This window comes from Zea mays, chromosome 8 (assembly GCF_902167145.1).
Source record: "Zea mays cultivar B73 chromosome 8, Zm-B73-REFERENCE-NAM-5.0, whole genome shotgun sequence".
Taxonomy (NCBI): Eukaryota; Viridiplantae; Streptophyta; class Magnoliopsida; order Poales; family Poaceae; genus Zea; species Zea mays.
The window spans coordinates 145,117,741-145,189,829 of NC_050103.1; the positions used below are offsets into that span (position 1 = coordinate 145,117,741).

The window sequence follows — 72,089 nt, forward strand, 5'->3', positions numbered from 1 at the left end:
CGTACGGCTAAAATTCACCGGACTGTCCGGTGTGCACCGGACTGTCCGGTGAGCCAACGGTCGGCCGGGCCAACGGTCGGCCGCGGAATCTGCGCGCGACACGTGGTCGGGCCAACGGTCGGGAGGGGGCACCGGACTGTCCGATGTGCACCGGACATGTCCGGTGCGCCAACGGCTCCCGCATCTGCAACGGTCGGCTTCGCCATTTAAGGAAGGAAATCGGGCACCAGACAGTGTCCGGTGTGCACCGGACTGTCCGGTGCGCCCGACGATAGAAGGCAAGGATGGCCTTCCAGATTTGTTCTCAACGGCTCCTAGCTGCCTTGGGGCTATAAAAGGGACCCCTAGGCGCATGGAGGAGAACACCAAGCAACCTTAGAGCATTCGTGATCATCCACACTCAGTCTTTGCTCATTCGTTTGTCATTCTCAGTGATTCGAGCTCCGTTCTAGTGAGAACTTTGAGATAGTCTTTTGAGCTCGATTCTTGGCCGTGTGTGTGCGCATTTTGCTGTGGATTTGTGTGTGTTGCTTCCCTTCCTTACTCTGTGATTCTTTGTGAACATCAAAAGTGTAAGGGCGAGAGGCTCCAAGTTGTGGAGATTCCTCGCGAACGGGATAAGAAAAGAAAAGCATAACACTGTGGTATTCAAGTTGATCATTGGATCATTTGAGAGGAGTTGAGTGCAACTCTCGTCCGTTGGGACGCCACAACGTGGAGTAGGCAAGTTTTGTACTTGGCCGAACCACGGGATAAATCACTGTGTCTTCTCTGTGTTGAATTCTTTGTGATTATCATATTGTGCAAGACCTTCTCTCAAGCCACTTGGTGATTATTGTGCTAACACTTAATAAGTTTTTGTGGCTATAAGTTTAAGTTTCACAGGATCACCTATTCACCCCCCCTCTAGGTGCTCTCAATTGGTATCAGAGCCGTTCTCTTCACAAAGGGACTAACCGTCCGAAGAGATGGATCCTAAAGGGAAGGGAATCGTGATCAACGACAAGGAGAAGGAGTCCTTCGTCAACGAGCCAAGGGATGACAAGTCCAACGACTCGGGCTCGGGCCACAGACGCAAAGATGGGAAGAAGAAGAAGACAAGACGCATCAAGGAGATCGTCTACTACGACAGCGATGAGTCTACTTCCTCCCAAAAGGACGACGACCACAACGAATACGAGACAAAGAAACCGGTCAATTCGAACTTTTCTTTTGATTACTCTCGTATTCCTCAAAGTACTAATACTCATTTATTATCTATTCCACTTGGTAAACCTCCTCATTTTGATGGGGAGGACTACGGATTTTGGAGTCACAAAATGCGTAGTCACTTGTTCTCTCTCCATCCTAGCATATGGGAGATTGTAGAAAGTGGAATGCACTTTGATAGTATGGATAGTCCCATGTTTATTAATGAACAGATACATAAAAATGCACAAGCTACTACTGTGTTGCTAGCCTCTTTGTGCAGGGACGAGTACCATAAGGTGAGCGGCTTGGACAATGCCAAGCAAATCTGGGACACCCTCAAGATCTCTCATGAGGGGAATGATGTCACCTTGCTCACCAAGATGGAGTTGGTGGAGGGCGAGCTTGGACGGTTCGCGATGATAAGGGGCGAGGAGCCGACACAAACATACAACAGGCTCAAGACCCTTATCAACAAAATAAGGAGCTACGGGAGCACGCGATGGACGGACCACGACGTCGTCTGCCTAATGCTAAGATCATTTACCATTCTTGATCCTCATTTGGTAAACAATATACGTGAAAATCCCAGGTACACCAAGATGTCGCCCGAAGAAGTTCTTGGGAAATTCGTTAGCGGGCGAATGATGATCAAGGAGGCGAGGTACGTGGACGACGCCTTGAATGGTCCGATCAACGAGCCGCAACCCCTTGCTCTCAAGGCAACACGAAGCAAGGAGGCGCTACCTAGCAAGGTGGCACAAATTGAGGCGGCCAGACTTAATGATGAAGAGATGGCTCTCATCATCAAAAGATTCAAGACGGTGCTTAAAGGTCGCAAGGGACAGCCAAGCAAGACCAAAGCCAAGGGGAAGCGCTCATGCTTCAAATGCGGTAAGCTTGGTCATTTTATTGCTAACTGTCCCGACAATGATAGTGATCAGGATCAAGGGAACAAGAGGGAGAGAAAGAAGAACTATAAAAAGGCAAAGGGCGAGGCTCATCTTGGCAAGGAGTGGGATTCAGACTGCTCTTCGTCCGACTCCGACAATGAAGGACTCGCCGCCACTGCCTTCAACAAGTCATCCCTCTTCCCCAACGAGCGACACACTTGCCTCATGGCAAGGGAGAAGAAAGTAAGCACTCATAATACTAGTACTTATGCTTCTTCAAGTGAGGATGAGTCTAGTGATGATGATGAGATAGATTACTCATGCTTATTCAAGGGATTAGATAGAACCAAGGTAGACAAAATTAATGAATTAATTGATGCCTTGAATGATAGGAATATACTTTTAGAAAAGCAAGAAGATTTGTTGTATGAAGAACATGATAAATTTGTAGAAGCTCAGAAATCTCTTGCTCTAGAAATTAAGAGAAATGAAATGCTCTCTAGTGAACTATCTTCTTGTCATGAAACTATTGCTAAGTTAAAGAGTTTTAATGATGATTTAAATGCTAGACTAGAAGTAGCTAGTAAATCTAATTCTTGTGTAGAAATTGTTGAAACTTGTAATAGGTGTAAAGATTTTGACATTGATGCTTGTAGTGAACACCTAGTTTCAATTTCCAAACTTAATGATGAATTGGCTAGTCTTAATGCTCAACTTAAGACTAGCAAGAGTAATTTTGATAAGCTAAAATTTGCAAGGGATGCCTACACAATTGGTAGACACCCCTCAATTAAGGATGGACTTGGCTACAAGAGGGAAGCCAAGGACTTGACAAGCCATAAGGCTCCTATCTCCGCCAAGGAGAAAGGGAAGGCTCCTATGGCTAGTAGTGCTAAAAAGAACCATGCTTTTATGTACCATGATAGGAGACAAACTAGAAATGCTTATAGGAGTTATAATGCTTATGATGATTTTGATTCTCATGCCATGTTTGCTTCTAGTTCTTCCTATATACATGGTAGAAATATGAGAAGTGCTATTCATCATGTGCCTAGAAAGAATATTATTCATGCTCCTAGGAAAGTAATGAATGAACCTTCTACAATATATCATGCTTTGAATGCTTCCTTTGCAATTTGTAGAAAGGATAGAAAGGTGATTGCTAGGAAATTAGGGGCAAAATGCAAGGGTGATAAAACTTGCATTTGGGTCCCTAAGACAATTGTGACTAACCTTGTAGGACCCAACAAGAGTTGGGTACCTAAGTCCCAAGCCTAAATTTGCCTTGTAGGTTTATGCATCCGGGGGTTCAAGCTGGATTATTGATAGCGGATGCACAAACCATATGACGGGGGAGAAGAAGATGTTCACCTCCTACGTCAAGAATAAGGATTCCCAAGATTCAATTATATTCGGTGATGGGAATCAAGGCAAGGTAAAAGGGTTAGGTAAAATTGCAATTTCTAATGAGCACTCCATCTCTAATGTGTTTTTAGTTGAGTCTCTTGGTTACAATTTGCTATCCGTTAGTCAACTATGCAATATGGGATATAATTGTCTTTTTACAAATGTAGATGTGTCTGTCTTTAGAAGAAGTGATGGTTCACTAGCTTTTAAGGGTGTATTAGACGGCAAACTTTATTTAGTTGATTTTGCAAAAAAGGAGGCCAGTCTAGATGCATGCTTAATAGCTAAGACTAGCATGGGCTGGCTGTGGCATCGCCGCTTAGCACATGTAGGGATGAAGAACCTTCACAAGCTTCTAAAGGGAGAACACGTGGTAGGTTTGTCTAACGTGCAATTCGAAAAAGATAGACCTTGTGCAGCTTGTCAAACAGGTAAACAAGTGGGAGGAGCGCATCACAGCAAGAATGTGATGACCACTTCAAGACCTCTGGAGCTGCTGCACATGGACCTCTTCGGACCCGTCGCCTATCTAAGCATAGGAGGAAGTAAGTATGGTTTAGTTATTGTTGATGACTTTTCCCGCTTCACTTGGGTGTTCTTTTTGCAGGATAAGTCTGAAACCCAAGGGACCCTCAAGCGCTTCCTCAGGAGAGCTCAAAATGAGTTTGAGCTCAAGGTGAAGAAGATAAGGAGCGACAACGGGTCCGAGTTCAAGAACCTTCAAGTGGAGGAGTTCCTTGAGGAGGAAGGGATCAAGCACGAGTTCTCCGCTCCCTACACACCACAGCAAAATGGTGTGGTAGAGAGGAAGAACAGGACGCTAATCGATATGGCGAGGACGATGCTTGGAGAATTCAAGACCCCCGAGCGTTTTTGGTCGGAAGCCGTGAACACGGCTTGCCACGCCATCAACAAGGTCTACCTTCATCGCCTCCTCAAGAAGACATCGTATGAGCTACTAACCGGTAACAAACCCAATGTATCTTACTTTCGTGTATTTGGGAGCAAATACTACATTCTAGTGAAGAAAGGTAGAAATTCTAAATTTGCTCCCAAAGCTGTGGAAGGGTTTTTGTTAGGTTATGACTCAAATACAAAGGCGTATAGAGTCTTCAACAAATCATCGGGTTTGGTTGAAGTCTCTAGCGACGTTGTATTTGATGAGACTAATGGCTCTCCAAGAGAGCAAGTTGTTGATTGTGATGATGTAGATGAAGAAGATGTTCCGACGGCCGCTATACGAACCATGGCGATTGGAGAAGTGCGGCCACAGGAACAAGATGAACGAGATCAACCTTCTTCCTCAACAACGGTGCATCCCCCATCTCAAGACGATGAACAGGTTCATCAAAAGGAGGCGTGTGATCAAGGGGGAGCACAAGATGATCACGTAATGGAGGAAGAAGCGCAACCGGCACCTCCAACCCAAGTTCGAGCGGTGATTCAAAGGGATCATCCCGTCGACCAAATTTTGGGTGACATTAGCAAGGGAGTAACTACTCGATCTCGATTAGTTAATTTTTGTGAGCATTACTCCTTTGTCTCTTCTATTGAGCCTTTCAGGGTAGAGGAGGCCTTGCTAGATCCGGATTGGGTATTGGCCATGCAGGAGGAACTCAACAACTTCAAGCGCAATGAAGTTTGGACACTGGTGCCTCGTCCCAAGCAAAATGTTGTGGGAACCAAGTGGGTATTCCGCAATAAACAGGACGAGCACGGGGTGGTGACGAGGAACAAGGCTCGACTTGTGGCAAAAGGTTATGCCCAAGTCGCAGGTTTGGACTTTGAGGAGACATTTGCTCCTGTGGCTAGGCTAGAATCAATTCGTATCTTGCTAGCATATGCCACTCACCATTCTTTCAGGTTGTTCCAAATGGATGTGAAGAGCGCTTTCCTCAACGGGCCAATCAAGGAGGAGGTGTACGTGGAGCAACCCCCTGGCTTCGAGGATGAACGGTACCCCGACCACATGTGTAAGCTCTCTAAGGCGCTCTATGGACTTAAGCAAGCCCCAAGAGCATGGTATGAATGCCTTAGAGACTTTCTAATTATTAATGCTTTCAAGGTTGGGAAAGCCGATCCAACTCTGTTTACTAAGACATGTGATGGTGATTTGTTTGTGTGCCAAATTTATGTCGATGACATAATATTTGGTTCTACTAACCAAAAGTCTTGTGAAGAGTTTAGCAGGGTGATGACGCAGAAATTCGAGATGTCGATGATGGGCGAGTTGAACTACTTCCTTGGGTTCCAAGTGAAGCAACTCAAGGACGGCACCTTCATCTCCCAAACGAAGTACACACAAGATCTGCTAAAGCGGTTTGGGATGAAGGATGCCAAGCCCGCAAAGACTCCGATGGGAACCGACGGACACACCGACCTCAACAAAGGAGGTAAGTCCGTTGATCAAAAAGCATACCGGTCAATGATAGGGTCTTTACTTTATTTATGTGCTAGTAGACCGGATATTATGCTGAGCGTATGCATGTGTGCTAGATTTCAATCCGATCCTAAGGAGTGTCACTTAGTGGCGGTAAAGCGAATTCTTAGATATTTGGTTGCTACGCCTTGCTTCGGGCTCTGGTATCCAAAGGGGTCTACCTTTGACTTGGTTGGATACTCAGACTCCGACTATGCTGGATGTAAGGTCGATAGGAAGAGTACATCGGGGACGTGCCAATTCTTAGGAAGGTCCCTGGTGTCATGGAACTCTAAGAAACAAACCTCCGTTGCCCTATCCACCGCTGAGGCCGAGTACGTTGCCGCAGGACAGTGTTGCGCGCAACTGCTTTGGATGAGGCAAACCCTCCGGGACTTTGGCTACAATCTGAGCAAAGTCCCACTCCTATGTGATAATGAGAGTGCTATCCGCATGGCGGAAAATCCTGTTGAGCACAGCCGCACAAAGCACATAGACATCCGGCATCACTTTTTGAGAGACCACCAACAAAAGGGAGATATCGAAGTGTTTCATGTTAGCACCGAGAACCAGCTAGCCGATATCTTTACCAAGTCTCTAGATGAGAAGACCTTTTGCAGGTTGCGTAGTGAGCTGAATGTCTTAGATTCGCGGAACTTGGATTGAATTGTAGCATACATGTATTTATGCTTTTGATCATGTTCCTTTTTGCATTTTGTTGCTTATTATGGTGCTCAAGTTGTACAAACACTCCCTGGACCTCACAAGTCCATTGCAAAGTGATGCACAGTTTTAGGGGGAGATGTGTTACAACTTGACCCTTTGAGACTAACCATATGCTTGAGTTTGCTTGATTTAGTCTCGAAGGAGAATTAAAAGGGAAAAGGTGGACTTGGACCATGAAAGACTTCCACTGCACTCTGATGAAAAGAGTAACTTCTCCAAGTTCATCTTTTAACTCTTATTGCCTATTTGCTCTTAATTGAAGATTTTGGTGAGGCAATGGGGTTAAAGGGCCAAGATTAGTCCCGTTTTGGTGCTTGATGCCAAAGGGGGAGAAAATAAAGGCCAAAGCGATAAATGGATCAGCTACCACTTGAGAAATTTTGAAAATATAGAATAGAGTTCTTTGTTTTATTAGAACTCTTTTATTGTCTCTCTTGTCAAAAGTTGGCTTCTTGTGGGGAGAAGTGTTGAGTATGGGAAATAGGGGGAGTTTTTGAAATCTTTGATCAATCTCTTTTGGAATGACTCTCTTTATGCTTCAACATGTGTGTTTGACTTAGAGATAGAGATTTGAGTTTTATTTGCAAAAACAAACCAAGTGGTGGCAAAGGATGATCCATATATGCCAAAATTGAATCAAAATAAATTTGAGTTTTATTTGAAGTGATATTGCACTTGTTCTAGTTGCTTTATGGTGTGTTGGCATAAATCACCAAAAAGGGGGAGATTGAAAGGGAAATGTGCCCTTGGGCCATTTCTAAGTATTTTGGTGATTGAGTGCCAACACAAGTGCTTAAAAGTGAATTTATGCCCATGAATGGACAAAGTGCAAATCAAGAGCAAAGGTATGTTTCTAAGTCTTAGTACATTGGTTTTGTGTACTAATATACTTGTCTAAGTATTAGAAACAGAAAGAAGAAGAAAAGAGAAGAGTTGGCGGTGTACAGCCAAGAGGCTGTTTCGGTCTGGGGCACCGGACTGTCCGGTGGTGCACCGGATAGTGTCCGGTGCGCCAGGCTGACTCGGGCGAACTGGCTGCTCTCGGGAATTTACCGACGACGTACGGCTAAAATTCACCGGACTGTCCGGTGTGCACCGGACTGTCCGGTGAGCCAACGGTCGGCCGGGCCAACGGTCGGCCGCGGAATCTGCGCGCGACACGTGGCCGGGCCAACGGTCGGGAGGGGGCACCGGACTGTCCGGTGTGCACCGGACATGTCCGGTGCGCCAACGGCTCCCGCATCTGCAACGGTCGGCTTCGCCATTTAAGGAAGGAAATCGGGCACCGGACTGTCCGGTGCGCCCGACGACAGAAGGCAAGGATGGCCTTCCAGATTTGTTCTCAACGGCTCCTAGCTGCCTTGGGGCTATAAAAGGGACCCCTAGGCACATGGAGGAGAACACCAAGCAACCTTAGAGCATTCGTGATCATCCACACTTAGTCTTTGCGCATTCGTTTGTCATTCTCAGTGATTCGAGCTCCGTTCTAGTGAGAACTTTGAGATAGTCTTTTGAGCTCGATTCTTGGCCGTGTGTGTGCGCATTTTGCTGTGGATTTGTGTGTGTTGCTTCCCTTCCTTACTCCGTGATTCTTTGTGAACATCAAAAGTGTAAGGGCGAGAGGCTCCAAGTTGTGGAGATTCCTCGCGAACGGGATAAGAAAAGAAAAGCATAACACTGTGGTATTCAAGTTGATCATTGGATCACTTGAGAGGAGTTGAGTGCAACTCTCGTCCGTTGGGACGCCACAACGTGGAGTAGGCAAGTTTTGTACTTGGCCGAACCACGGGATAAATCACTGTGTCTTCTCTGTGTTGAATTCTTTGTGATTATCGTATTGTGCAAGACCTTCTCTCAAGCCACTTGGTGATTATTGTGCTAACACTTAATAAGTTTTTGTGGCTATAAGTTTAAGTTTCACAGGATCACCTATTCACCCCCCTCTAGGTGCTCTCACTACTCCTCCTGGTCCTCTCCTGCGAAAGCAATAACCCTCTCGACCATCTATCCCGATGGCAGGGATGAAGGCCAAGTCACACCAGCAACCAATCATCCTAAGGAGTACCTGCAAAAATTGTGTCACAAGCAAGGCTGAGTATACTAATACTCAGCTAGACTTACCCGGTGTGAGGAGTCTACTCCTCTACCTCTAGACATGCAGCTGTTTGGCTGAGGGGTTTGGTTTGCCAAAAGCACTAGCTGAGTCTAAAATCAAGTTTTAGCTTTTCAAGTTTTAGTATGATCCTTTTAACTAGATGTGAACCTAGCTATTCATACATGGTATCAAACATTTTATCAATCAACATCTTTTGCCAGTCACCTCATTTCCACTTATTACTCAATGTAGCAGCATGGATCAAGCAGTCTCATTAGCTGCGAGAAACAGACAATTCGAATCGAGTTTTTAAACCTTGCAAGGTAAACCTAAACACACGACATGTAGGGGCACTCCGTCCCCACACACATCAACCGTCCCCATCGATTCCCTGGCAACAAAAAGGGGCTCACCGCCTTGGCGTACAATGCCTCACTGACCCCGACTGCCGTCGTGCAGTGACCGCACTTGTACCCACCATAACCGGAATGGGAGACCACGTCTCAGGTCGCGTGAGGAGGGCATCTGCGGGCAGGTTCACTCAGGTACTAGGCTTATCGATTTACCATATTTCTCGGTATGTGTTTAGTACGTTCAAACGCTTGACACACGGTACCACACCTTAATCCTTATTCCAATTTTCATCTCGTGGACAACCAACCCCCATGGATTGTTGTCCACAACCCAGCATCATTATGAGAAGAAAGTGGATACAACCAATTTCCTGACCTCGCGCGAGTGCTAGAAAAATAACTCGACTTCTACCGAGATCCTAATGAATAAAGCAGCTACTCGACTTAGCATACTAGTATCCATCTCAAAAGGAATCCTAAGTTCATGCAACTAAGGTTTCAATCAACTCCTACACTTAAGTGCACAGTACAAGCCTACAAACATTAAGTGCAGTAAAATAGCATATATAACGGTTATGCATAAAACCGGGGCTTGCCTTTAATTTAACACTTAGATAGTGTTTGCTGGGGGAGGGTACTCGCTCGGCGAGCATCCACTGGTTACGTCCACCATTCTTCAGGTCGTCCACCAACTGCATCTTGTGGTTGGCACCACATCAGTTGCTCGATCATCATCTCTCGGTCCTATATGAGATGCAAGATGCATATGTATGAATATAATGGAATAGCACAAGATACTTTAAGTACACGCTAGCGAATTAAACACTAAGTAGCGAGACATCACAAGCAACCAAACACACTAGCGTTAGCTAACTACATATCATCGAGCGCACAATATTAACGCCACTAAAAAGACGACAAACATTTTGGATATTTACGCAACACAATACTACATCACAATTAACTAGAGAAAGAAACGTATAAAAACATGACACATATGTTATCTCAAGCTTAGCCATGGCAATTCTATATGAACTAGATGTATGCCCGTGCGTTGCTACAGAATCAATATTATGTAAAAACACTAATTATTATTCTATATTTTTGTTAGCATCACTAAAAATAGATATTTACATACCTTAAAAGATATATAAGATTGTATATGTGCTTTGTCATTGATTAAAAAAATAAACAATGATAAATATGTAGAGAATATTAATCAACATCACAAATTTTAGTTGGCAAAAATATGAACTACCAAAAATGAGCGGCCTAGGTACATTCGAAAAATGAAGCATGACTTATGGCTACAAGCAAGAAAATCTAAAGAACAAGATGAACGCATAGCACAGATTTTGGCTTTGATTCTTTAGAAAAATAAAGAAAACGATTTACAGGGGTGACTACAATATATGTCAAATCATATTCAAATAGCTGGATGTATTACACAATTAACATACTACTAAAAAATATGTGATATTAGCTTAACTAACACAAGTGCTGCTAAATCCATGTTTAATTTGTTTAGAATTAATTGGAGCAATAATTTTTTCAGAGATGTATTGCAAAATTTTAGGCATAAAACATTTGTATACAAACGGCAATATCAATTTCAAATATATTTGTTTGCATAAATGCACATTCTTCACGAGTAGCATGTCCATGGATCTCCTTTGCATTCATTTACGAGTAGTAGCAAGAGAGAAATGCAGAGGAAGTGAAGGATATAGTAGTAGAGTAGAAATGAGAAGCAGCAGTACAAGAAATTGGCAGGTTGTGCGGTAGAAGCGTGCCTTTGGGTTCCACATGCGAGTGATTGGGCGAATGGTGCGAATAGGGGCTGAGAGGATGTGCATGCCTGCACCTTCTTGTTTTTGAGATGTGATCTCTATTCTCCATATGTACTTGGCTTAGCATACTTTTGTTTCATGAATACAGTTCTTCTACTATCACTGGTAAGTAGTAAGTATGGATGAGAAAATTATTTCCAATCTCATTGATTTTTTACTGCTGATTGTGGAATTGTGAAAACTGCAGACCTCAAACTCACTCCTTAATGATCTCTTGGTTATACAGGATCCTCATGCATGCACTATACATACATGATCTCTTGGTTATATCAACCATATTGTTGACTGCAAACTGTAACCTAACACCATTATGTTTTGTTTCAGGATATTAACTCTAGAGGAGGTAAAGCATCCCAGTCAGTTATCAAAACTACTCTTATGTCTTGTTATAAAATTTAAATCCTTATTAGAAGCATCATTCGTTGCAAATCTTATATATATACTAGGTCAGTGCCCGTGCGTTGCAACGGAATCATATAATACCACGATAACTTATGAATAAATGTGTATTATACCGTGATGAGATGGAGGATGGCGTTCTCAAGCTGTTCGGGATGATGTCGAAGCGAAACTCGGGCCACGGTCGAGCACCGAGCCCGCGATGCGAGGTCGCCCGTCTGCGAGGCACGCGAGGTGGAGGGGGGCAGTCTCGGGGAGGGGGCAATCTCCGGGATATGGTAGTGGAGTGGCGGCGCGCAGTCGAGAAGGTGTACGTGGGAGCCAGTGGAGGGATGACGCAACGGGCGGTAGAGAAACGTCAGGGTAATTTTTCCATCCAATCCAATAGAGCCATGGAATTCCCGAGCCGTTGTGGCTGTACCTGTACTGCAGGAATACGAAAACTCGTTATTCACTCAGTTTATTTTCCATAATAAGATTATATATGTAGGAGAGATGGCCGAGCGGTTCAAGGCGTAGCATTGGAACTGCTATGTAGACTTTTGTTTACCGAGGGTTTGAATCCCTCTCTTTCTGTTTCTCTTAATTCATCAATGTTAGCGATCACAATGTATCAAATTAAATAACAATTTATTCCAACAATAATACCTTTAATTAATAGAAATTCTCTATAGCAAATTACTGTGGTATGTAAAATACACATCGAGGAAATAAAAAAAAGAAAAAAGTATCCTAGGGTTAATCTATTTCTGCTAGGTGAACGGGAAAATACGAATTAAGAGCCTTAGGTCGATTTGTACCCTGACGTTTCTCTACCGTCGGTTCCGTCATCCCTCCACTGGCTCCCACGTACACCTTCTCGATCGCGCGCCGCCACTCCACTACCATATCCCGAAGATTGCCCCCTCCCCGAGACTGCCCCCCTCCACCTCGCGTGCCTCGCAGACGGGCGACCTCGCATCGCGGGCTCGATGCTCGACCGTGGCCCGAGTTTCGCTTCGACATCATCCCGAACAGCTTGAGAACGCCATCCTCCATCTCATCACAGTATAATACACATTTATTCATAAGTTATCATGGTATTATATGATTCCGTTGCAACACACAGGCACTGACCTAGGTGAGTGCCCGTGCGTTGCAACGGAAACATATAGTAGTATAGATAACGTATGTACAAATGTGTGTTATACTGTTAAGATGGAGGACGACGTCCGCGACCCATCTGAGATGATGTTGAAGTGAAACTCGGATCGCGATCGAGCGCATCAGCGCCGCGACATGAGGCTGCCTGCCTGTGAGGCGCTCGAGGAGAAGGGCAGGGTAGTCTCGCGGAGGGAGCAAGGTCTGGGGGACGACGGTGGAGTGGCGACATGCGGTCATGGGGGTGACGGCCTTGGCGACGATGGCGCGCGGTCGAGAAGGTGCGCGTGGGAGCCCAACAGACGGAGCCTGTTAAAGGATTACATCACAGGACGAGAAAGTTTACAGTTGAAAGTGTACTCATGAGAACGAATGTTTAGCTGGTTCGAGTGCTATAGTAAGATCATATATGGGACATGAGTGCCATCTAGGTTGCTCTTTCTGAAGCATCAAGTGCAGCGATCTCAAGTGGCAATACTTTGCAAGTGTTTTTACAGGCTTAACAATGGCATCATCTACAGTGACCAAACCAGTGTATGCATACTCCAAAATTTTCTTCAGAGCATGCTCCAAAATTTACATCGTAGTTGGATGTTGTATAATCTAGATTTTGACCTTAATGTTAGAGCAAAATAATTTATCGTGCCCTAAATCCTATAAAATATATTTATTTTAAAATTATAGGTCGTTTTTATAAGTCACCCGGTTTGACATAGTCATCACGATCCATAGACCATAAGTTGGAAAGTATTCTGCTCTCATCTTCCTCTCACAACAGCAGGAGTCTAGCATTTTTGTTTTTATGCTTTCCAAGATGCAATCACAACCATTGATTTAGCGACCAAATCATGGGTGCAAAAACACTGGGCTGCTGATTTAACCACCAAATCAATGTTGCTTATTCAAATAAAAGTGCATGCTTACTCAAAATGCATCCTCACGATCCTATAAAACTGTATAGTTCGTCCATTGCCGCGAGGACGTCCGTCGTGCTCGGGTATAAAACTCGCTCTCCCAATCCCACGCCAAAAGGACGTGAGTTTGAAGTAAATTTTAAGCGAACAAATATGTGAGAAGAACAAGTACGAAATGACGAGCAAAGCCATACAAACTAAAACCTAGTCATCTAGCCAAACATTGGAATCATACCCCAGACTTCAGCAGCAAAGTCAAATACAAAACTATCACATTTTTTAGCTTTGTTTGGAAAGATTTGTGAAAACACAACAAACTCAGATGGAACCCAAGAAACAATATTGAGTCTTCAGAATTAAGGTACCAAGTGAAAGCACAACACTTGCATCTGGACGGTACGGATACATGAGATAAAACATAGCTAAAGCAGTATCCCTCAAGAGTCCATTCCTGGTGGAACTACGTGCAAGACCTACTGCTTGATCTCAGCCTTCTTCTTCTGCCACAGCCTGTCCAACAAGCTGTCAGCATCACCCTAGGTACAACAAAAAATACGCAATCAGAACCATAACCAAGCAGAAGAATCCATGACACAGCAGAAGCAACATGTAAAAATTCACTTGACTAACAGTAATAAAGACATAAACCATAGCAAGAAAATGTGTTAGTTAACAGTGGATGGTGGTAAACCTAGCGACACATAAAGATCACAACTTTGGACTTCCTGAAAGTCAATTTAGCCACACATAATAAATTCTTTCCAAATCCATTCAGTCATTCACTGTGTCAGGTGCCAACAATGTGAACTCAATAAACACGGAATTGCAGTAGAAAGTTGCATGTAGGCATCACATCCTGGACTATCACCTGAGCACGGCCAAACCCAGAGAGAGCAAACGTGGTGAAGTGACATCGTACAGATTCCCAGTCTAAAATGAGGAGCTTCAGGTTATCCAATGAATAAATGTGTCACAACTCACAAAATATCAGTAAAGCAACACTATGGAACCAGTACTACCCCGTAGCATAGAGATTACATGCTTGAGAAACGCAATGTCAATACAAAGAACTTTTAACTAACCGGCATTTACAGAATTCATAGCCAACTTTCAAATGTGTTAGAAGTTATTAAGGCACTAACATAAAATGTGTTAGAACTCATTGAAGTACCTGCATCTCACTCCTAAGCAATCAATTAACGTGCCCAAAATAAACAAATTAAGCAAGCCATTTAAATGTTCAAATGCCCAACAAAACAATCAATCAATTGCGAAACCTCATCTGACACACATCAAACTGGATCCCATCACCAAATCCACAGAGAAGCACTGAGCTACAGAGCATGCCCAATCAGTCCCCCGGCCATGGTTCAAATAACAAAGTGCAGTAAAATCTGCATAACCCAGGCACATCAGCGAGCACAGGTCCACACGCGTTCTCCGAATCTAACGCCGGGGTACCAAGAGCAAAGTGCTAAAAGCACGGAACACGTGGAATTCAAGCTCGTCAACAAGGGTGTGGGCTGCGGAATGGGACCTGGATGAGGGAGCAGGCCTGCTCGATGGCGAGCATGGTGGCCTGTAGCTGCTGCGGATCGGGGGCGCTGCCGGGGAAGCCCTGCATGGCGGCGGCTGATTGCGCCCGAAGCGTGGTTGGTCTTCGCGATCGCCTAGCGTGGTTGGCCTGTAGCAGCAGACACCCATTGCTGACCTTATTAATCAGCCCATCATCGATGAAGGCGATGTTGATCTTCTTGAACAGCTTGTACAATGCCTCGACCTCGCTCACGCTCACTGCAAGAATAACAAGCAGAGGCAACGCAACCAAACAAGAAAATGATGACCAATACTGAGTACAAAAAGTAAAGGAACACCTCCAGCTATCAAAATTTTAAAGCAATGTGAAGCCCTCAAAGAAACAGGACAACACTTCTCCATGCATCTAAAATGGGGTCAGTTGCTCTAACAAGCTTCGGGGGAGCGAGGTAGGGACGATACTATCATATCCCGGACTCTAGCCGAGGGATCATGCCAGGAACAGGGTGCTCCCGTCCGAGACAAATATTGACTGGCAGAGCGCTCCTTACTCTAGGTTCTCCCTATATAGTTGAATGAAACAAATTACAAGAGTAGCTTAGAATGGAATATCTGGCAAATATTTTAAAAAATTGAGAACACTTATCTAAACAGGAGGTAGATGATTCATACATAATTCTAGAGATGCAATACATAGTGCACAACCACATTTTATTTCCATGTTCAATGTAGCAACACAACTCTGTCCATTGCTCTTAAGAAACACAGGGCCTGACCTTATGCAAGATTATACACATTATTCTGGAACACAGCAGGTAAAATCTATTACAGTCAAAAGTAATATTGACACTGTCAAAAGCAATACCTAGAGCAAAATGCCATGGAAGGTTCCTCGCTAACTTTCGCAAGTTAGTCAGCTCTATTGTTGGTAAGCGTCGAATGCATTCCTTAATGCTATGAATTGTTTAGGTGTGATCTCCCATTGCCAAGCAAACAAAAATGAATTGTTTAGGTGTCTTTTCCATTGCCACGCGTCAGCACCGGTGATAAGGAAGATATCAGTGAAACGCGGAGAAGCTCTCAAATAGCCACGAATTTCAATAGAAAAGATTACAAAAATGGTCTGAAAGTTGCCAGTAGCCACAAGTGCATGCCCCAGAATCCAGTTGACCAAAAGTAACTTAACTGTAAGTAAATTTATCATACAAGTCGCCGATCTTGTGAGGCTAGAGATCCAATCCTGAACCAATAAATATAGTCACCAGATTGTCCTAGCTATACATGCAACTGCAAAGTAAAAGAAATGGCAACAGTTAAGATAACTGACAAAATAATAGCAAATGGGTCAGGTCAAGATATAATAAGATACAAATTTATATCAAGGATTCAATATGGTTGTAAGTGATATGAAAAAGGTAACAAATGCGTGCAAAAAGACAGTAAAAAAGCTATATTGTACGAGTCAGTACTCAGTATATATTGAAAGAATAGTTAGATGTCGGGTGTTGCACGCCTAGCTTCTTTCCTAAGGGAAGATGCCTCTTGTATCTTCACAAGTTCAGCATCCTATAGCCTCTGTGGAGCATGATCTGTGTGCCAAAATGGATATGCTTGATTAAATTATGTGCTAGCTTCAAAGCAGCGCAACAACATTATAAACATTATAGGAAGTAGCTAAAAGAAGATATAAAAAGCGACTTTTCAATACCGGCATTCTTTTTCTAGCTAATTCATCTTCAAAGTGTAATGCTTGAGCTTTTGCTTGTGCTTCTTGTTGCAAACTATTTATGTAATCTTCAGCTTTTTTCTGCAATTGATTTACCAGTCAACCACTGTCTGAAAAGAAAGACAGGCTTTCAAACATAGTTCGAAGTACAAAAATAAATGTTGTTATCGGTTGCTACAAGCTAAGCAACACCCCTATCCTTGAGAAACTGTAGCGGTAGTGTCACTGGCTGTACAACTGGGCAAGGTCCATCTCGTATGCCTTCTTGATGACCACCCTCTTAAGCTCGACGTCCATGGCTGCAGTGTCAGCTTGATTTTAGATGGGATCTCAAACTTCTCCGGTCGTGCTTGCTTACCAGCCTGAAGAACAAGCAATATCAGTAAGATCAAGTAATTATCATACAACCAGTGACATCATGTGGTACCTATTATGGCGGCAACATTTGATTTCTAAACTGTACTGCTATGAGCTATCATATACAGTGCCTTCTGTGAAAAATTGGAATGGAGAACAGAATGGTATTGTTCTATCTACCAGAAAATGCAACCATTACTGATGCATTAAGTTGAAGGAACAAACCTTCACCAAACCAGAAAAAAGTTGAGCAACCTGACATAGATCAAAAGGCATACTATAGAGCACTTGCAATAATAACACACACCCTGTAAATGTAAATGACAGGTCCAAATATAGAGCACTAACACACACATGAAATTGGCTACCAAGATCTACAACAATATATGAACTTAGGAACTAACAAAGTCATCTTCAAGTAATGTTTTGGACCATAACTACAAGGTGTGACAGAAAGCAAAACACAACAACATCCTTGTGCCATATAAAATTTTGGACCATAACTAAAAGATCACATAATCACTGATTAAGTAACATGCTCGTACCAAAAATAGGAATTAAAAAAATGCCTCCAAACGTAGGATATTGACATTCACCTTATTAAGGGCATACGATCTAAATTAACATATGAAAAAAATAAAAGAATGTCACAGCAAAAGTACCTCTACTTGGATGGCCTTGCTCCTCCAGCATATAGATTTCAAAGCCTACGAGATCTTGTCTCCTCCAGCTCTCAAATCAAATACGCGTACTTAAATGGCCTACGCACAGTAAAGAAATATATGAATATGAATTCACAATCATTTGCCATTTAACCGAAACAAAAAAGGTAATAGCAGTTTTCTTAAAACAGATAGAGAGGTGTTTGGGTTTGAAATATGCACAGTTTGCACAACCCCAAAAGTCGAATGTTTTACTGTACGGATCCTCTACAAGTATCCAACCGGTAGCAAATTTAAAAAACAAATAAAAAGTTTTATGTCAGAATAATCAGGCGAAGACAAAAGCAGTCCCAAAGGCCTTCAGCCTACCCCGCAGCAAACTACGAATCATCTTCTACACATCTTGCGCCCTAACATTACTTATATTAGCCAAAACTTTTTCTTTCACGATGATTGATGCTAAAAGAGAAAGCATAAATCCAGTGAACAAAATAGCCTGATAAAAGAGGGTGGCAGGGTGCTGGTTTGATAAAAAAAATATTATTGGTACATTCACAAATAGACATTATTTCTTACCTTTGATACAAAGATGACATTACTGATATTCCTTGGGAAGAATCAACACAAGTACCTCAAGCTAAAAAGAAATGCCACATCGGCTTCAACTTCCTTCAGTCAAGCCCAAAATTTGCTAATGTAAGGTTCTGTCATAAGGTCATACCTGTGGGGAAGGATAAATGGTGAAACCAAGCTTGTACTTCTTGCCATAATCAACTGAAAGGCGCTCCAACAGCAGTGAACCAAGTCCAGAGCCAGTACCACCACCAACAGCATTGAACACCAAGAATCCCTGAAGCCCAGTGCAGTTGTCTGCAAGCTTGCGCACACAGTCCAGGCATAGATCCACAATCACCTTCCCAACTGCATTGCACCATAATTAGAATTGAACATATCCACAGTTGCAGAAGCATAGGACCCACTCCTATTATCTATTCAGACACAAGGCGAATTACCCGTGTAGTGGCCACAGGCAAAGTTGTTAGTTGCGTCCTCCTTCCCCGAGATGAGCTGCTCTGGGTGGCAGATGCTGTAAGAGTGACAACTTCCCAGTCCGCCCCTCGGGGGGTGGTTCCCTCCCCCACCAATTTCTCATTATCAGACATATCCACGATTCTGATCTGTCATTTTCCATGAAACAATTTCAGCAACCAAGGTAACAGCAAGATGATGCTACCACATACACATCAGACAAACAACACTTGATTACATAGCAAGGTCCAACACAAAAGAATTGCCAGTATGAGACAGAAACGAGGATTCATACACTGATTCATCAAGGGGTAAACACTGAAGACGGATCAATATTCACACTTACGAACCAAACTGATATGATTAAATTACCATTTACCAGTACACCACAGCTATCAGGTAAGCATACATCAATGACATATCGACTCACTGTCAACAATCTAATTCTAGCCAGAGAAGTTCTTAGAAGCAATGGCAATCTAATCTAAGCAACAAAATTGACGAGACAATCTTGATAGAGGGCGGAGCCAGTAAAGGACATGGATGTACATGTACACATGTACACCCAATTTAAAAAAAACGAAAAAAAGTTTGTGTGCATAATACATGTATATCCCATACTATTACTACACTTGTAACTGGATGAACAGAATGGAAACAATGGGTATTCAGAAACAACATACCTGGAATCCACGAGATCATCTTTACAGGATAGAACTTTTATAGCATGCTCAAAAACAGATAAGACATCTTCTCCCATGTGTATGGCATGCACAGAGAAACTGCATCAAATGAAAATGAGCTGGAACATCAGGAATCCATTCGCATGGAAGCATGTCAAGGCTTAACTACAGAAATTAGATTGAATATACAGACCCTAAGTTGGATCATAAATGTACATATTGCTTACTTGTGGTTCACATGGCCGACTAAAGGAAGATCATAATGCTGAAGTTTCTTAACAGTAGTCTTATAGAACGGGGTAAGAACTTCACCAACTGGAGGGATTCTTATGTGCTCAAATACGTGATCTATTTTTGTAAACCAGCGCTCCAGTTCTTCAGGCCCCAACTTAAGCTCTAACAAAACCAAGGAACAATTAATGCTTAGTATAAACAAACTGACTACAAACTTTGTGATTTGATATAGATGATTTACCATGTCGTCCATTTCCATCAAATCCAATAAAGATGAAGTTCACAGGGACCGGAAGATATATGGAATCAACCTCTGCCAGGCTCAAATAGTTTGCAATATTACCTTGGTATAAGAAAAGAAGAAATTTAGTAGTGAAAAGTTCTCTGCTTCTTAAATAAGTACACACAACAATAGCACCTAGACTATCCATACTTGATGTGTGATTCCTGATTGTCTGAGATGGATGTGCATAATATAATTAGTCAAGACTGCAACTACAATCACTTCTCAAAATACAAGATCAAACGAAAAAAGGCAGATAGCAAGTGCTTAAAACTCCCACACAGGTGGATCTAGGAAACGGAATCCCTAGGCAACCTTACCCTTGTTTATTTGAGGCTGATTCAAACCAGGACCTTAAGGAGGCTGATAACAAACCTGCTACTCCACAACAATAACATATTATTAAAATTTTAGACCCGGCATGCTGATATACTACACTAATGTAGCTAAGCTTATTGGTTGGTCATATATCTGGCAAACTAATATTTGTGTCTAAACTGCAAGCTAAACTCCACGTGCAGTCATATGGTCTTGATTTTTATCTCCAGTTGGCCACACCACTTAATCAACAAAGTACATGCATATCTGGACAGAAAGGTTGCTAATATGGAATTATGTAGTCTCTCCCTGCTCCTGTGGTCATTAAGTGTATTTACATGATAATAAAGAATAGCCTATGCTTTGTTTCCTATGACTGCTTATGCAACCTGAACATTTAGAAAGTGATGGTATCACTTGCAATGGAAGCACACATGATTTTTTCCACTAAGTTTCTTGTTGCAGTAACCAGAAGCATTACATTATGTCTTACAGATGTGCTCTCTCGACCCAGCATGGTGTCGGCGGAGCGGTGTGGATGTTCTATAACCACCAATGAGGTAGATCCTACCATCTGCTGCCCATAAATGATGTGATATGGTGTCAGCCGAGCCCCCAAGGAACATGCCCAGGTAGTAGCCGCGGGTGGTGTGGGTGGGCAGCTCGTGCAACGACAGACTGTGCCTCCTACCGATGAACTCGCTCACCTTGTTGTCGCTGTCGCAGGTGAGGTTCGAGAGGACCCCGTCCACGCCGGGTTGCTCCTACAGCCGCATTTGGTGGTGATCTTGTCCTGTTAACAATTTTATGGATACAGTTGTTCCTATTCCAAGTATGTCTACTACTTGTTTTGAGGACCATCAGATAAAAACATGTTACCATAATTGTTGCCACCTAGATAAGAAGGCTAGAACCAGCTAAACTAATAACCTTTGACCAGTCCTCCCAGATTTTTCAAGAACTCAAGTCGTGAAGCTCATGGAGCTGAACCATTGTAAACAACCTTTGGATCGAGAACCAACTATTGAATTCAGTATTTAGGTCACAATTCAAACAGAACAGATGGGGGTGGGATTCCTCAAGTATTTTTGACATCCTTTAGGCGCCCTGTAATGATTTAAAGATAAAAGCTTTTATCCTTCCTAGGTACACAATTTTGTAATTATTAAACAGTAATAGTAAGATCTGACCATAAACAGATCTTTAGTTTTCTTTGCTTCGATAAGATGCATAACATCTAGAAACACAACTCATCTGAAGATTAATCAAGTTTTTTCCCTCAAAGAAACCAAGTTCCAGAACACACAGAAATGAAGTAGCTTTTTTACATAGTCAGTTACAGGGGGTAGGGGCGGACCCAACTCAAAATCTGAATCGGACCAGGGGTAGGCCCAACTTAAAATCTGAATGAGAGCCTAATTACAAGCCCGCCTAATAACTAATTGACCTTTGCAAATACATTAAAATAAGATTAAAAAGTTTAATGAAACGAGTGGGGCCTGGGCCCCTACTCGATATAATGGTAAGCAACAGGGCAATCCATATTCTATATTTAGTTTAGGGCTCTGCCTCTGGTGGGAGAAGCTGGGCTTCATCAGCCCACCAAATCCACCTCTTCCTCAAGACAACACAATGGTCACCTCTTAAAGCAGCAAATGAAATAGCTTAATCAAAATATAAGCTGCTCATCATGAATTCACACTAAACGAGAAAATCAAAATACTGGCTCCAGTTAGATCGTCCTCTCGATGATAATGTGCTTTGGCTCAATAAATGGAAAGTAGCATATAATTAAGCACCAGACCAATCAGTGAAGTTTGTACGTTTATAAATGGTCCAAATGAACCTGCATAATAATAAATTAGCATATAGAACAACTGCAACAGTAGGCACATCGGCAAACAGTAGGCACATCGGCAAACAGTAGGCACATCAACAAACCTGTACTGATGCAGACCCTCATCCATAGAGAAAGTATCTGAAAAATAAAAAAAGCATAAATGCATATAAAAATGGTTTCAGGGCATAAATGCATATTAAATGATATTCTAGAAGAACACATATTGAACAAACAACTTCCAGTATTGCCCGCTACATTGAAAAACAATTGTTGAACTGCAGCACATGAGAAAATGCACAACAAAGTTTACAGAACACACATTAAAAACATTTCAATTTGTAGTGATACGACATTTACAGAAAACAGAATAAATTTCCATTTACAATGTCATAAGCAATTTAAAGTAGTTTTTGCCAACTGAACGGTGTAAATCTTTTTAATTGTCGATAGTTATTATCTTGGCAACAATCCAATCATACTGTTGCAGCTGTAGACCAACCCAGGATAGATAGATGGTACCATGATTTGAATCTACAAACACAACTAAACATGCTCACTACTCACAAGAAAATGTGTTAATTGATCATTATATAGGTCACTTGCATTGCAACATAGACTAAGAAACTCTACTTGATAACATGTGTGTAGCTTAAGCCAAGGCCTAAACGGCAAGTACAATGAGTTGAAACTCCTGTAATCGCACGGATTTTGAACCAGGTTACATTTACCTAAACAAAGCTCAAAATGTGAAGATTCTCAAGTCAAAGAATACATGCAATTGATAGATACAGATCTAGTGAAAATGCAAGGGTTTAATCACTAACAGAATAGGTTGTTCTAGTGTAAGTACATATTACACACATTTGAAGTTAGATGAAATGTGATTTGACATGTTAGCATTAACAAGGGAACATTTGTAATACATCTGGCTAGAATCTCAACTTGTCAGCACAAGCCATTTCCTCTACTTGAGCTATTCGCAAAAAACTCCATTGTCATGATATTAAGAAGGATACACCCATGTACTTGTGGGTTTCCAGGAACGTAAACCTTATGGAGTTCAAACGATGGACCTACACTGTAGACGCTATACTAATTGTACATGAGTTCAAAGCTCCTAATCGATGATGGCACTAGCTTGCTGCAGAGAACGACGACATCCCTCCACTTCACAAACTCTGATGCTACACTCTTGGAGGTTTGTCCATGTACTGCAGCAACAAGCATCAATGGCAAACTTCCACAAGATCATAAGCATGGACAATTCCCTCGAGTAGTAGACATGAAAAAATAAACTGTAAGCAAGAAACCGATGTTTTTCCCCAACCATTTTGTCTATTTTATTTATTATTTATTCATTCAGTTCTTATTTATCTTTCATCGGAGGAGAGGAGGAAGAACATAAGTACCTGCAATTGAGAAGAAACCAGCATGTCAAGGATTGCAGTTGAGAGGGGCAACCTTGATGGGCCTCCACATGACGGCATCTAGGTCTCACGTGTTGTAGCATAGAGAAGACATCGCGGTGGCTGGGCTGTTCCTATTGGTTGGCCGACCGAGCGAGGTACCAGCTGTAGGCGGCGCCGTGGAAGAGGGCCATGTGCACCCTCCACACCGCGTTCAGGGCCGGCTCGCGGCCGAGCGGGCGCAGGAGACCCCCACCCCATCCTTGTCGGTGTGGAGGTATGTGCGGCGCGTGCGGCTCCGCAGCCGCCTGTGGGTCCCATCGGCGGGGAGGCGGATGGGGGCGACGAATTCGGGGAGGAAGAACGACCAGGGGCCTGGGGTTGGAGCTTTGCGGGGGAAGGAGGTCGGTGCATTCACGACGGCTATTACGTGGTGGTTGTGGACGCGGGCTATTACGAGTACGGGGGAAGGAGGTCGGTGCATCCACTGGGGCTGGAGATTTGCAGTGGCGACATCGAATCCACGACGGCGGTTGTGGACGCGGGCTTGGAGAGGGGGAAGGCGCGGAGGGGAAGGCGAGGCGGGGGCATGGCAGCCTCCGAGACGGCTGGCCACACCGCGGCTGCGCGGATGCGCGGAGGGGAAGGCGAGGCGGGGGAGGGGGCGGGGGCGGAGCACGATCGGATAGCCTGCCTGATCAAGCGAACGGTCCAGATTCACGGATGGCAGAACGAGAAAAGGCAGGCTACCCTTAGAGCCTTAATAAGTAGTATAGATATGTAATTTTATTTGTTTCGGTTTAGTTATGTATTGATTGTTGCCAAACACTTTGTGAGCTATTGAGGTTCATGATATGTGTTGTTCGTTTTGATGTAATAATTTTGCACTAATATTATATTGAATAAAATTTGTGTGCGGGTACTCTGAATTCACTGTGTTTGGGCTTTCTTTTAGATATTTTATTTCTTGCATTTCTGGAACTAAATTTTGTACGACAAACTGTATATATTAATAAAAGGACAAAAATGTAAATTGTAGGAATAATCATCATTTTAACTGCTTCTCTTATTTTATTTAAGCATTGTCCTTATCCTGGTACCACATATGAAACTGAACGTAGGACGGTAGGAGTATATTTCGTATGTAGACCAAATGGCTAAAACCATCCAATATTTTCATAAACTAAAAATGCAGAGAAAGCAACAAAGTTGTATCAATATACAGCCATACAGGCTTAGTATTGGATGGTTTTTAATTTGTATGGCAAAGCACGGGCACATACCTATATATCTTTTAATGTATGTAAATTTTCTTAACCTTTAAAATATATTAACAAGAAGGTATAACGATAATTAATGTTTCTACATCTCAATATATTTTATGATTATATGTTGACTCCGTAGCAACGCACGGGCATACACCTAGTAATTGGTTAAGAGAATAAGGGATGTCTTCGTCAGCCTAAACACAGTTTTCTTCTGCCTCATGGTCAAAGACAGATTAAGCACAAGAAACATAAAGTGAAGGAGAAGTTTCTTTAAAAAAAATGCAGCAGCATACTTGACAAGTTGACATTCCTCAACACGGTCTCAGCGCGTTGTGTTTTGGTTTTTCTTTTTCGCATTTTCAGGTCTAAATGTGGATTACAAGCGAGAATTCATGTACTGTACTACAGATGTACTGTACCACATATGGTGCATGTTTTTCCTGCCTGCATGCTGATTGAGATAGCACACATTACTGTAACTATACATTATTCTTTTGCGAGGAAATATATGGTAGGTTCACACAACCACAACTCAAACTGATGCGACGAAATATATGGTAGCACACATTCCTGTAACTGTACATAATTCGTACTTCCAACAAGATTGGGCACTTCATTGTTCTTCTCCATACATTATTTATTTACATTGTTCACAAAGTGACATCGACAATGTTCCTGAGGGCATCTGCAGGGAGAGGGCCATACCAATCGCATCATCATTGTTGCTTTCAAGTATTTTTTTAGCTCTGCTTCTTTGGCGTATCAGCGTACTTCCAGGTGGTATGTGCAAATGAAGTGAATTGTCTTCCACCAGCCACATCTTCTTCCCGTATCTGGCTGCCTATTTCTTTCAGATCTTCGTCTGTCAGTTTCACCTTCAAGGAGTCAATGTTGGAATCTAGATTCTTGATTTTGGTTGTCCCTGCGAAATTGTAGGAAACACTTGTCAGTGACTAAATACAGGACTATCGGAACATATATATAGCCATGAAGCATGACTACTGATGACTTGTTTGAACTTGGGAAGGGAATAAGAAGAGTAAGACTCAAGAATAAGTCAGTTAAATCGTACAATGCTTCAAACCAACAAAAGTAGTTCATAGCTCAGTAAAAGGTATCGTATGGCACAAACTATTCAACACGCTATCATGCACGCACACATTTGGATGGAAGGAGGTTGCTTCCCTTCAAAACAAGGAAATGTGTTGTTCGAACTGGATTATATCATAATTGAACGAGTTTACTCCCAAGTCCCAAGTTATACGACTTAAACTATTTCCAATAATTAATAATGGTCTCTGAAAGTGTATACAAGAAAAAGGTGTCAGGAAATGCATCTTTGGGTGATCAACTCTCTGACTCATCAGTCTGAAAGCACAGACCGTGGTCATTTATAAGGAAATGGGGTTATAAGGTAACACCTGGTATAGGAACCACATCATCTCCTTGATGCAGAACCCATGCTAAAGCTAGCTGAGCAGGGCTGCACTGGTGCTGGTTGGCCAGCTCTTCCATTCGCAAATAAATTTGCTTTTTCTTCTCCAAATTTTCTGGAGCAAACTTTGGGATCCCATGCTGAGAAGCCAAAGTAAAATCTGTAAGGTCCCGTTTGTTTCTTTTCATTTTAAGAAATTGAAATCTTACTAATGGAATATGCTATTTTTTTAGAATGTGACATTCCACCACTTTCTAAAGTTATCATATAAGCCTATCTCAAATTCATGGGGTGAGAAATGAAAATTGATTCTATAGATTTATATACTATTTTTCTGATGTACAACTTATAGCACACTCTTCTACTTGTTTCACTATAACATAAATGTAGTATATAACTATCTCTCTCGTATGATTTAGGATAATATACAAATATATTACAAATATAAATATATGAACTTAATTAGTTTTATCTAAATTATAATTATTAAAATGGAATTGAATTCCAATGAAACAAACGGGACCTAAGTGAACTAAGAAAAAGATTTTGATGCAGACCAAGAAATGTTTTTTGGCAACAAAAGAAAGAAATGATATTCTGAGGTAGACTGTGTCAATACTCGATACCAGATTAGATTCAGCAGACACTTGTTCTTTCACTCCTCTTCCACCAAAAAACCCATGGCCAAGAGGACTGTATGGTACAATTCCAATGCCCAATTCTCTGAAGTCCACAGCATAAAGAATCTTAACACATGATAATATCCGGTAAGGGCCTCCATGGGCAGGAACAAAAGTGTCTGCAATCCATGAATCACCTGCAGAGCGGCACAATTTCGGGCTCAATGTCGCGAGACCAGAGAGACCACTCCATCTGCACCACGGTGATCGGGTGCACAGCATGTGCACGCCTGATGGTGTCCGGGCTCACCTCTGACAATTCGATGTACTTGACCTTACCCTCCTCCACCAGCTTCTTGAGCTCGCCAATCTGCGATAATTTCGAACAAAGATTTCACATGAGCAAACACATCAACAACGTCGACTGCTTTAAGGCAGGCCGAATGTGCAGGCAGGCTCCAGAGACCGTCTCCTCGATGGGAATTGTGGTGTCAATGTGGTGCTGGTAGTAGAGGTCGATGCAGTCGATGCCGAGGCGGCGCAGGCTGGCCTCGCAGCAGGCGCGAACGTACTCCGGCCGGCCGCACACGGTCCGCGTGCCGCTCTCGTCACGCTGTATCTCGAACTTGGTGGCCACCTGCACCTGCTCCCGCGACAGCTGCTTCAGCGCCTGCAACGCACACAGACAGGCAGCGATGTCTTTCGCGGGTCAGTAAACCTCACTCACACAGGCTATTCGTCTTAAGTTTTTTTGTTCAACATCACATACTTGTGTTGCTAATGTAACAAAAAAAAATTCACACGCCTCACAAACATTACAATATGATCAAAATAGACACTAACCAAACCTTGGAGGACTTTGTACTGCTAGTGAACACCTACTCTACTGCTATGCTGCTTACCCGAGACAGAGGAAATACACACGAGCAACTGTTGTGGACTTGTTGCAAAATAGCAAGGAAAGGTATTAGTAATAGCAAGCATAATTGTAGGAGCTGCAAGTATAACAATGATAGTCTGCTCTTTAGTACCTTACATGTATGAAATAAAAAACTATATAGGTAAAGTGAACAACATGTCGTTATGTAAATCTAGCAGACTATTGGATTGAAAAGAATTCAATTACAAGGACAAAGAATGAATGAAGAGGGCAGCAACACAATAACTAAATGTTCCAAAATGGTCAGATATGAAGGGATCAAGGAATTCAAATCAAGCTAAGAAATCCATCACGAAATATAGACATATCAGGATTCAAACAAGACAGATTTCTTAGATTTTGACCAACAATTACTCAAATGATACACATGCATGTATAAAAGTTGTATCAATAGAACAACATTCCACATGTAATTTAATGCAAATTGATTTTAAGCAATTGATGATATACTATAAGCGCCATTGATGATCAAAGAACATTTCTAAAGATTTCTCAAATCTTACTATATACCTTATAAAAAGAAACAGAGGGAGCACTGATTTCTTATTAGATTACTTGACGCAGCGAAATGTGAGTTCATGGCATAGAAAACCATAGAATTTGGTTAAGACAAACTGGCAAAGAAAGTCATTAAATGCAGTTGACAAAAGAGTGCAGTATGCATACCCGATAGATGATGTGTCCAGCTCCTTCTTTGAAAGAGTTATAGTGATCATAGAGACATGTCTTGTTGTCTCAAGCCTGCAGAGAGATATAATCTTGAACTCCAAAATTACGGGTTCATGTGCAGTTATAGTTCTATCCTAGAATAAAAACAAGTCACTTACGGAAGTAGGCCTTCTTCCAATGCGCTCCCACATATCAGTAATATCAGTAGATCCAGTGGTGGTATTCTGATGGAGGCCAACAATCCTCCTCTTCACAGTAATAACAGTAACAATTAGAATCAAGTGATAAGTAATATTAGCAAGCACCAGAGCCATAAGGAGTACCTTGATCAATTCCACAACCATAACAGTCTTATTGATAGCCCTCCCCATGGCCTTGAATACAACCTCATCAGAAACTTTGTCCTTAAAGAAATATTATGGTGCAACTTATCAGGCACACAACACAACAAAAGTATATTGCATAAAAGCAGTAGTATCTCATAAAGTGAGGCCATGTGAAGACATTCTAGACACTCTTGCACACTTTGAAATTATAAAGCGCAAAAAACTGCTTGAACAAAAAGATATCACATACAAAAATGGCCAAGAATAAATATAAGTATCCAACAAATTTCACACAAATTCAGAAACAGAAGTTGCTATGATTAATGAGCACTGGGGTCCTAATTTTCGAAAGGAGACACACATGGACCATATGACAAAAATGGCAACATGTTGACAGTAATAGTATTGCCACATCCACTGCATAACAAAAAAACAGTAAGCCAAGTACCAAATCATGACTACTAAAACAGGAAGGTGATTAGACAGTTAAGACAATAACAGTATCATATATTCTGCCTTTTTTCTCGTGGCGCATCGCATCACAGACATCATACACTTTTATTTGCCACCACATATCTCAGCGAATGTCTGGACGAAAATCTGGTCTCCTTTAGCATAACATACTTTGGGTTTTCATGGGCACATCAAAAAGCTCTTGCCATTTCCTATAATGTTGCAGAACTTGCAAGTTTAGGGTGACATGCACATGACATCAGCTACAACAAGCTTAAAAAGAAGTGTCCGAACAAACAAAGGTCAATAAGCATTGGTAAGCCTATAACAAGACTGAAGAATCTCTATCAAAATTCATTGAATTTCCCTATACATATAGGGTAGAAGAAACTTTGATTGTCCACAATGAATATAGTCAGGATGAAATAATAACAAAAGACCATTAAATAAAAACAGTGGTAAGAAACATAAATGGGGTAACAAAAACATATATATTGTGAAATGTATATACACGTGTACGTTTTGGAACTTGACATCCTTTAGCAGCAAAGGTTTATTCTGCCAGGAAAAAGGCCAAGACCCATTCGGGTGAGCAAAACAATAATGGTTGGGATGTCAATAAACAGGATGACCATCAACCATATTTACGAGTAGGATGATAAGTCGTACCTCTATCAAATGATCGGAAGATAGCTCCACGATGTCCATTGGTAGATAGTCATTGTCATTGCTGACATTTATTACATAAATATGCATTTCAGCTAAATATAAAAAGATAATGTGTTTTGAGAAGTCCAAATTCTAAATAACTCTAGGCAAGTGGTACTGTGGTAGCATACCTAAAACCCATATGATCTTTGTTGGACAAGTCTTACAGTTTTGGGGCCTGTGATGACAGAAGGCATGCTATTATTGTCTGAAAAAGAAGCTGAGCCATAAAGTTGCAGTGGCAGAGCATATCATGCAGTTCCCAACAAACAAATCGATAGGATGCCAATGTTGCAGTGACAAACATCATTTCAAAGAAACAACCTTATAATTGTGGAAATTCAAAGTTTCTGAAAAAAATGACTTGACATTGAGTTGGTAACATTATGTTTTCAGTGAGGTCAAAGCGCAAGGCGACAATAAAATGATGTAATTATCTATTCAACGCTAATACATGAGTGCTCCTTTCTATGGCCATGAAAATTATAGAGTCACTTAATTATGGATCTAACTTTTGTTCTTAATAACACTAATGCTAACTATTCCATAATAAAGAGTCTGATGAGTGCCATGTGAAAAGATGGGGTTGCACTCATGGTCTGCAATTCTGCATGTAACAGCTAGAGCAGTAGTTGGTTTGCTTCCACATCCTTGTTGCTGAAACTAACTCATAGGAAAGTAGTACTTCTATCTACTTTGAACATATAAACTAACAATTTGGCACAAGTCCGTTAGCTCACAGACCCAGACAGACAAGGAGTTGCAAATCTTACAGTCATCCTTAGGGCCTTTGAATAGCACGGAATGTAGCTTGACCACTTGCATGAAGGGGAAGTAGATCAATAGCCGCTTGTCCAAATCGCTGGCGAGGTACAGCCCCTCGACATCTCTCGAACCTGCGAGATACAATCAAACATAATATATACAAATACGAAAAATACACCTGAATCAACAGATGAACTACTATCAGCAAAGGACTGACCAATTCTGGTCTATATAACAAAGGCTTATCATCATCTTTCTTTCAGCAAATTAAGGAATAATTTATAAAATCTTAAGGCTATGATTATGCACTTCTGCTAACTATATCCAACTAACATCATAGACACCACCAAGCTCTTGCAAAGAAATCGAAAAAGCAACCCCCACAACATGTCCGAGGACTGGGATCTAGGTTGTGGTGGCCTAGTGGGAGAAGAAACCAATGAGAGGGGGCACAGTGAGAGGGTTGGCCAAGCCTGGCGGACTGCGAGCTCCTCACCTCTAGTGCCATAGAGTGCACCAGAGTGGCGGAGCCAGAGATGATGCCACATGGACAACTCCTCTTGCGCGCAGGCGCCGAACATGGTGATGTTGTAATCGCGGCGTCGAGGGACACCATGCGTATCTCTAGCAGTCCCATGGAGCGGTCAAGGCTTCGGCACCGCCGGTACACGGCATTCAACGCGGCCTCCACCTCGGCGCAGCATGTCACCTTGACGCCATAGGGCAGGCCATGGAACGCCTCGGATCCACCATCCAGGGCGTCCTCCGCGTGAATACGGCGAGGCTGAGTCGTCGGCGGTGCGCAGGCGGAGGAGGGAGTCGCGCCTCCTCAGCCGCTGGGTCGCGCGCCAGGCCGAGGAGGTGCTCTCCTCCATGGAGCGCGAGGTCGAGCCCCGCAACCGCGAGGCCGAGCTCCTCGCGCTCGCGCGCCTCCACCCGGTCTCCACCCTCGACCCCTCCTCCTTCCTCCTCTCCTCGACCACCGCCTCGCCCGCAGGCGCCCTCCCTCAACGCGCCCTCCTCGCTCCTGCAGATGTGGCGCGAGCTCGAGCACCCCCGCACCGACGCCGACCAACCCTTCGACCGCGAGCCTTACCCGGACAACGCCGACCGTGAACACGAGCGCGTGCGCCAGATCGAGGGGATGACAGAGAAGGGGATGACGGGGGGCGGGCAGTAGCACGGTGTCGCCCATGTGCACGACGAGGGGGTACGCTGGGATCGTGGCTGTCGCGGCGGGGATGGCGGGCGGTTCGCAGAAATGGAGCCGCGGCGGGCGATTCGCGGGTGGAGGCGGGTTCCGCGGCGGGGGAGGCGCGGGATTCATGGCGGGGGAGGCGCGGGCGGGATTCGCCGCGGGGTAGGTGGCTGCTGTGGCTGGTTTCGCGGCGGGGGAGGCGGAGCGACGGGTGGGATTCGGAGGCGGGGGCAGTCTACACTGTCCCCTTAATAGTTAATAGAGATTTAGTACTAACAATCCATTTTTAGCCAAAAGGGTGAACTAACAATCAAATAGGCACTAGCAGAATTTTTGGACAGCAATACAGCAGTCACTTGTTTCAGTCATAACTCACAAGATATTTAACCAAAAATAGTAAACTAGTACTTTCTAGAAAGCTTGAAAAGTGCTTTACAACTTTGGTATTGTCATCACAGCATGACTAAACACTTAGCAAGGTCAAAAGGTGTTAACACAACAGCGCTGTCCAGATTTGGACAGATTCAGACTTGCAGCTTCAAAAATTCACAACTAAAAGATTCATACATCCAAACAAATTGATTCTAGACTTTCTGGAAAGATAATAAAGTTTTCTATATATCATTTATAAACATCTCAAGGTGATTCAATATTTTACTAAGGATAAAATACACTAGAAGACTTTGCTGTCTAGAACTGGACAGATTCAGTCTTCAGACTTTAAACATCCATAACTAAATCTTCAGACCTCCAAAAATAGTGATCCAAGACTTTTTGGAAAGCTTGGCAAATGCACTACATAACTTTTATAATCACCAAGAAGTGATTCTATGTTTAACTAAATCAAACAACACGGTTTTCGAAATCTATTCTGACGGTGGACAGAACACAGCAAGCAGTTTACAAAATTCATAACTCTTAAACTATCAGGCCTGTGGTTATGAAATTTTAACACAAGCAAGATCACAAAAACATCTACAACTTTCTTATAACGACTATGAACTGATTGCAACATTAAATGGAGCAAACAATACTGTTTCTGAAATCTGTACAGAATTTGGACAGATTCAGTTACTGAATTTGTAAAAAGCATAACTCTTAAACGATCAGACTTATGCCTGTCAAATTTTAACACCAGCAAGATAATAAAGTTATCTACCACTTTTCTATAGCACATATCTACAGAAAACACAATTTGGTTCATCAAACATACAGCACAACTAAAATAGTGCGTGCAGCCCAAAACAGAAATTAATAAATTTCAGCTCCTATACAATTCAAGAATTGCCATGTTCTAGAGGCTTAAATTATTCTAACACTTTGACAATGGTTAGAGTTAAAATAACTAAGTGAGAACTAACATGTAGACTTACTAATTTTTATACAAGTTATTTCGCGCGCTAGAACTAACATACACATTTAATCAACGCATTCACCACAATCATCAATTTCGGCATACATGTATATCAAAGCGCTTTTCACCCACTAGTTTGCATTTTAGTTTAGACACCACATGAGCACTACAGATTTTTACCCGCGATCATAACCATGTGCATTTAGACTAACAAGTAAAACAATGTGACTACGAGCTTAGCCCAAAATCATCTACAAGTCTGCTAACCCATTATTATAGCACTCTAAGACACAATATGTATATAGCAATCACTTAACGAAATCGACTCCTACTTAACATGAGTTGGCTAATCACAGTATTAGACTTAGCGAACCATTTTAGACATCGCAACTCAAAAATATGGGTTGGAGCAGATTAATTAGTTTTTCTTAACCCTTTTCTCAACTCAAATTAGTTAACACACCAGTCACCCAAAATAGCACATTGTTGGGGTCTAACATAGATGCATTTACATATGGCGTAAAACCCCATAAGACTTACATTTGCTACTAAAGGACCTAAAGCACTCATGTGCATATGTTATCAGATTGTTCTTCAATGTTTTGCAAGGACTGACTCATGAACGCTACTCGCCTCCAATAATTATTGGGCTGTGATAACGCTCATATAAGCCTTCTAATCGATCAACAAGACATTTATCTATCCAAAGGGAATGGAATGCAATAATTGACCAAGCAAGGCATCGATCTTATCATGCACATAAAAGCATCACAAGCATATTTACGCCACCTATCGGTTAACTTGATCAACACACTACACATGTTCTTCGCCCTTCAAAATTTATCGCACAATCGAATTTATCCCACCTGCTAATGACACCGACAAGACCTACTGATATGTTATTTACATCACGAGCACAGTTACACGCCGCAGACTAGTTTCTAACATAATCCTCATATAACTCGTAATTCAAACTACTCTCCAATAATAAATCACGCACGACAGATTTCGCCTTAACTGGTTAATTTATTTGGAGCACCGCTTAGCGTACCACTAGTACCCCGTATTTTGACTCGACATATAAACATAGAGGAAGCGATGACTACTTCGGCATGTCACCACCTCTCTATTTAAGCAAAGACAATTTCCACCTACAACGACTGAACATCCCCATCGAGCACACCTTATTTTACTATGTCTCGCATACAACCATATCATGGCGTGCGCTCGAGACACTACCGATTAACTTAACGCAATTACCACTATAATACACTTCGATATACACATGTTTAATAACCCACCTTTCTAAATTAACCTATCTCACCTTCCGACACCAATTAAATGTCACTTAATTTACATTTTCACCTAATTTAACCTACACCAACGATGAATACATAAATATAATTATCCTAGACCAACTCATTAGCCGATTGAGGAAACCACCAAGTATGTTTTACGCTTTATTAATTTACCACAGCTAACACACTACTTTACGACGAAGTGTTTTAACAAACAATTAATGCATCCGCGACCAATCCCTACGACGCACAATTGGACCAGTGCAGGCACACAAACACTTGTTGGTATTCCAATCGCAAACACATCTACGCGTACCACTTTCTCCTCCATGAATTTTAATTCGCATACAACATATTCACATACATATATATACATGACAAATGTGCAAGTAAGTCAATCACATGGATTCAACCTGAACGAGTCGAGATTTAGCCGCATGGATTGTCCACATGGCTCGGCATTTCGTCGAACTGCAAGGCGCGGAGCGCGACTTTGACGGTGGCTGCGATAATACACGAGTTTAGTGACTTGGCATATCGTCGACACCATGGATACAAAAACAGCAAGGGTAGCGGGATGTCTCACCGAGGGTCGACGACGTCGCGAGCGGGTCTGCGCCAAAAACAGCAAACACCCGGCGAGCGTCGATAGGGCTGCAACAGTGGAGTGCTCGGCCTTGGTCGAGCTCCAAGCGAGGGAGCCTAGGGAGCTCCATGCGTGCTGGGAGAATGGTGCCTGCTCTCCCTGCTGGGTTCCGAGGGGAGCAAGGAACCGGCCATGGTGCAGAGGGGGAGGAGGGGATGTCGACCCCCATGGCTGGTGGCGAGAGGAATGGAAGCTAGGGTGGCTGGCTTGAGGAAAGGGGAGGAGACGCCATGGAGGCCCTCCACTGGTGTGCGTGAGGAGCAGGAAGGAGGGTGGCGTGGGGAGAAGAAGTGGAGATGGCTGGGAGAAAAGAAAATGGCGGCTAGGGGGTAGATGGAAATTTTCCAATTTGTAAGGGAGAGGGTTCCTATTTATAGACATGGGCTAGGGTTAGGGTTCTTTAGTGGGCCAAATGGGCTAGAATGGGCTTGGCCCAAAACACTAAACCGGATCATGCTAATTATTTTCCATTTTATTTTGTGGCATTTTGATCAAACATGGATTATCGGAACGCTAATTCTTTCCCAGAATAAAAATGCTCCTGCAGAATTCGTCTCTACGGAGAACAGAGCGAAATAGTTTTCGGAAGATCGGGCGATTAACTCGGTCGAGAGTTTGATTTGATTTCGCTCGGCAATAATTTCCTACGCATGATTCGAAAATAAATTGTCTCAGGATACAACCAGCTTTCGGATTTTTGATTGAAAGAGACAAATCGTGACATTTAAAATCATCGTCGATGTTGATTTTTAAATTGGGATCGAACACAGAGGTATGAAGTCGAGTCGGATAAGAATTAATTAGAGGGCGACATACTGAGTATCCCGTTGGAGAATACGGACCCGGATAAAATAGTCGAACATAGATCGAAGTTTCGAGGAATTAGATTCGGGCTCAGATCAGATAACAGTCGTCGAGAGTTTGATTTAAAGAGCTTCAGATGAGATTTATAATTCAATAATGATCTTCGAGTCTGCATTAGTTCCGAGAATTAAAAGTTTGAACACGCTCCAAAATTGGTTGTTTCTCGTGATCGATTAATTCTAAATTCGGTGAACTTCCAAGAGAAAGCCTAATAAACAGAGATAGGCACGATCGAGAAATAGAAATTTTTTTACTGAGCATCCGAGATTAGGATTAATCTCCCGACATAACGCGAAATAGACACCTGGGGTGTCACAGCCTTCCCCCTTAAACAGAATCTCGTCCCGAGATTCGAATGAGGGCCTTCAAGGGTGGAGAAGCATGTAACTCCCAGGCTGGAGATAGATGCAAATTTATGAGATGTGATCTGACAAGATACTGAAGATAGATTTGGGTAGAATATCGCGGCATGTTGAGACAAAATGCAGCGACCACTCTGAGGGAATGTACACAAAAGATAGCACATCAGTATAGTCTCGTAATGGATCACAACTATTAACCACGATACCAGCGCGTGCCGAGCAGCTCAACCATGTGTGCGCGCCCACAGGAGGCTCTCGGTTTTGTCTCGGCACCATCGGTTGTTTAGTCATAATAATATTATCAAATGTAACCAATGAGAAATTCACATAGCACAAATAGATGGAGCCCATGAGAGTATGGCTCAGAGAATAAGAATGCGACCAGAGTTGAAGCAAGGGTTGCTGACAAAAAGAGCATCACATGAGAATTCTTCGATTCCACGAACTTGTCATGATCACAACATGGATTATCAAGTCAAAGATTGATACGATATTTGATATGAGGAGGAACCAACATGAGATCAAGATTGATGAGCTTTTAGAGACATGAGAGAATTAAAGTCAACATCATAATCCATTGAACCAAATGGATCCACTGCTTAGAGATAAAATCGATAAAATGGCGTCATGATTCTTGGAGGAAGAGGTATGAGAATGACCAGAAATAAGAGATCTAGGCAAGATCAACATCCGATACTTGAGAACGGGTTATAGCGGATAACCAGATAACGAGGCAGAATCATTAAGGGATCTAGAGATTCGGATGATAAAGCCACGACATGATTCGCAAGGGAACTGATTACCAGATTCAGACAAAGGAGAGGTAGGAAAACAAGATCTGCTAGGATGATCAACAGAAATGCTATGAAGTTTTAGGGGCAAGGATTTATGGAAAGAAACATAGCTTCCATATGGTTTGCGCAACTAGACACATTTTTTTTGACACGTCAAGTGCACAAGGAGACTTGGGTTGATCTAGCGGTCAAGCTATGGGTGTCTATAAGTTGTGCAGGTGCAATTTCAAGTGTAAAACACACAAGGGCTAGAAACACCAAAACAAGCACATGATTTGATTTTTTTCAAAAAAAAGGGTTTCACTTGCTAACCATTGGGTTGCTTAAAGTGGGGGTGTCTTTTCATGAGCAAAACAGGCAACAATTTTTATTGGTTAGAGGCAAAATGTATTAAATAGTTACCGTACCTCCTAGACAGCATGGCAAGGAGAACACATAACACAACCTAATCAAGACTATCATAACAACACAAGACAAGGCACTTCTTACAGCTCCTAACATAGCAGTACATCACATTATTCACAAGTTATTATTATTGGAATAAAGGTGAGAGAAGAATGTTGATGCACAAGAGACAATGATGTGACAATCATGATGCATGCTCATTCTAGTCGTCTTCTCAGACCTAACTAATTTTTTGGATGCTTCTACAGCATCCCTATTAATAGTAGTAGTAGCCTTTATGGCCTATATAAATATAGCCACCTAGCTACCCATCTATTTTCCTAAGGCTTCACGTCCTAGGTCTATCCTGATCGTCCTGACGATCTATCCAACATTGGTTTCTAGCAAGTTTTACTTTTAAAAAAGGTTGGTAATCATGACTTATTGACTTCTCTATGATGGTATTCGCTCCGATACCAGCTATGGTGGAACCGCCCGAATTATTCCAGCTTAAGTGCCCAAGTCGCACCATTGAGGGCAGCAACACACTTAAACAGGAATAATCCGTCAGTCCCTCGGATCTAGTCCGATAAAGCCACTTACCAGGATCGAATACCACTAGTTCACACGAAGGTGAGGCACAGAGAAATACAATAAAACATAATACCACAAATTTAATAAGTATCATTAGTAATTACATTATCGGAGTTTCAGAAATAATAATCATAAATTTTAATGCAGCGGAAATAACTAACGGAGAAAACCGAGTAACATGGCGAAGCCTGGCCACGCTACTCCTCCTGGTCCTCTCCTGCGGAAGCAATAACCCTCTCGACCATCTATCCCGGTGGCAGGGATGAAGGCCAAGTCACACCAGCAACCAATCATCCTAAGGAGTACCTGCAAAAATTGTGTCACAAGCAAGGCTGAGTATACTAATACTCAGCTAGACTTACCCGGTGTGAGGAGTCTACTCCTCTACCTCTAGACATGCAGCTGTTTGGCTGAGGGGTTTGGTTTGCCAAAAGCACTAGCTGAGTCTAAAATCAAGTTTTAGCTTTTCAAGTTTTAGTATGATCCTTTTAACTAGATGTGAACCTAGCTATTCATACATGGTATCAAACATTTTATCAATCAACATCTTTTGCCAGTCACCTCATTTCCACTTATTACTCAATGTAGCAGCATGGATCAAGCAGTCTCATTAGCTGCGAGAAACAGACGATTCGAATCGAGTTTTTAAACCTTGCAAGGTAAACCTAAACACACGACATGTAGGGGCACTCCGTCCCCACACACATCAACCGTCCCCATCGATTCCCTGGCAACAGAAAGGGGCTCACCGCCTTGGCGTACAATGCCTAACTGACCCCGACTGCCGTCGTGCAGTGACCGCACTTGTACCCACCATAACCGGAATGAGAGACCACGTCTCAGGTCACGTGAGGAGGGCAATCTGCGGGCAGGTTCACTCAGGTACTAGGCTTACAGATTTACCATATTTCTCGGTATGTGTTTAGTACGTTTAAACGCTTGACACACAGTACCACACCTTAATCCTTATTCCAATTTTCATCCCGTGGACAACCAACCCCCATGGATTGTTGTCCACAACCCAGCATCATTATGAGAAGAAAGTGGATACAACCAATTTCCTGACCTCGCGCGAGTGCTAGAAAAATAACTCGACTTCTACCGAGATCCTAATGAATAAAGCAGCTACTCGACTTAGCATACTAGTATCCATCTCAAAAGGAATCCTAAGTTCATGCAACTAAGGTTTCAATCAACTCCTACACTTAAGTGCACAGTACAAGCCTACAAACATTAAGTGCAGTAAAATAGCATATATAACGGTTATGCATAAAACCGGGGCTTGCCTTTAATTTAACACTTAGATAGTGTTTGCTGGGGGAGGGTACTCGCTCGGCGAGCATCCACTGGTTACATCCACCATTCTTCAGGTCGTCCACCAACTGCATCTTGTGGTTGGCACCACATCAGTTGCTCGATCATCATCTCTCGGTCCTATATGAGTTGCAAGATGCATATGTATGAATATAATGGAATAGCACAAGATACTTTAAGTACACGCTAGCGAATTAAACACTAAGTAGTGAGACATCACAAGCAACCACACACACTAGCGTTAGCTAACTACATATCATCGAGCGCACAACATTAACGCCACTAAAAAGATGACAAACATTTTGGATATTTACGCAACACAATACTACATCACAATTAACTAGAGAAAGAAACGTATAAAAACATTACACATATGTTATCTCAAGCTTAGCCATGGCAATTCTATATGAATTTAGTACTAACAATCCATTTTTAGCCAAAAGGGTGAACTAACAATCAAATAGGCACTAGCAGAATTTTTGGACAGCAATACAGCAGTCACTTGTTTCAGTCATAACTCACAAGATATTTAACCAAAAATAGTAAACTAGTACTTTCTAGAAAGCTTGAAAAGTGCTTTACAACTTTGGTATTGTCATCACAGCATGACTAAACACTTAGCAAGGTCAAAAGGTGTTAACACAACAGCGCTGTCCAGATTTGGACAGATTCAGACTTGCAGCTTCAAAAATTCACAACTAAAGATTCAGACATCCAAACAAATTGATTCTAGACTTTCTGGAAAGATAATAAAATTTTCTATATATCATTTATAAACATCTCAAGGTGATTCAATATTTTACTAAGGATAAAATACATTAGAAGACTTTGCTGTCCAGAACTGGACAGATTCAGTCTTCAGACTTTAAACATCCATAACTAAATCTTCAGACCTCCAAAAATAGTGATCCAAGACTTTTTGGAAAGCTTGGCAAATGCACTATATAACTTTTATAATCACCAAGAAGTGATTCTATGTTTAACTAAATCAAACAACACGGTTTTCGAAATCTATTCTGACGGTGGACAGAACACACCAAGCAGTTTATAAAATTCATAACTCTTAAACTATCAGGCCTGTGGTTATGAAATTTTAACACAAGCAAGATCACAAAAACATCTACAACTTTCTTATAACGACTATGAACTGATTGCAACATTAAATGGAGCAAACAATACAGTTTCTGAAATCTGTACAGAATTTGGACAGATTCAGTTACTGAATTTGTAAAAAGCATAACTCCTAAACGATCAGACTTATGCTGTCAAATTTTAACACCAGCAAGATAATAAAGTTATCTACCACTTTTCTATAGCACATATCTACAGAAAACACAATTTGGTTCATCAAACATACAGCACAATTAAAATAGTGCGTGCAGCCCAAAACAGAAATTAATAAATTTCAGCTCCTATACAATTCAAGAATTATCATGTTCTAGAGGCTTAAATTATTCTAACACTTTGACAATGGTTAGAGTTAAAATAACTAAGTGAGAACTAACATGTAGACTTACTAATTTTTATACAAGTTATTTCGCGCGCTAGAACTAACATACACATTTAATCAACGCATTCACCACAATCATCAATTTCGGCATAAATGTATATCAAAGCGCTTTTCACCCACTAGTTTGCATTTTAGTTTAGACACCACATGAGCACAACAGATTTTTACCCGCGATCATAACCATGCGCATTTAGACTACAACAAGTAAATCAATGTGACTACGAGCTTAGCCCAAAATCATCTACAAGTCTGCTAACCCATTATTATAGCACTCTGAGACACAATATGTATATAGCAATCACTTAACGAAATCGACTCCTACTTAACATGAGTTGGCTAATCACAGTATTAGACTTAGCGAACCATTTTAGACATCGCAACTCAAAAATATGGGTTGGAGCATATTAATTAGTTTTTCTTAACCCTTTTCTCAACTCAAATTAGTTAACACACCAGTCACCCAAAATAGCACATTGTTGGGGTCTAACATAGATGTATTTACATATGGCGTAAAACCCCATAAGACTTACATTTGCTACTAAAGGACCTAAAGTACTCATGTGCATATGTTATCAGATTGTTCTTCAATGTTTTGCAAGGACTGACTCATGAACGCTACTCGCCTCCAATAATTATTGGGCTGTGATAACGCTCATATAAGCCTTCTAATCGATCAACAAGACATTTATCTATCCAAAGGGAATGGAATGCAATAATTGACCAAGCAAGGCATCGATCTTATCATGCACATAAAAGCATCACAAGCATATTTACGCCACCTATCGGTTAACTTGATCGACACACTACACATGTTCTTCGCCCTTCAAAATTTATCGCACAACCGAATTTATCCCACCTGCTAATGACACCGACAAGACCTACTGATATGTTATTTACATCACGAGCACAGTTACACGCCGCAGACTAGTTTCTAACATAATCCTCATATAACTCGTAATTCAAACTACTCTCCAACAATAAATCACACACGACAGATTTCGCCTTAACTGATTAATTTATTTGGAGCACCGCTTAGCGTACCACTAGTACCCCGCATTTTGACTCGACATATAAACATAGAGGAAGCGATGACTACTTCGGCATGTCACCACCTCTCTATTTAAGCAAAGACAATTTCCACCTACAACGGCTGAACATCCCCATCGAGCACACCTTATTTTACTATGTCTCGCATACAACCATATCATGGCGTGCGCTCGAGACACTACCGATTAACTTAACGCAATTACCACTATAATGCACTTCGATATACACATGTTTAATAACTCACCTTTCTAAATTAACCTATCTCACCTTCCGACACCAATTAAATGTCACTTAATTTACATTTTCACCTAATTTAACCTACACCAACGATGAATACATAAATATAATTATTCTAGACCAACTCATTAGCCGATTGCGGAAACCACCAATTATGTTTTACGCTTTATTAATTTACCACAACTAACACACTACTTTACGACGAATTGTTTTAACAAACAATTAATGCATCCGTGACCAATCCCTACGACGCACAATTGGACCAGTGCAGGCACACAAACACTTGTTGGTATTCCAATCGCAAACACATCTACGCGTACCACTTTCTCCTCCATGAATTTTAATTCGCATACAACATATTCACATACATATATATATATACATGACAAATGTGCAAGTAAGTCAATCACATGGATTCAACCTGAACGAGTCGAGATTTAGCCGCATGGACTGTCCACATGGCTCGGCATTTCGTCGAACTGCAAGGCGCGGAGCGCGACTTTGACGGTGGCTGCGATAATACACGAGTTTAGTGACTTGGCATATCGTCGACACCATGGATACAAAAACAGCAAGGGTAGCAGGATGTCTCATCGAGGGTCGACGACGTCGCGAGCGGGTCCGCGCCAAAAACAGCAAACACCCGGCGAGCGTCGACGGGGCTGCAACAGTGGAGTGCTCGGCCTTGGTCGAGCTCCAAGCGAGGGAGCCTAGGGAGCTCCATGCGTGCTGGGAGAATGGCGCCTGCTCTCCCTGCTGGGTTCCGAGGGGAGCAAGGAACCGGCCATGGTGCAGAGGGGGAGGAGGGGATGTCGACCCCCATGGCTGGTGGCGAGAGGAATGGAAACTAGGGTGGCTGGCTTGAGGAAAGGGGAGGAGACGCCATGGGAGGCCCTCCACTGGTGTGCGTGAGGAGCAGGAAGGAGGGTGGTGTGGAGAGAAGAAGTAGAGATGGCTGGGAGAAAAGAAAATGGCGGCTAGGGGGGTAGATGGAAATTTTCCAATTTGCAAGGGAGAGGGCTCCTATTTATAGACATGGGCTAGGGTTAGGGTTCTTTAGTGGGCCAAATGGGCTAGAATGGGCTTGGCCCAAAACACTAAACCGGGTCACGCTAATTATTTTCCATTTTATTTTGTGGCATTTTGATCAAACATGGATTATCAGAACGCTAATTCTTTCCCAGAATAAAAATGCTCCTGCGGAATTCGTCTCTACGGAGAACAGAGCAAAATAGTTTTCGGAAGATCGGGCGATTAACTCGGCCGAGAATTTGATTTGATTTCGCTCGGCAATAATTTTCTACGCATGATTCGAAAATAAATTGTCTCAGGATACGACCAGCTTTCGGATTTTTGATTGAAAGAGACAAATCGTGACATTTAAAATCATCGCCGATGTTTATTTTTAAATTGGGATCGAACACAGAGGTATGAAGTCGAGTCGGATAAGAATTAATTAGAGGGCGACATACTGAGTATCCCGTTGGAGAATACGGACCCGGATAAAATAGTCGAACATAGATCGAAGTTTCGAGGAATTAGATTCGGGCTCAGATCAGATAACAGTCGTCGAGAGTTTGATTTAAAGAGCTTCAGATGAGATTTATAATCCGAGAATGATCTTTGAGTCTGCATTAGTTCCGAGAATTAAAAGTTTGAACACGCTCCAAAACTGGTTGTTTCTCGCGATCGATTAACTCTGAATTCGGTGAACTTCCAAGAGAAAGCCTGATAAACATAGATAGGCACGATCGAGAAATAGAAATATTTTTACTGAGCATCCGAGATTAGGATTAATCTCCCAACATAACGCGAAATAGACACCTGGGGTGTCACATGACTCAGAAAATGAAAATTTTAAATTTGCTAGAAGCATGCTCTATAGTGGGAGACGCCCTGGCATCAAGGATGGCATTGGCTTCCAAAAGGGAGACAATGTCACACTTAATGCCCCTCCTAAAAGATTGTCTAACTTTGTTAAGGGCAAGGCTCCCATGCCTCAGGATAACGAGGGTTACATTTTATACCCTGTCGGTTATCCCGAGCATAAAATTAGGAGATTTCACTATAGGAAGTCTCACTCTAGCCCTTATCATGCTTTTATGTATAAGGGTGAGACATCTAGCTCTAGGCAATCAACCCGTGCTAAATTGCCTAAGAATAAAACTCTTATTGCATCAAATGATTCTAACATTTCATTTAAAACTTTTGATGCATCTTATGTTTTGACTAACAAATCCAGCAAGTTAGTTGCCAAGTATGTTGGGGGCAAACACAAGGGATCAAAGACTTGTGTTTGGGTACCCAAAGTTCTTGTATCTAATGTCAAAGGACCCAAAACCGTTTGGGTACCTAAAATCAAGAACTAAACTTGTTTTGTAGGTTTATGCATCCGGGGGCTCAAGTTGGATCATCGATAGCAGGTGCACAAACCATATGACAAGGGAGAAGAAGATGTTTTCCTCCTACGAGAAAAATCAAGATCCCCAACGGGCTATCACATTCGGGGATGGAAATCAAGGTTTGGTGACGTGGCAGGCGCACCGTACAATATCCGGTGGCGCACCGGACTGTCCGGTGCGCCATGCGATAGCAGCCTTCACCAAACGGCTAGTTTGGTGGTTGGGGCTATAAATACCCCTAACCACCCACCATTCATAGCATCCAAGTTTTCTGACTTCCCACACCTTACAAGTAGTGATGTCCATATGGGTCGTGCCCCCGTTTGGCCCGAAGCACGACACTATTAAAGCCCGTCACGAAACTGGCCCGGCACGGTGGACGTCGGGCTCGTGCCGGCCCGGCCCGATGGTCGTGCCGGGTATGGGCTCCATGGCCGGCCCATCGTTCTTGGCCCGACACGGCACGGTTTAACGGGCGGCACGATTGCCGGCCCGACTCCCCCCTCCCCTCTGCGTATAACCGAGTACTCCCCGTCTCCCCGTCTCAGTTTCTCACGCGACCAAACCCTAAATCCCTCTCCCTCCTCTTCTGGGCTCTGGCGGCGGCGCCCGACTGCCGACGACGGCGACGCCCGACGTGTGACGCTTGCCGGCGACAGCTTGTTTGGACTTCCCGAAGCTCTTCTCTTTCCTCTAATCCCCTTCCCTACTCTCAAATCTCGAAGGACCCGAACCCTAATCCCCATCCTAGCATCCTCTTGGCCCAACGACGGTGCTCCTGCTCCTCGCGGTGGTGCTTGCAACCACTCAGGTGACTCGGGTGCTCCGGCTAAGCAGGTGTGTTCCTACTCTTTGTACCGTGCTCCTCCTCCTCCTTGCATTGCTTTCTTCTCGAGATCTTCTTGTCCTTTTTAGGTATCGTTCTTGTGACGGTGCCGCTTAGCCGTCGAGGGACCGGAGTTGCTGACGAGAAGCCGGATAAACAGTGGGCATGGACGATGAACTTGATCCGGTCGCTGTGGAGGAGGAGCACCGGCTCGAAGACCATAATGAAGAAGGGGATGCTCTGGCCCTCTTTGGTGGCAGACCCGGCATTGCTGCTGCTGCCATTAACATCGATGATGCCCCCCTGTTCCTTGTGCCGGTGGTCAGACGGGCACAGGCTCCACGAGCCCGACACCGACCGGCACAAGCACTGCTGCCACAAGTTCTAGTAAGCGTCCTCCCAGATCTAAAGTGTGGAACGACTTTGATGAACTGACCCACATCGTCAATGGTAAGAGGGTAAGGTATGGCGTTGTTTGCAAGTACTGTAAGGTTACTTTAAGTGGTAAATCTAGTTCTGGAACTGGTCACTTACTTCGCCATAACTGCTCTGCTAAGAAAGAACAACAGCGTGCGGGTATAGTTCAATCCTTGCTTAAGTACAACTCTGATGGATCCTTGAAACATTGGGAGTACTCTCCTTCTGTTGCAAGAAATGAACTGTGTCGGTTAATACCTAAAGAGGACCTACCTCTATTGTTTGGACTGTAACTGTGGACTAAAACTGTGGACTGTAATTGTGGACTGTAATAAACATTAATACTTTAGTTTGGAGCTAGCTGTACTCTTTTTTCCTTTCTAGGGTTTTCTCATGAGGTGTGAGTTTTTACCTAGAAAGGTTTTTAACGAGGCAGCATTGCACATGAGCTCCAAACCAAATTAAATATCTATTTTGCTGAAGTATTAATGTTATGCTTTGGAATCTTGACTTGTAATTGTGATGTGGACTTGCAGTTGTAATTGTGACCTGGACTTGTAGTTGTATGGTGACATGTATATGAATCTGGATTATGTAATGTGAAGTTGAACTTGTATTAGATTTTGAATTGTGACTTACATATGAATCTGGATTATGTATTGTGAAGTTGAATTGTGACTATAATGTGGCTCTGATTTTGTATTTTTCATTTTGTAATTTGAATCTCGGGCTACTGGGCGGCCCAGTACTGTCTGGCCTGTCGGGCTCGTGGCACGGCCCGACACGAAAGACGACTGACCGTGCCGGGCTTGGGCCTAAGAGGAGGCACGACGTGCTGGCCCGGCCCGGCCCGGTAACCTGACCGTGCCGTGCCGTTTTTGAATTTTCGTGACGTGCTTGTTACGGGCTCGTGCTGGGTCGGGCCGGGCGGCACGAATGGACATCTATACTTACAAGAGCTATAGCATTCAATACAAGACACACCAAAGAGATCAAATCCTCTTCCAAGTCCATAGATCATTCCCAATCAAATAGTGACTAGTGAGAGAGTGACTTGTGTTCATTTGAGCTCTTGCGCTTGGATCGCTTCTTTTTCTCATTCTTTCTTGTGATCAACTCAATTGTAACCGAGGCAAGAGACACCAATTGTGCGGTGGTCCTTGCGGGGACTTTGTGTCTCGTTTGATTGAGAAGAGAAGCTCACTCGGTCTAAGTGACCGTTTGAGAGAGGGAAAGGGTTGAAAGAGACCCGGTCTTTGTGACCACCTCAACGGGGAGTAGGTTTGCAAGAACCGAACCTCGGTAAAACAAATCCTTGTGTCTCACTCTTTATTTGCTTGTGATTTGTTTTTTACCCTCTCTCTCGGACTCGTTCATATTTCTAAAGCTAACCCGGCTTGAAGTTGTGCTTAAGTTTATAAATTTCAGATCCACCCTTGTCGGGTACCGTAATTAGGGGTACCCCCAACACTCCTAAACACGGCTGGTAACCACCATCAGCACAAGCTGCAGAGACTGATGGGCACGATTCAAGTCAAGGCTTCGTCTACTCAAGGGACGTGATCTCGCCCCGCCCGAGCCCAGCCTCGGGCAGGAACAGTAGTCCCAGGCGAATTCACGCCTCGCCTGAGGGCCTCCTCAAGCAACGGGCACACCCTCGACTCGCCCGAACCCCAGCTCGGGCAGGCTTCGTTGTGAAGCAACCTTGGCCAAATCGCCTCACCAACCGACTGTATCGCAGGCGCATTCAATGCGAGGATCGCCTGATGCCTTATCCTGACACATGTGCCTCAGTCGGCAAGGTCGAAGTGACCACAGTCGCTTCGCCCTTCCACTGACCGACTTGACAGAAAAACAGCGCCGCTTGCCCCACTCCGACTGTTGTGCCACCCGCCAGAGTGAGGCTGGCAACAGCCAAGTTCAGCCTCAGGCGCAACAGGAAGTTGCGCCTCGCTCGACCTTAGGCCTCGGCCTTGGAAGGAGATCTCCGCCTCGCCCGACCCCAGGGCTCAGCCTCAACCTCGGCCTCAGAAGGAGGACTCCGCCTCGCCCAACCTTAGGGCTCAGCCTCAACCTCGGCCTCGGAAGGAGGACTCCGCCTCGCCCAACCCCAAGGCTCGGCCTCGGCCTCGGCCTCGGAGGGTGGTCTCCGTCTCGCCCGACCCTAGGGCTCGGCCTCGACCTCGACCACGGGAGGAATCGCGTCCTCGCCCGACCCCGGCCTCAGCCTCAGGAGGAGTCTCCGCCTCGCCCGACCTTGGGCTCGGACCGACCGCGCCACGGGGGATACATCATTACCCTACCCCTAGCTAGCTCAGGCTACGGGGGAACAAGACCGACGTCCCATCCAGGCTCGCCCCGGTAACAAGTAATGATGGCTCCCCGCGTGCGTCCATGACGACGGTGGTTCTCAGCCCCCTACGGAAGCAAGGAGACGTCAGCAAGATCCCAGCAGCCCCGACAGCTGTGCTTCTACAGGGCTCAGGCGCTCCTCCGACGGCCACATTACCGCGTACACAGGGCTCTAGCACCCCTCCGACAGCCACGTTGGCATGTACACAGGACTCAGGCATCTCTCTGCCGGACACGTTAGTGCATAGCTACACCCCCATTGTACACCTGGACCCTCTCCTTGCATCTATAAAAGGAGGTCCAGGGCCTTCATGCGAGAGGGTCGCGTGGGAGGACGGGCTGACGAACATGCTCACTCTCTCTCTCCCTCGTGAACGCTTGTAACCCCTACTACGAGCGCATCCCCCTGGCGCAGGATAACACGAACCGCGTTTTCCCCCCTTGTGTTCCATCTCGCGCCAACTCATCTGGGCTGGGACACGCAGCGACAAATTTACTCGTCGGTCCAGGGACCCCCCTGGTCGAAACGCCGACAGTTGGCGCGCCAGGTAGGGGCCTGCTGCATGTTGACGAACAACTTCCCGTTGAGTTCCAGATGGGTAGTCTCCAGCAACCTCTTCAGCCCGGGACGGTGCTCCGCTTCGGGAGTCTCGAGTTCATGTCCCTCGACGACAGCTACGACATGGTACTCCTCCCCGCGCAGCACGACAGCAACCACGACGGTCGTCAGCTCGCCCAGCGGCGGCAAACTCGACGACGTCTTCCCCCTGGTGGAAGAGCAACATCCGGGTTTATCCTGCCGTCCTCCTCGCCGCAGGAGGAGGAGACGGGGCAACCGTGGCCATGCGGGAGGTGGCACCTCGTCGGCTGTCGAGCGAGTCGACGACGCCGGCACCCCAGCGGGGGACATGTCGGGCATTGTCCTCGCGCCTGAGACAACGACGGGTCTCACTTCCCCGCAATATGCCAACCCCAAGCGGACAGATGACGTCAGCACTCTCGTGAAGGGCTTGCTGGGCGTTAGCCTTATACCTGAGATAACGGTGCAGTCCGTCCCTGACGCGACCTCGTCACCGTCCATCGATCGAGAGGTACCGTCCGTTTTCCACCCTGTGCCTTTTAGATTCAGCTTCGATCCACCAAGCGACCCCGCTTTGGTGAGCGCTTTCATAAAGGCATACCCTAACCTTTCAAGGTACCATATGTGGTCATCCTGGGACCGACTGACGACCGTCTCAACCTACGGGCCCCCGGGTTCCGAGGAAGAAGACGAGCCCGACTCGACGACTCTGGTTGGGATTTCTCCGGGCTCGGTAATCCCAGTGCCATGCAAGACTTCATGACCGCATGTGACTACTGCCTCTCTGATTGCTCCGATGATGGCCACAGCCTTGACGGTGAGGGTTGTGGCCCAAGTCGCGAATGTTTCCACGTCGATCTAGGGGGTCACGATGAAGGCAACCACCTCGTTATGCCGGAGGATGACGATCCCCCCGGGCCTGCGCCTCGCGTTGACATCCTGCGGGAGCTAGCTATGGTCCCAGTCCCTGCGGGGGGTCAGGACACACAGCTCGAGCAAATCTGCGAGATGTAGGCCAAGCTCAACGAGGAAGTAGGGCAACTTGTGCAGCTCCAGCAAAACATCGAGCAGGAGTGGGCAGGCCGAGCACTCGCCGGAGAAGCGCGTCATCAGGCCCGGGACGTCCAGCGCCGTATCGCTGACGATGCCAGGGCAAGGCTGCCCTGGCCTCCAGTGGGGTCGGCCAGAATCTGGCTGCAGCGGCAATGCTGCTCCGAGCAATGCCGGAGCCATCCACCACCGAGGGGCGGTGTATCCAAGGAGAACTCAAGAATCTCCTAGAGGATGCCGCGGTCCGACGGACCGAGAGCTCTGCCTCCCGAAGGCAAGGGTACCCCCCGGAGCATCGCGCAACGACTTCCCGACTCATGCGGGAGGCCTCGGTCCACACCGGGCGCACGCGGGACACGACGCCTGCAGCCCCGGGTCGCCTCGGCAACGAGCACCACCGCCGCGACCGTCGAGCCCGCCTCGACCAGAAGGTGCACCGAGGCTACCACCCCAGGCGTGGGGGACGCTACGATAGTGAGGAGGATCGGAGCCCCTCGCCCGAACCTCCAGGTCCGCAAGCCTTCAGCCGGGCCATACGATGGGTGTCGTTCCCGACCCGGTTTCGAGCCCCGACTACCATCACTAAGTACTCGGGGGAAACAAGACCAGAGTTGTGGCTTGCGGACTACCGGCTGGCCTGCCAGCTGGTTGGAACGGACGATGACAACCTCATCATCCGCAACCTCCCCCTGTTCTTCTCCGACGCCGCCCGAGCCTGGCTGGAGCATCTGCCTCCTGCGCAGATCTCCAACTGGGACGACCTGGTCAAGGCTTTCGCTAGAAACTTCCAGGGCACGTACGTGCGCCCTGGGAACTCCTAGGATCTCCGAAGCTGCCGCCAGCAGCCAGGGGAATCCCTACGAGAATACATCTGGCGGTTTTCGAAGCAGCGCTCCGAGCTGCCCAACATCACCGACTCAGATGTCATCGGTGCATTCCTCGCCGGCACCACCTGCCGAGACCTGGTGAGCAAACTGGGCCGCAAGACTCCAACCAAGGCGAGCGAGTTGATGGACATCGCCACCAAGTTCGCCTCTGGTCAGGAGGCGGTCGAAGCCATCTTCCGGAAGGACAAGCAGCCTCAGGGACGCCAGCAGGAAGACGTTCTCGAGGCGTCCGCCCAGCGTGGCACGAAGAAGAAGGCCAAGAAGAAGTCGCAAGCGAAACGCGACGCCGCCAACGCAGATCTTGTCGCTGCTGCCGAGCACAGGAACCCTCGGAAGCCTCCCGGAGGGGCCAACCTGTTCAACAAGATGCTCAAGGAGTCGTGCCCCTATCACCAGGGTCCCGTCAAGCACACCCTTGAGGAATGCGTCATGCTTCGGCGCTACTTCCATAAGGTCGGGCCCCCAGCGGAAGGTGGCAAAGGCCAAGACAACGACAAGAAGGAGGGCGACAAGGCAGAGGAGTTCCCCGAGGTCCACGACTATTTCATGATCTACGGTGGGCAAGTGGCGAACGCCTCGGCTCGGCGCCGCAAGCAGGAGCGCCGGGAGGTCTGCTCGGTAAAGGTGGCGGCACCAGTCTACCTAGACTGGTCCGACAAGCCCATCACCTTCGACCAAGGCAACCACCCCGACTGTGTGCCGAGCCCAGGAAAGTACTCGCTCGTTGTCGACCCCGTCATCGGCAACACCAGGCTCACCAAGGTCCTCATGGACGGAGGCAGCAGCCTCAACATCATCTACGCCGAGACCCTCGGGCTCTTGGAAATCGATCTGTCCACGATCCGGGCCAGTGCGGCACCCTTTCATGGGATCATCCCCAGGAAGCGCGTCCAGCCCCTTGGACAACTCGATCTGCCCGTCTGCTTCGGAACTCCCTCCAACTTCCGAAAGGAAACCCTCACGTTCGAGGTGGTCGGGTTCCGAGGAACCTACCACGCGGTGCTGGGGAGACCGTGCTACGCCAAGTTCATGGTTGTCCCCAACTACACCTACCTCAAGCTCAAGATGTCGGGCCCCAACGGGGTCATCACCGTCGGATCCATGTACCGACACGCGTACGAATGCGACATGGAGTGCGTGGAGTACGCTTAGGCCCTCGCCGAGTCCGAGGCCCTCATCGCGGACCTGGAGTGTCTCTCCAAGGAGGTGCCCGATGCGAAGCGCCACACCAGCAACTTCGAACCAGCTGAGGCAGTTAGTCTGTCCCTCTCGACCCCAGCAATGACGCCTGCAAGCAAGTCCGGAACGGCTCCGAGCTCGACCCCAAATAGGAAGCAGTGCTCATCGACTTTCTTCGTGCGAACGCCTAGGTGTTTGCGTGGAGTCCCTCGGACATGCCCGACATACCGAGGGATGTCGCCGAGCACTCACTGGATATCCGAGCCGGTGCCCGACCCATGAAGCAGCCTCTGTGCCGCTTTGATGAAGAAAAGCGCAGAGCCATAGGCGAGGAGATCCACAAGCTGATGGCTGCAGGGTTCATCAAAGAGGTATTCCATCCTGAATGGTTAGCCAACCCTGTGCTTGTGAAAAAGAAAGGTGGGAAATGGAGGATGTGTGTAGACTACACTGGTCTAAACAAAGCATGTCTGAAGGTTCTCTACCCTCTGCCTCGCATTGATTAAATTGTGGATTCCACTACTGGGTGTGAAACCCTGTCATTCCTCGACGCCTACTCAGGGTATCACCAAATCAAGATGAAAGAGTCCGACCAGCTCGCGACTTCTTTCATCACACCTTTTGGCATGTACTGCTATACTACGATGTCATTTGGCTTGAGGAATGCAGGTGCAACATACCAAAGGTGCATGAACCACGTGTTTGGAGAGCACATCGGCCGAACGATTGAGGCTTACGTCGATGACATCGTAGTCAAGACGAGGAAAGCCTCCGACCTCCTCTCTGACCTTGAAACGACATTCAAGTGTCTGAGAGCGAAGGGAGTGAAACTCAATCCCAAGAAGTGTGTCTTCGGAGTCCCCCGAGGCATGCTCCTGGGGTTCATTGTCTCCGAGCGGGGCATCAAGGCCAACCCGGAGAAAATCGCGGCCATCACCAACATGGGGCCTATCAAAGATTTGAAAGGAGTACAAAGGGTCATGGGATGCCTTGCGGCTCTGAGCCGTTTCATCTTGCGCCTCGGCGAAAAAGGCCTACCCTTGTACTGCCTCTTAAGGAAGTCCGAGCGCTTCACTTGGACCCCCGAGACCGAGGAAGCCCTCAGAAACTTAAAGGCACTCCTTACAAATGCGCCCATCTTGGTGCCCCCCGCTGCAGTAGAAGTCCTCTTGATCTACGTAGCCGCAACCACTCAGGTGGTCAGCGCCGCGATCGTAGTCGAGAGACGAGAAGAAGGGCATGCACTGCTCGTCTAGAGGCCGGTCTACTTCATCAGTGAAGTGCTATCCGAGACCAAGATCCGCTACCCACAAATTCAGAAGCTATTGTACGCAGTAATTTTGACGCGGCGAAAGTTGCGACACTACTTCGAAGTCTCATCCGGTGACTGTGGTGTCATCCTTCCCCCTGGGGGAGTGAGAGCACCTAGAGGGGGGGGTGAATAGGTGATCCTGTATACTTCAAAACTCAAGCCACAAAACTTTGATTAAGCGTTAGCACAGTTAATGCCAAGTGGCTAAAGAGAAGATCTTGCACAATATGATAACCACAAGGAGTTCAACACAGAGAAGACACAGTGATTTATCCCGTGGTTCGGCCAAGTACAAAACTTGCCTACTCCACGTTGTGGCGTCCCAACGGACGAGAGTTGCACTCAACTCCTCTCAAGTGATCCAATGATCAACTTGAATACCACAGTGTTATGCTTTTCCTTTCAATTTCCCGTTTGCAAGGAATCTCCACAACTTGGAGTCTCTCGCCCTTACACTTGAGATTCACAAAGAAATACGGAGTAAGGGAGGGAAGCAACACACACAAATCCACAGCAAAATGCGCACACACACGGCCAAGAATCGAGCTCAAAGACTATCTCATAGTTCTCACAAGAACGGAGCTCGAATCACTTAGAATAACAAATGGATGCGCAAAGACTGAGTGTGGATGATCAAGAATGCTCAAAGGTTGCTTGGTATGCTCCTCCATGCGCCTAGGGGTCCCTTTTATAGCCCCAAGGCAGCTAGGAGCCGTTGAGAGCAATTCCAGAAGGCCAAACTTGCCTTCTGTCGTCGGGTGCACCGGACAGTCCGGTGCTCGATTTCCTTCCTTAAACAGCGCAGTCGACCGTTGCAGATGCGGGAGCCGTTGGCGCACCGGACATGTCCGGTGCACACCGGAGAGTCCGGTGCCCCCTTCCGACTGTTGGCTCGGCCACGTGTCCCGCGCAGATCGCGCGGCCGACCGTTGGCTCGGCCGACCGTTGGCTCACCGGACAGTCCGGTGCACACCGGACAGTCCGGTGAATTTTAGCCGTACGCCGTCGGCGAATTCCCGAGAGCGGCCTGTTCGGCCGAGGCAGCCTGGCGCACCGGACACTGTCCGGTGCACCACCGGACAGTCCGGTGCCCCAGACCGAAACAACCCCTTGGCTGTACACAGCCACCTTTTTCCTTTTCTTTTTCTTCCTGTTTCCAATACTTAGACAAGTATATTAGTACACAAAACCAATGTACTAAGACTTAGAAACATACCTTTGCTCTTGATTTGCACTTTGTTCATCCATTGCATAAATTCACATTTTAAGCACTTGAGTTGGCACTCAATCACCAAAATACTTAGAAATGGCCCAAGGGCACATTTCCCTTTCAATCTCCCCCTTTTTGGTGATTTATGCCAACACAACATAAAGCAACTAGAACAAGTGCGAAATCACTTCAAATAAAACTCAAATTGATTTTGACTCAATTTTGGCATATACGGATCATCCTTTGCCACCACTTGGTTTGTTTTTGCAAATCAAACTTAGATCTCTATCTCTAAGTCAAACACACATGTTGAAGCATAAAGAGAGTCATTCCAAAAGAGATTGATCAAAGATTTCAAAAAAACTTCCCCTATTTCCCATAATCAACACTTCTCCCCACAAGAAGCCAACTTTTGACAGGAGAGACAATAAGAGACAATAAAAGAGTTTGACAAAACAAAAACTCTATTCTACTATTTTCAAAATCTCTCAAGTGGTAGCTGATCCATTTATCGCTTTGGCCTTTATTTTCTCCCCCTTTGGCATCAAGCACCAAAACGGGATCAATCTTGGCCCTTTAACCCCATTGCCTCACCAAAGTCTTCAATTAAGAGCAAATGGCAATAAGATTTCATGAGATGAACTTGGAATAAGTTACCCTCTCATCGGAGTGCAGTGGAAGTCTTTCATGGTCCAAGTCCACCTTTTTCCCTTTCAGTCCTCCTCCGAGACTAAATCATCAACTCAAGCACATGGTTAGTCTCAAAGGGTCAAGTTGTAACACATCTCCCCCTAAACATGTGCATCACTTTGCAACGGACTTGTGAGGTCCAGGGATTGTTTGTACAACTTGAGCACCATAATTAGCAACAAAATGCAAAAAGGAACATGATCAAAAACATAAAGACATGTATGCTACAATTCAATCCAGGTTCCGCGAATCTAAGACATTTAGCTCACTACGCAACCTGCAAAAGGTCTTCTCATCTAGAGGCTTAGTGAAGATATCGGCTAGCTGGTTCTCGGTGCTAACATGAAACACTTCGATATCTCCCTTTTGCTGGTGGTCTCTCAAAAAGTGATGCCGGATGTCTATGTGCTTTGTGCGGCTGTGCTCAACAGGATTCTCCGCCATGCGGATAGCACTCTCATTGTCACATAGGAGTGGGACTTTGCTCAGATTGTAGCCAAAGTCCCGGAGGGTTTGCCTCATCCAAAGTAGTTGTGCGCAACACTGACCTGCGGCAACGTACTCGGCCTCAGCGGTGGATAGGGCAACGGAGGTTTGTTTCTTAGAGTTCCATGACACCAGGGACCTTCTTAAGAATTGGCACGTCCCTGATGTACTCTTCCTATCGACCTTACATCCAGCATAGTCGGAGTCTGAGTATCCAACTAAGTCAAAGGTAGACCCCTTTGGATACCAGAGCCCGAAGCAAGGCGTAGCAACCAAATATCTAAGAATTCGCTTTACCGCCACTAAGTGACACTCCTTAGGATCGGATTGAAATCTAGCACACATGCATACGCTAAGCATAATATCCGGTCTACTAGCACATAAGTAAAGCAAAGAACCTATCATTGACCGGTATGCTTTTTGATCAACGGACTTACCTCCTTTGTTGAGGTCGGTGTGTCCGTCGGTCCCCATCGGAGTCTTTGCGGGCTTGGCGTCCTTCATCCCAAACCGCTTTAGCAGATCTTGCGTGTACTTCGTTTGGGAGATGAAGTTGCCGTCCTTGAGTTGCTTCACTTGGAACCCAAGGAAGTAGTTCAACTCGCCCATCATCGACATCTCGAATTTCTGCGTCATCACCCTGCTAAACTCTTCACAAGACTTTTGGTTAGTAGAACCAAATATTATGTCATCGACATAAATTTGGCACACAAACAAATCACCATCACATGTCTTAGTAAAAAGAGTTGGATCGGCTTTCCCAACCTTGAAAGCATTAGCAATTAGAAAGTCTCTAAGGCATTCATACCATGCTCTTGGGGCTTGCTTAAGTCCATAGAGCGCCTTAGAGAGCTTACACACGTGGTTGGGGTACCGTTCATCCTCGAAGCCAGGGGGTTGCTCCACGTACACCTCCTCCTTGATCGGCCCGTTGAGGAAAGCGCTCTTCACATCCATTTGGAACAGCCTGAAAGAATGGTGAGCGGCATATGCTAGCAGGATACGAATAGACTCTAGCCTAGCCACAGGAGCAAAAGTCTCCTCGAAATCCAAACCTGCGACTTGAGCATAACCTTTTGCCACAAGTCGAGCCTTGTTTCTCGTCACCACCCCGTGTTCGTCCTGTTTGTTGCGGAACACCCACTTGGTTCCCACAACATTTTGCTTCGGACGAGGCACCAGCGTCCAAACTTCATTTCTCTTGAAGTTGTTGAGCTCCTCCTGCATGGCCAACACCCAGTCCGGATCTAGCAAGGCCTCCTCTACCCTGAAAGGCTCAATAGAAGAGACAAAGGAGTAATGCTCACAAAAATTAACTAATCGAGATCGAGTAGTTACTCCCTTGCTAATGTCACCCAGAATTTGGTCGACGGGATGATCCCTTTGAATCATCGCTCGAACTTGGGTTGGAGGTGCTGGTTGCGCATCTTCCTCCATCACACGATCATCTTGTGCTCCCCCTTGATCACACGCCTCCTGTTGATGAACCTGTTCATCGTCTTGAGTTGGGGGTCGCACCATAGTTGAGGAAGATGTTTGATCTCGTTCATCGTGTTCCTGTGGCCGCACTTCTCCAATTGCCATGGTTCGTATAGCGGTCGTTGGAACATCTTCTTCATCTACATCATCACAATCAACAACTTGCTCTCTTGGAGAGCCATTAGTCTCATCAAATACAACGTCGCTAGAGACTTCAACCAAACCCAATGATTTGTTGAAGACTCTATACGCCTTTGTATTTGAGTCATAACCTAATAAAAACCCTTCTACAGCTTTGGGAGCAAACTTAGAATTTCTACCCTTCTTCACTAGAATGTAGCACTTGCTCCCAAATACACGAAAGTAAGATACATTGGGTTTGTTACCGGTTAGAAGCTCATACGACGTCTTCTTGAGGAGGCGGTGAAGGTAGACCCTGTTGATGGCGTGGCAAGCCGTGTTCACGGCTTCCGACCAAAAACGCTCGGGGGTCTTGAATTCTCCAAGCATAGTCCTCGCCATGTCGATTAGCGTCCTGTTCTTCCTCTCTACCACACCATTTTGCTGTGGTGTGTAGGGAGCGGAGAACTCATGCTTGATCCCTTCCTCCTCAAGGAACTCCTCCACTTGAAGGTTCTTGAACTCGGACCCGTTGTCGCTTCTTATCTTCTTCACCTTGAGCTCAAACTCATTTTGAGCTCTCCTGAGGAAGCGCTTGAGGGTCCCTTGGGTTTCAGACTTATCCTGCAAAAAGAATACCCAAGTGAAGCGGGAAAAGTCATCAACAATGACTAGACCATACTTACTTCCTCCTATACTCAAATAGGCGACGGGTCCGAAGAGGTCCATATGCAGCAGCTCCAGGGGTCTTGAAGTGGTCATCACATTCTTGCTGTGATGTGCTCCTCCCACTTGTTTACCTGCTTGACAAGCTGCACAAGGTCTATCTTTTTCGAATTGCACGTTAGTCAAACCTATCACGTGTTCTCCCTTTAGAAGCTTGTGAAGGTTCTTCATCCCCACATGTGCTAAGCGGCGATGCCACAGCCAGCCCATGCTAGTCTTAGCTATTAAGCATGCATCTAGACCGGCCTCTTCTTTTGCAAAATCAACTAAATAAAGTTTGCCGTCTAATACACCCTTAAAAGCTAGTGAACCATCACTTCTTCTAAAGACAGACACATCTACATTTGTAAATAGACAGTTATATCCCATATGACATAATTGACTAACAGATAGCAAATTATATCCAAGACTCTCCACTAAGAACACATTAGAGATAGAATGCTCATTGGAGATTGCAATTTTACCTAGCCCTTTTACCTTGCCTTGATTCCCATCACCGAATATAATTGAATCTTGGGAATCCTTATTCTTGACGTAGGAGGTGAACATCTTCTTCTCCCCCGTCATATGGTTTGTGCATCCGCTTTCGATAATCCAGCTTGAACCCCCGGATGCATAAACCTGCAAGGCAAATTTAGGCTTGGGACTTAGGTACCCAACTCTTGTTGGGTCCTACAAGGTTAGTCACAATTGTCTTAGGGACCCAAATGCAAGTTTTATCACCCTTGCATTTTGCCCCTAACTTCCTAGCAATCACCTTTCTATCCTTTCTACAAATTGTAAAGGAAGCATTCAAAGCATGATATATTGTAGAAGGCTCATTAACTTTCCTAGGAATATTAAAAACATTTCTCCTAGGCATATTATGAACAATATTCCTTCTACCAACAAATTTATCATGCACATATGAAGAACTAGAAGCAAACATAGCATGAGAAAAATCATCGTAAGCATTATAACTCCTATAAGCATTTCTAGTTTGTCTCCTATCATGATACAAAAAGGCATGATTCTTTTTAGCACTAGTAGCCATAGGGGCCTTCCCTTTCTCCTTGGCGGAGATGGGAGCCTTATGGCTTGTCAAGTTCTTGGCTTCCCTTTTGTAGCCAAGTCCATCCTTAATTGAGGGGTGTCTACCGATCGTGTAGGCATCCCTTGCAAATTTTAGTTTATCAAATTCATTCTTGCTAGTCTTAAGTTGGGCATTAAGACTAGCCAATTCCTCAGTTAGTTTGGAAATTGAAACTAAATGATCACTACAGGCATCAACATCGAAATCTTTACACCTAGTGCAAATCTCAACATGTTCTACACAAGATGTTGATTTACTAGATTTTTCTAGTTTAGTATTTAAATCATCATTTATGCTCTTTAAACTAGCAATTGAATCATGACATGTAGACAACTCACAAGAAAGCATTTCATTTCTCTTAATCTCTAATGCAAGTGATTTTTGTGCTTCTACAAACTTGTCATGTTCTTCATACAACAAATCCTCTTGCCTTTCTAAAAGCACATTCTTATCATTCAAGGCATCAAATAATTCATTGATTTTGTCTATCTTAGATCTATCTAAGCCCTTGAATAAGCATGAATAGTCTATGTCATCATCAACACTAGACTCATTATCACTAGAAGAAGCATAAGTGGAGTCTCGAGTACTCACCTTCTTCTCCCTTGCCATAAGGCATGTGTGACGCTCGTTGGGGAAGAGGGATGACTTGTTGAAGGCGGTGGCGGCGAGTCCTTCATTGTCGGAGTCGGAGGAGCAATCTGAATCCCACTCCTTTCCGATGTGTGCCTCGCCCTTGGCCTTCTTGTAATTCTTCTTCTTTTCCCTCTTGTTCCCCTGTTCCTGGTCACTATCGTTATCGGGGCAGTTAGCGATAAAATGACCAATCTTACCGCACTTGAAGCATGAGCGCTTCCCCTTTGTCTTGGTCTTGCTTGGCTGCCCCTTGTGACCTTTTAGCACCGTCTTGAAGCGTTTGATGATGAGAGCCATCTCTTCATCATTAAGTCCGGCCGCCTCAATTTGTGCCACCTTGCTAGGTAGCGCCTCCTTGCTTCTTGTTGCCTTGAGAGCAAGGGGTTGATGCTCGTTGATCGGTCCATTCAAGGCGTCGTCCACGTATCTTGCCTCCTTGATCATCATCCGCCCGCTTACGAATTTTCCGAGTACCTCCTCGGGCGTCATCTTCGTGTACCTGGGATTCTCACGAATATTGTTCACGAGATGAGGATCAAGAACGGTGAATGACCTTAGCATTAGGCGGACGACGTCGTGATCCGTCCATCGCGTGCTTCCGTAGCTCCTTATTTTGTTGATAAGGGTCTTGAGCCGGTTGTATGTTTGGGTTGGCTCCTCGCCCCTTATCATTGCAAACCTTCCAAGCTCGCCCTCCACCAACTCCATTTTGGTGAGCATGGTGATGTCGTTCCCCTCGTGAGAAATCTTGAGGGTGTCCCATATCTGCTTGGCATTGTCCAAGCCGCTCACCTTATTGTACTCGTCCCTGCACAAAGAGGCTAGCAACACAGTAGTAGCTTGTGCATTTTTATGAATTTGTTCATTAATAAACATAGGGCTATCCGAGCTATCAAATTTCATTCCATTCTCTACGATCTCCCATATGCTTGGATGGAGAGAGAATAAATGACTACGCATTTTGTGACTCCAAAATCCGTAGTCCTCCCCATCAAAGTGTGGAGGTTTGCCGAGAGGAATGGAAAGCAAATGCGAATTCGAACTATGTGGAATACGAGAATAATCAAATGAAAAGTTCGAATTGACCGTCTTCCTGTAGTCGTTGTCGTCGTCCTTTTGAGAAGAAGAGGATTCGTCGCTGTCGTAGTAGACGATCTCCTTGATGCGCCTTGTCTTCTTCTTCTTCCCATCTTTGCGCTTGTGGCCCGAGCCAGAGTCATTGGATTTGTCATCTTTTGGCTCGTTGACGAAGGACTCCTTTTCCTTGTCGTTGATCACGATTCCCTTCCCCTTAGGATCCATCTCTTCGGGCGATTAGTCCCTTTCTTGAAGAGAACGGCTCTGATACCAATTGAGAGCACCTAGAGGGGGGTGAATAGGTGATCCTGTATACTTCAAAACTCAAGCCACAAAACTTTGATTAAGCGTTAGCACAGTTAATGCCAAGTGGCTAAAGAGAAGATCTTGCACAATATGATAACCACAAGGAGTTCAACACAGAGAAGACACAGTGATTTATCCCGTGGTTCGGCCAAGTACAAAACTTGCCTACTCCACGTTGTGGCGTCCCAACGGACGAGAGTTGCACTCAACTCCTCTCAAGTGATCCAATGATCAACTTGAATACCACAGTGTTATGCTTTTCGTTTCAATTTCCCGTTTGCAAGGAATCTCCACAACTTGGAGTCTCTCGCCCTTACACTTGAGATTCACAAAGAAATACGGAGTAAGGGAGGGAAGCAACACACACAAATCCACAGCAAAATGCGCACACACACGGCCAAGAATCGAGCTCAAAGACTATCTCACAGTTCTCACAAGAACGGAGCTCGAATCACTTAGAATAACAAATGGATGCGCAAAGACTGAGTGTGGATGATCAAGAATGCTCAAAGGTTGCTTGGTATGCTCCTCCATGCGCCTAGGGGTCCCTTTTATAGCCCCAAGGCAGCTAGGAGCCGTTGAGAGCAATTCCAGAAGGCCAAACTTGCCTTCTGTCGTCGGGTGCACCGGACAGTCCGGTGCACACCGGACACTGTCCGGTGCCCGATTTCCTTCCTTAAACAGCGCAGTCGACCGTTGCAGATGCGGGAGCCGTTGGCGCACCGGACATGTCCGGTGCACACCGGACAGTCCGGTGCCCCCTTCCGACCGTTGGCTCGGCCACGTGTCCCGCGCAGATCGCGCGGCCGACCGTTGGCCCGGCCGACCGTTGGCTCACCGGACAGTCCGGTGCACACCGGACAGTCCGGTGAATTTTAGCCGTACGCCGTCGGCGAATTCCCGAGAGCGGCCTGTTCGGCCGAGGCAGCCTGGCGCACCGGACACTGTCCGGTGCACCACCGGACAGTCCGGTGCCCCAGACCGAAACAACCCCTTGGCTGTACACAGCCACCTTTTTCCTTTTCTTTTTCTTCCTGTTTCCAATACTTAGACAAGTATATTAGTACACAAAACCAATGTACTAAGACTTAGAAACATACCTTTGCTCTTGATTTGCACTTTGTTCATCCATTGCATAAATTCACATTTTAAGCACTTGAGTTGGCACTCAATCACCAAAATACTTAGAAATGGCCCAAGGGCACATTTCCCTTTCAGGGAGATCATCCAGTGCCGAGAGGCCTCGGGTAGGATAGCAAAGTGGGCGGTGGAGATCATGGGCGAGACAATCTCGTTCGCTCCTCGGAAGGCCATCAAGTCCCAAGTCTTGGCGGACTTCGTGGCTGAATGGGTCGACACCCAATTACCAACAGTTCCGATCCAACCGGAACTCTGGACCATGTACTTCGATGGGTCGCAGATGAAAACAGGAGCCGGCGCAGGCCTGCTCTTCATCTCACTCCTCAGGAAACATCTCCGCTACATGCTGCGCCTCCATTTCCCAGTGTCAAACAACGTGGCCGAGTACGAGGCTCTGGTTAACGGTTTGCACATAGCCATCGAGCTAGGGGTTCGGCGCCTCGACGCTCGTGGTGACTCGCAACTTGTCATTGACCTAGTCATGAAGAACTCCCATTATCACGACCGGAAGATGGAGGCCTACTGCAACGAAGTTCGGCACTTGGAAGACAAGTTCTACGGGCTCGAGCTCAACCACATCGCTCGACGGTACAACGAGACTGTGGATGAGCCGGCTAAAATAGCCTTGGGGCAGACAACGATTCCCCCGGACGTCTTCTCCAGAGACATACATCAACCCTCTGTCAAGACCGACGACACGCCCGAGTCGAGGAGGCCTCGGCCCAGCCCGAGGTATCCTCGGCCGCCGAGGGTGAGGCACTGCGAGTCGAGGGAGAGCGGAATGGGGTCACGCCTAATCGAAACTGGCAGACCCCGTACCTGCAATATCTCCACCGAGGAGAGCTACCCCTCGACAAGGCCGAAGCTCGGCGACTGGCACGGCGCGCCAAGTCGTTCGTCTTACTGGGGGATGAAAAGGAGCTCTACCACCGTAGCCCCTCAGGCATTCTCCAACGACGCATATCCGTCGCCGAAGGACAGGAGCTATTACAAGAGATACACTCGGGGGCTTGCGGTCACCATGCAGCACCTCGAGCCCTCATTAGGAATGCCTTCTGACAAGGTTTCTACTGGCCGACCGCGGTGGCCGACGCCACTAGGATTGTACGCTCCTGCCAAGGGTGTCAATTCTATGCGAAACAGACGCACCTGCCCGCTCAGGCCCTGCAGACAATACCCATCACCTGGCCGTTTGATGTGTGGGTCTGGACCTCGTCTGTCCCTTGCAGAAGGCACCTGGGGCTTCACGCACCTGCTGGTCGCCATCGACAAATTCTCCAAGTGGATCGAGGTCCGACCCCTAACAAGCATTAGGTCCGAGCAGGCGGTGGCGTTCTTCACCAACATCATCCATCACTTCGGGGTCCCGAACTCCATCATCACCGACAATGGCACCCAGTTCACTGGGAAGAAGTTCCTGGACTTCTGCGAGGACCACCACATCCGTGTGGACTGGGCCACCGTAGCTCACCCCATGACGAATGGGCAGGTGGAGCGCGCCAACGGAATGATTCTGCAGGGACTTAAACCGAGGATCTACAACGACCTCAACAAGTTTGGCAAGCGATGGATGAAAGAGCTACCCTCGGTGGTCTGGAGTCTGAGGACGACGCCAAGCCAAGCCACGGGTTTCTCGCCGTTCTTTCTAGTCTATGGGGCCGAGGCTATCTTGCCCACAGACTTAGAATACGGTTCCCCGAGGACAAAGGCGTACGACGACCGAAGCAACCAGACCAGCCGAGAAGACTCACTGAACCAGCTCGAAGAGGCTTGGGACGTGGCCTTACTACACTCGGCGTGGTATCAGCAATCTCTGCGACGCTACCACGCCCGAGGGGTTCGGCCCCGAGGCTTCCAGGTGGGAGACTTGGTACTTCGGCTGCGGCAGGACGCCCGAGGGCACAACAAGCTTACTCCTCCCTGGGAAGGGTCGTTCATCATCGCCAAGATTTTGAAGCCTGGAACATACAAGCTGGCCAACGATCAAGGCGAGGTCTACAACAACGCTTGGAACATCCGACAGCTACGTCGCTTTTACCCTTAAGATGTTTTCAAGTCATTTATATACCTCGTTTTCTATACATACACAAATAAAGTCTAACCGTCAAGGAAGGGTCAGCCATGCCTCGGCAAAGCTCGACCCTCCCTCGGGGGCTAGAAGGGGGGAACCCCCTCTGCGTCAAATTTTTCCTCGGAAAAAGTCTTTCTGCCAGAACATCTTTCGCGCTTTTCGACAGCTTCGATAGCGGGATCCTGAAAACGACGAGAGTACACGTAAGCGGCAAGGCCGACCGAGCCGAGGGACTCCTACGCCTCCGGGATACGGATACCTCACTCATCACATTCCGCGATAAGTAACTCACGCTCGGATAAGCGATTCTGCCGCCAAACAAGTCCTAACGCTCGAAAACTTTTCTGCCAGAATGATTTTCGTGCCTTCTCGACTATATTGATAACAGAATCCTACGAACGAGTAAGAGTGCACGTAAGCGGCAAGGCCGACCGAGCCGAGGGACTCCTACGCCTCCGGGATATGGATACCTCACTCATCACCTTTCGTGAAAAGTAACTCTTGCTCGGATAAGCGATTCTGCTACCGACAAATAAGTCCGGATACTCGAAACAAGAGGAAAGGAAACACAGCTTTATAACACGACAATAATATGTTTGGGCCTCGGCGGCCACGAAAAACATACGCATACTACAGACAAACTGTTCCTGCAGGTTCAGACATCGACAGAGGGAGCAGCAGCACCCTCGGCGTCGTTTCCGCCTTCGGCGAGATCTGGCCCGGCCTCGGACGGCGACACGGGCGGAAGGATCTCCACCTCGAAGGAGGACGCCAGCACCGCGCTTGGGCCATCGCAGCCAGGGTCTCCGCGAGGGTCCCGGCCCGAGCGGACACCTCGGCTGGCCGCTCCGTAGCCTCGGCCAGCTGTCCCCCGTGGACCTCGGCCCGGCTCACGGCCTCGACAGCATGATTTCGGGGTTGGTCCCGCTAGCGGACAACTTGGGCAAGCTCCTGCCGCCGCCACTGCACCTCCTCGGCCAGGGAAGCCACGTGCTTCTGGGCCGACGAAGCCTCTTCTCGAGCCAACTCCGCCTCTGTCCACGCCGACACCGCAGCCTCCGGCTCCAGCTCATCGCAGAGCGGCCGAAGGTTCTCAAACTGAGCAAGAGAAGCCTGGAGCGGCAAGGCCGACCGAGCCGAGGGACTCCTACGCCTCCGGGATACGGATACCTCACTCGTCACCTTCCGTGCAGGGCAACTCACACTCGGTTAAGCGGTTCAGCTAGCCGACAGGCGAGTCTTAGTGCTCGAAATGAGGAAGAAACACGGCTTCACGCCAAAATACCTAGATGTTCAGGCCCCGACAGCCACAATGAACATACACCCACACTGAGGGTGCCATTACAAACGGAACTCCAGTTCCACTCCCGCGGGTATGAACAACCTCCACACCAGAGGGCCTGCGGGACAACAAACTCCAGGTGGCTCGTCGACGACCACTGCAGCAGCAGCGATGACCTTAGGGCAAATGCTGCTGTAGGAAGGCCCTCGCCCACGTCCCCACACGATGGGCGAGGACAAGCCGTCAAGGCCAAAGAGCCAAAGGTCCGACCACAGGTGGCACCGACGATCTCGTCGGTGGAGAAACCTTCTCTGGCTACCACCACCTCAGCACCGACGACAGCGGCTACCTGCGCGCCGGCGCTACGCCCACAAATGGCGGCCGCCCCAGCCTGCACCGGCAGATCCCCACTCAAGTCCTCACGGACGGGCAGGCACCGACCTCTGCGCGGAGGCGTCCTGCCGGAGTGAGGACAAGACAATCCAAGAACACGAACGCCACCCTAGCGGCATGCGATGTCTTGGACGGTCCCCCGGAGCGCACGGCGCAACAGCCGCCCGTGCGGTGGGCGGACGGCCACGCCCGGATCAAGCGGCAGGAGGCAGCGTCGGAGGCCGCGACAAAGCCAGCTGAGCCAGCGAGCTAGGCACGCTGGAGCTGACAACGCTTGCGGTCGACCAGCCCCGCGTTGTCGAGGTTCACCCCCTCCGCAAGGTCGGTGAGCACCCTCTCCTCTGAATGCTGAAGGAAGAGGCGGCCTGCCGGCCCATGCGGGAGGTAGAACCCCGACTCAGCTCGCTCTCCGCCCCAGCAAGGATGATGAAGATCCTTGAAGTTGAGGGCGGGGCAGAGGCCGCAGCCCGGCTCGCTTCTCCCTACCATCGAACTGGTGGTCATCATCCTGGATGACCATCGGTGAGGGAGTGCAGCTGGGCTGCATGAAGAAAATCCTTGAAGCCGAGCGATGGCTGAAGGGTACCAACCTCCGTGAGGTTACGCTCCTCCAACAACAAGACGAAGGCAACGCGGGCGCTCCCCATCCAGGGGCTCGGAAGGTGGAAGGGCGCGATGCATGAGGGGAGTGCGAAGGCATGGCTACCGCCCAGGGGATCGGTCCCTTTTTAAAGGCGGCTCTCCCCACTCGCGTCCTCATGCGTCGCGGGCAAAGTCTTCACCGACGTGCTCCAGGGTCCTCCCCCTACGACACGGGGGTTGGGTCCCACACGTCATGCAAGCTAACCCAAAACGGAAGAAGCCAATCCGCCGCACGCGGAGCGTGTAACCGCCCCGCGGTTACAAGCACTCCTCCATCCTCGCCGAAACCAGCGATCGAAAGGGCGGACCGCCATGCAGGTGGCGTGCAACCGCACCACGGAGGCGCACCCCTTCGGCTTCATCACATCCAGCATGGAGGCCCAGGCCCACACGTCATGTAACCGACGCGCCGGTCACTACGTGCAAGTAACCGCACCACCACTTGCGCCAATGTCGCGCCTTCTCGACTGCGTAAATGGTGCCGCGACTTGAGGCAACCCTGCGCATGGCCCAACAGTGCCAATCGAGCACCACGATCACGGGTCAGTCAGCCGCGGGAGGAGGCGTGACGGTCGATATGGCCAAAAGTGGACCGGCAGTAATGGCGGCAGCAGACGAGCGGAAGCAGCGGTCAAATCGCCTGCAGGCTCACGTCCCCTCCTGGAGCGGCAGTGAGCCCTCTCCCACGGCATAAAGACGACGCGTCCGTGTTCCGTTCCTCGAACGGCTCGCACACGCGGCCGCCCCGCGAATCGCCCGTCCCGTCGCATTAACTCCTCGGCAGGGCAAGCGACACCTTTGGCAGGCGAAGCAGGCGTCGTTTCACCTTCGCCATGATGACCACGTAAAAAAAGGTGCGCCCCACCATTTAAATTCATATCCTTTTCCTCTTCCCCTTTCTCTCTCTTGCTACAGGGACCGGGAAAGGGGATATTTTGAAAGGGATCCTTCTCACGAAGGAAGCGGGCCCCGAGCCCTCCTACTGATCAGGGGTTCGAAGGCTGGCCCTTCAGAAGGGTTCGACAGCCGCCCAGAGCACTCGGGCTTCAGGCTCATTATTGATTAGGGGTTCGAAGGCTGGCCCCTCGGAAGGGTTCGACAGCCGCCTCAGAGCACTCAGGCTCCGCGCCCACTACTGATCAGGGGTTCGAAGGCTGGCCCCTCGGAAGGGTTCAACAATCGCCCGAGAGCACGCAGAGCGAGGGATGACTCTGGGTACGTCCGTTAAATGGTCGAGACTCGGGCTACGCTCCTGAGGTACCCTAGGACATTTCCGAGACCAGCAGGAGTGATTTTGTGACGGAATCCCATCAGAGGGAGGCATCGAGCCCTCGGACCCTATCGAACGGGACTGGGTCCGACAAATCACCTGTAGGTACTTTTGGAGCGTGCCTCTGGGCCACTAGCCGACCCTTATCGAACGAGGCACGAGCGTCCACTCGGATCACCCGTTAGCAACTCACTGGAGACACCATGTTTGGCGCCCTCCGAGAGCAACATGGCGCTTTCCCCCCCCCTTCCTCCTTGCGGAAAGGCGACGAAGGGCGTATGATAAAAGTCGAGACAGTCCTTGATTGCCCTCTCGCTCCGTGCGGAGGCTCGGGGGCTGCTCTCGCAAACCCGGCTACGGCCAAACCGTTGACAGCGTCAACAAACCAGCCTAAAAACTCGGAACCTGACCATGCACCCGGGCTATGATCAGGTCGCATGAGGGAACAACCAGGCCGGTCGAGGCATCATGAAAGGCATTAAGACCTCAGAGGAGTCAAACCACTCCTCCAAGGCCTCGGGGGCTACACCCGGCGGGTGCGCTCGCGCGCACCCACCGGAACAAAGTGTAACCGAGAAAGGCCGGTCCCCTCGCAAAAAAGTGCGGCAAAACCTCCAAGCGAGTACCAACACTCCCTTTGAGGCTCGGGGGCTACTGTCGGGTACCGTAATTAGGGGTACCCCCAACACTCCTAAACACGGCTGGTAACCACCATCAGCACAAGCTGCAGAGACTGATGGGCACGATTCAAGTCAAGACTTCGTCTACTCAAGGGACGCGATCTTGCCCCGCCCGAGCCCAGCCTCGGGCGGGAACAGTAGTCCCAGGCGAATTCACGCCTCGCCTGAGGGCCTCCTCAAGCAACGGGCGCACCCTCGACTCGCCCGAACCCCAGCTCGGGCAGGCTTCGTTGTGAAGCAACCTTGGCCAAATCGCCTCACCAACCGACCGTATCGCAGGCGCATTCAATGCGAGGATCGTCTGACGCCTTATCCTGACACACGTGCCTCAGTCGGCAAGGTCAAAGTGACCGCAGTCGCTTCGCCCTTCCACTGACCGACCTGACAGGAAAACAGCGTCGCTTGCCCCGCTCCGACTGCTGTGCCACCCGCTAGAGTGAGGCTGGCAACAGCCAAGTTCAGCCTCAGGCGCAACAGGAAGCTCCGCCTCGCCTGACCTTAGGCCTCGGCCTCGGAAGGAGATCTCCGCCTCGCCCGACCCTAGGGCTCGGCCTCAACCTCGGCCTCAGAAGGAGGACTTCGCCTCGCCCGACCCCAGGGCTCGGCCTCAACCTCGGCCTCGGAAGGAGGACTCTGCCTCGCTCGACCCCAAGGCTCAGCCTCGGCCTCAGCTTCGGAGGGTGGTCTCCGCCTCGCCCGACCCTAGGGCTCGGCCGTGACCTCGACCACGGGAGGAATCACGTCCTCGCCCGACCTCGACCTCGGCCTCAGGAGGAGTCTCCGCCTCACCCGACCTTGGGCTCGGATCGACCGTGCCACGGGGGATACATCATTACCCTACCCCTAGCTAGCTCAGGCTACGGGGGAACAAGACCAGCGTCCCATCCAGGCTCGCCCCGGTAACAAGTAATGATGGCTTCCCGCGTGCGTCCATGACGATGGTGGTTCTCAGCCCCCTACGGAAGCAAGGAGATGTCAACAAGATCCCAGTAGCCCTGACAGCTGTGCTTCTACAGGGCTCAGGCGCTCCTCCTATGGCCACGTTACCGCGTACACAGGGCTCTAGCACCCCTCCGACAGCCACGTTGGCATGTACACAGGACTCAGGCATCTCTCTGCCGGACACGTTAGCGCATAGCTACACCCCCATTGTACACCTGGACCCTCTCCTTGCATCTATAAAAGAAGGTTCCGGGCCTTCATGCGAGAGGGTCGCGCGAGAGGACGGGCTGACGAACAGGCTCACTCTCTCTCCCTCGCGAACGCTTGTAACCCCTACTACGAGGGCCTCCCCCTGGCGCAGGATAACACGAGCCGCGTTTTCCCCCCTTGTGTTCCATCTTGCGCCAACCCATCTGGGCTGGGACACGCAGCGACAAATTTACTCGTCGGTCCAGGGACCCCCCAGGGTCGAAACGCCGACAGCCCTATTCACCCCCCTCTAGGCGACTTTCAACGACCCTACGGCCTCGGTGTGTGGTCCAGGGGTATTGCGGTAGCGTATGGAGCATGCACGAAGGGTTAGCTGAGACCGTGGAGCGTCGAAGACACCGAAATTGCTCACCTGACTATCGTCTTCGCCGTTGGGCCGCGATGCATCGACGCTAGGGCTCTGTGCCTCCATATTCATGGTAAAAACCTCCCTACCAAGTCCACCTTGACCCTCTGAACATGTACCACCTATTGATTAAAGAGTTACGGGGGTTCGCGCGAGGTGAACAAAACCAATCATGGTGACCGTCACGGGGAACCAAGCGTCGTCGTGTTCGACCACCTGGAGGAGAGTGATGACCATGGGACTGTTGATCAGAGGATAAACAGTTGAGATTCGATCACAGTCACCATTTCAGCCTTTTGATCTGGGCCATCAAAACCGGACCGGGCGGGTGTGTGACAAGCTTAGTTTCTTTTTTATATGGATCGTTGATCTCCCTGTGGGAGGCCGTGATTAAACCAAGACATAACCCCTCGCTTCATTAAACCTTGGTCGTGGGATGCAAATCGTCCGGTGGAGATTTGATCCTAGCAGGGGGTGGTATCGGCCATCGATCTCGGATCCGTTGGTCAGGAATCGATCCCGCCTCCTTTTAATCCTAAGCATAGGATCAAGATCCAACCGTCTATATATCATATCGGGTGTGATCTAATCCTAGCCGTTGTGATAGATCGAACGGTCCACATCCCTGCATACCCCTTCAACCGGAGATCTTGCATAAGAGACCCTAAGCTTTTAACAAAGTAACCCACAGTTCTGACCTATGTAAGAACTCTTACTAACAGGTCCCAGATTTTATGATTTCAACCTCGTGCTTCCAGAAAAGTATAGAATAAATATAGGGATTAATTTCTTAGTATAAAAGTGACATAATAAACTTAGAAAATTCATAACCTTCACATCTTACCCCCAATTTGACCCGTTCGAATTGTGTTAGATTAGTAATAGAACTTACCACGCTATGGCAAACATTATTTTGTCATATCACATACTTTTATATTTAGATATTTATTTACCCTATATATAGTAGTTTAATCTCTTTTCTTGTAAAAGTAAGCTGACTATAGATATAATTTGACTAGCAGATGATCTCTAATAAAGTTATATTTTAAATTAAAATTGAATTAATTATTTCTTAGCATATCTTCCGCATGTGATTTATAAAATCAACATAAGACCTAGATCTAACTGGTTAATCATGTAGATCTTCCGGAAACCATATCTCTTTAACCGTAACTACGATTTTAATGGTTCTCGAACCTACAATCTCGCAATAGCGCGTAGAATATTCTTACATTGTTTGTTCTCATGTTTGGTGTACTGTTAATTTTATGTACTCCTTGTCTATTTGTATGTATTGCTATGAATAGCGGTGAGGTCATGAGAATCTAAAGACCAACTTGGTACCTGGGAACTCAAGTATAAGGCAAGTTGTGCCCTTGATCATTCTTCTTTACCTAATAATGTTCTCTGCTTAATCACTGTGATATGCTTAGGATAATTTGATGGGGCCTAATAGGTTACCCTAGTTTTGTTTACCTCACACCTTGCAAACAAACGAACTATTGGGTAGACTTGCTATTACTTTACCTGGTTTTGGGATTAATGCTATATTGAATTATGATCGTGTTCCAATTTTGCTGTTGATTTAATTATTATTCATGACAAGATTATTGTGTTAATTGGAACATGGAAACCACCCGGGAAAACAGTGTTACCGCAAGGGTGGTATGGGACGCCCTTGGCTGACTAATTAGGAAAGCTAGTGGAGGACTACCTTACCCGAAAATAACAAGAGCAGTAGAGGAGCTGCGATATAGGGAAGTTCTCAGGTCGATCATGCTGCGATGGCTTTTTGGATGAGGGATTCCTGTATCACCCTTCTTAAAAATCGTAGCGGGTTTTCTGAAGCTAGTGGAACTTTGTAAAGGCCTCGTAGTGCTACCCTGCCTCGTCTCCTCGGTAGAGATGTATGGGATTCATGACCCCATGGCAAATGGGTAACATGACTTGTGGGTAAAGATGTGCAACCTCTGCAGAGTGTAAAACTAGTATATCAGCCCTG

The 72,089-nt window shown here is 46.4% G+C and overlaps 2 protein-coding genes and 2 long non-coding RNA genes across 5 annotated transcripts; all 4 read right to left on the bottom strand.

The window, feature by feature from the left end:
* Window positions 1-13,702: 13,702 nt before the first annotated feature.
* On the bottom strand, window positions 13,703-14,306 carry LOC109941991 (uncharacterized). The gene is made up of 2 exons (XR_002264530.1): window positions 14,253-14,306; window positions 13,703-13,920 (listed from the first exon to the last, which is right to left on the bottom strand). It is a non-coding gene; the product is annotated as an uncharacterized lncRNA (long non-coding RNA).
* A 4,071-nt stretch (window positions 14,307-18,377) lies between these two features.
* Window positions 18,378-19,114, bottom strand: LOC109941908 (tubulin alpha-2 chain-like). Its single transcript, XM_020543159.1, has 3 exons — window positions 19,074-19,114; window positions 18,679-18,752; window positions 18,378-18,586 (listed from the first exon to the last, which is right to left on the bottom strand). The coding sequence occupies exons 1-3, from the start codon at window positions 19,112-19,114 to the stop codon at window positions 18,381-18,383; spliced, it is 321 nt and encodes a 106-aa protein (XP_020398748.1). The 3' UTR covers window positions 18,378-18,380.
* A 263-nt stretch (window positions 19,115-19,377) lies between these two features.
* Window positions 19,378-19,713, bottom strand: LOC103636047 (uncharacterized). Its single transcript, XR_557775.2, has 2 exons — window positions 19,605-19,713; window positions 19,378-19,476 (listed from the first exon to the last, which is right to left on the bottom strand). It is a non-coding gene; the product is annotated as an uncharacterized lncRNA (long non-coding RNA).
* A 5,487-nt stretch (window positions 19,714-25,200) lies between these two features.
* LOC103636049 (probable aldo-keto reductase 1) lies at window positions 25,201-30,768 on the bottom strand. 2 transcript variants are annotated; one of them, XR_004852138.1, is made up of 11 exons: window positions 30,651-30,768; window positions 30,009-30,055; window positions 29,839-29,899; window positions 28,714-28,794; window positions 28,549-28,638; window positions 28,388-28,462; window positions 27,248-27,451; window positions 26,979-27,151; window positions 26,788-26,884; window positions 26,148-26,301; window positions 25,239-25,648 (listed from the first exon to the last, which is right to left on the bottom strand). XR_004852138.1 is itself a non-coding variant. In XM_035961836.1 (7 exons), the coding sequence occupies exons 4-7, from the start codon at window positions 27,032-27,034 to the stop codon at window positions 25,467-25,469; spliced, it is 489 nt and encodes a 162-aa protein (XP_035817729.1). In that variant the 5' UTR covers window positions 27,035-27,151; window positions 27,248-27,451; window positions 28,388-28,462; window positions 28,549-28,647; the 3' UTR covers window positions 25,201-25,466. The 2 variants fall into 2 exon arrangements, 1 of the variants encoding a protein (XP_035817729.1); XM_035961836.1 differs by lacking the exons at window positions 28,714-28,794; window positions 29,839-29,899; window positions 30,009-30,055; window positions 30,651-30,768 and having other exon boundaries at window positions 25,201-25,648; window positions 28,549-28,647.
* Window positions 30,769-72,089: the final 41,321 nt, after the last annotated feature.

What these genes read in the sequence shown, in the direction of transcription:
- LOC109941908 (XM_020543159.1), bottom strand. Translation starts at nt 19,114, where the DNA reads ATGTCATTGATGTATGCTTACCTGATAGCTGTGGTGTACTG. An exon ending in CTGATAGCTGTGGTGTACTG is followed by an intron (nt 18,753 to 19,073) that starts GTAAATGGTAAT and finishes TCACTCTTACAG; the next exon opens with CATCTGCCACCCAGAGCAGC. An exon ending in TGCCTGTGGCCACTACACGG is followed by an intron (nt 18,587 to 18,678) that starts GTAATTCGCCTT and finishes GGTGCAATGCAG; the next exon opens with TTGGGAAGGTGATTGTGGAT.
- LOC103636049 (XM_035961836.1), bottom strand. Translation starts at nt 27,034, where the DNA reads ATGGAGTGGTCTCTCTGGTCTCGCGACATTGAGCCCGAAATTGTGCCG. An exon ending in GAAATTGTGCCGCTCTGCAG is followed by an intron (nt 26,885 to 26,978) that starts GTGATTCATGGA and finishes TGTGGACTTCAG; the next exon opens with AGAATTGGGCATTGGAATTG. An exon ending in TGATGTGGTTCCTATACCAG is followed by an intron (nt 25,649 to 26,147) that starts GTGTTACCTTAT and finishes ACAATTTCGCAG; the next exon opens with GGACAACCAAAATCAAGAAT.